Raw genomic sequence first — 72089 nt, forward strand, 5'->3', positions numbered from 1 at the left:
TGCTTTAGTCAAGGAGTAGGCACTATTTTGCAGTTTCTACTAATGGTAGCTACAAAGAACATATGCAAAATAGTAAATCGTTTAAGTAGATATTAAGTTATGAAGAGTTTGAGTATCACTTTTCATTTTACATTTTAAAAACATTTTATTTTTTTTTATTTTTTGGTGTTTAATCTTTTATTATTATTATTATTATGTTATGTTAGTCACCATACACTACATCCTTAGTTTTCAATGTAGTGTTCCATGATTCATTGCATATAACACCCAGTGCTCCATGTAATACGTGCCCTCCTTAATACCCATCACCGGCCTATCCCAATCCCCCACCACCCTCCCCTCTGAAGCCGTCAGTTTGTTTCCCAGAGTCCATAGTCTCATGGTTCATTCCCCCTCTGTTTACTCTTCCTTCATTCTTCCCTTCCTTCTCCTACCAATCTTCCTGCTATTTCTTATGTTCCATAAATGAGTGAAACCATATGATAATTGTCTTTCTCTGCTTGGCTTATTTCACTTAGCATAATCTCCTCCAGTCCCATCCATGTTGCTACAAATGTTGGGTAACCGTTCTTTCTGATGGCTGAGTAATATTCCATTGTATATATGTACCACATCTTCTTTATCCATTCTTCTGTTGAAGGGCATCTCAGCTCCTTCAACAATTTAGCTATTGGGGACAATGTTGCTATGAACATTGGGTGCATATGGCCCTTCTCTTCACTATGTCTGTATCTTTGGGATAAATAACCAGGAGCACAATTGTTGGATCATAGAGTAGCTCTATTTTTAACTTTTTGAGGGACCTCCACACTGTTTTCCAAAGTGGCTGTACCAACTTGCATTCCCACCGACAGCATAGGAGGGTTCCCCTTTCTCCACATCCTCTCCAACATTTGTTATTTCTTGCCTTGTCAATTTTTGCCATTCTAACTGGCATAAGGGGGTATCTCAAGGTGGTTTTGATTTGAATTTCCCTGATGGCTAATGATTTTGAACATTTTTTCATGTGTCTATTAGCCATTTGTATGTCTTCATTGGAAAAGTGTCTGTTCATATCGTCTGCCCATTTTTTTTATTTGAGTATTTGTTTCTCATGTATTGAGTTTGAGAAGTTCTTTATAGATCTTGGATACCAGTCTTTTATCTGTAGTGTCATTTGCAAATATCTTCTCCCATTCCGTGGGCTGCCTCTTAGTTTTTTTGACTGTTTCCTTGCCTGTGCAGAAGACTTTTATCTTGATGAAGTCCCATAAATTCATTTTTTTCTTTTGTTTCTCTTGCCTTTGGAGATGTGTCATGAAAGAAGTTGCTGTGGCCGATGTCAAAGAGGTTACAGCCTATGTTCTCCTCTATGATTTTGATAGATTCCTGCCTCACATCGAGGTCTTTCAACCATTTGGAGTCTATCTTTGTGTATGGTGTGAGAGAGTGGTCAAGTTTCATTCTTTTGCATATAGTTGTCCAGTTTTCCCAGCACCATTTATTGAAGAGACTGTCTTTTTTCCACTGGATGTTTTTTTCCTGCTTTGTCAAAGATTAGTTGCCCATAGAGCCGAGGGTCCATTTCTGGAGTCTCTATTCTGTTCCATGGGTCTATGTGTCTGTTTTTGTGCCAGTACCATGCTGTCTTGGTGATCACAGCTTTGTAGTATAGCTTGAAATCAGGCAACATGATGCCCCCAGCTTTGTTTTTCCTTTTCAACATTTCCTTGGCAATTTGGGCCTTTTCTGGTTCCACACAAATTTAAGGGCTGTTTGTTCAAGTTCTTTGAAAAATGTCATTGGTATTTTGATCGGGATGACATTGAAACTGTAGATTGCTCTGGGTAGCATAGATGTTTTAACTATATTTATTCTTCCAATCCATGAGCATGGAATATTTTTCCATCTTTTTGTGTCTTCTTCTATGTCTTTCATCAGTTTTCTGTGGTTTCTAGAATATAGATCCTTTACATCTCTGGTTAAGTTAATTCCGAGATATCATATGATTTTTGGTGCTATTGTAAATTGAATCGATTCCCTAAGTTCTCTTTCTTCAGTCTCATTGTTCATGTATAGAAATGCAACTGATTTCTGAGCATTGATTTTTGTACCCTGCCACATTACTGAATTGTTCTAGAAGTTCTAGTAATTTGGGGGTGGAGTATTTTGGGTTTTCCATATAGAGTATCATGTCATCTGCAAAGAGAGACAATTTGACTTCTTCTTTGTGGATTTGAGTATGTTTTATTCCTTTTTGTTGTCTGATTGCTACTGCAAGGGATTCTATGTTGAATAATAATGGCAAGAGTGGGCATCCTTGTCGTGTTCCTGATCTTAAGGGAAAGGCTTTCAGCTTTTCCCCTTTGAGAATGCTATTCGCTGTAGGCTTTTCATAGATGGTTTTTATGAGATTGAGGAATGTACCCTCTATCCCTACACTCTGAAGGGTTTTAATAGGAAAGGAGCTGTGTTTTGTCGAATGCTTTTTTTGCATCAATTGAGAGGATCATATGGTTCTTGACTCTTTTCTTGTTGATGTGATCTATCACATTGATCGATTTGTGAATGTCAAACCACCCTTGCATCCCAGGGATGAATCCCACTTGGTCTTGATGGATAATCCTTTTAGTGCACTGCTGGATCCTATTAGCTAGGATCTTGTTGAGAATTTTGGCATCCATATTCATCAGGGATATTCATCAGTAATTCTCCGTTTTGATGGGGTCTTTGCCTGGTTTGGGGATCAAGGTAATACTGGCCTCATAGAATGAGTGTGGTAGTTTTCCTTCTGTTTCTATTTTTTGAAACAGCTCCAGGAGAATAGGTGTTATATCTTCTTTGAATGTTTGGTAGAATACCCCGGGGAATCCGTCAGGCCCTGGACTCTTGTTTTTGGGGAGGTTTTTGATCACTGCTTCAATCTCTTCATAATTAATCGGTCTGTTTAAATAATTAATTTCTTCCTGTTTCAGACTTTGTAGTTTACAGGTTTCCAGAAAGGCATCCATTTCTTCCAGGTTGTTTAATTTATTGGCATATAGTTGTTGATAATAGTTTCTAATGATCCTTCCTATTTCTTTGGTGTTTGTCATGATCTCTCCCCTTTCATTCGTAATTTTATTAATTTGGGTACTTTCTTTATTCTTCTGAAAGTCTGGCCAGTGGCTTATCGATCTTATTTATTCTTTCAAAGAACCAGCTTCTAGTTCTGTTGATCTGCTCTACTGTGCTCCTGGTTTCTAATTCATTGATCTCTGCTCTAATCTTGATCACCTGCCTTCTCTTGCGTGGGTTAGGCCTGTCCTTCTGTTCCAGCTCCAGCTTCTTGAGGTGAGAATATAAAAACTGCATTTTAGATTTTTCTATTCTTTTGAGTGAGGCTTGGATGGCTATGTATTTTCTCCTTAGGACCGCCTTTGCAGTGTCCCATCAGTTTTGGACCAATGTGTTTTTGTTCTCATTGGTTTCCATAAATTGCTTAAGCTCATCTTTAATACCCTGGCTTACCCAATCATTCTTAAGCAGGATGGTTCTTAGTTTCCAAGTGTTTGAGTTTCTTCCAAATTTTTCCTTGTGATTGAGTTCCAGTTTCAAAGCATTGTGGTCTGAGAATATGCAGGGAATAATCTCAGTCTTTTGGTGTCAGTTGAGACCTGTTTCGTGACCCAGTATATGGTCTATTCTGGAGAAAGTTCCATGTGCATTTGAAAAGAATGAGTATTCTGTTATTCTGGGATGTAGTGTTCTGTATATATCTCTGAGGTCCATCTGGTCCAGTATGTCATTCAACGCTCTTGTTTCTTTGTTGATTTTCTGCTTAGGTGATCTGTCTATTGCTGAGAGCAGAGTGTTGAGGTCCCCTACTATTAATGTATTATTACCTATATGTGTCTTTATTCTGGTTAAGAGTTGGCGTGTGTATCTATCTGCTCCCCTATTGGGGGCATAGATATTTATAATTGTCATATCCACTTGTTGGATACATCCTTTAAGAATAATATAGTGTCTTTCTGTATCTCTAACTACAGTCTTTAGTTTAAAATCTAATCTGTCTGATATGAGAATTGCTACCCCAACTTTCTTTTGAGGTCCATTGGCATGAAAAGTGGTTCTCCATCCCTTCACTTTCAGTCTGGATGTATCTTTAGGTTCAAAATGAGTCTCTTGTAGACAGCATATGGATGGGTCATGTCTTTTTATCCAATCTGCAACCCTGTGCTGTTTTATGGGAGCACATCGTCCATTCACATTGAGTGATTATTGAGAGATATGATTTTAATGATGTCATGTTGCCTGTGAAGTCTCTGTTTCTATAGATTGTAAATTTCTGGTCTGTATCACTCTTGGGGTCTCTTTACTTTTATAGAACCCCCCTTAATATTTCTTGTAGGACTGGCTTGGTGGTCACATACTCTTTCAGTTTCTGCTAGTCTTGGAAGGTCCTTGTCTCTCCATCCATTCTGAATGACAGCCTTGCTGGATAAAGGATCCTTGGCTGCATATTCTTCTCACTTAGTGCTCTGAATATGTCTTGCCAGCTTTCCCTGGCTTGCCAGGTCTCTGTAGACAGGTCTGACGTTATTCTGATGTTCCTCCCTCTGTAGGTGAGGATTCTCTTCCCCCTGGCCACTTTCAAGATTGTATCTTTGGATCTAATACTTGTGCGTTGCACTATTATGTGATGTGGTGTAGGTCTGTTCTTGTTGATCTTGGGAGGGGTCCTCTCTGCCTCTTGGACACGAATGCTTGTTTCCTTTGCCAGATTAGGGAAGTTCTCAGCTACAATTTGTTCAAATATCTCTTCTAGACCTCTCTCTTTCTCCACCCCCTTAGGGATGCCAATGATTCTGACATCGGAACGTTTCATTGATTCAGTAATCTCCCATAATTTACATTCTTGAGATTGGACTTTTTTGAACCAAGATCCCATTTCTTCTTTTCTGTCATCTCATCTTCCAATTCACTAATTCGTCTCCTGCCTCATTTACCCTGGCCATCCAAGCATCCAGTTTAGACTGCATTTGATTCATAGCATTTTTACTTTTTGCCAGATTCACTCTCATTTCCATCCTTAGAGATTCTATATTCTTGTTAATATTTTTTTCAAGCGTACACATCATCTTTTTTTTTTTTTTTTTTTTTTTTTTTTTAATGTGACAGAGAGACAGCCAGTGAGAGAGGGAACACAAGCAGGGTAATGGGAGAGGAAGAAGCAGGCTCCCAGCGGAGGAGCCCGATGTGGGACTCGATCAGGGAACGCTAGGATCACACCCTGAGCCGAAGGCAGACACCCAACGACTGCGCCACCCAGGCGCCCTCAAGCCTACACATCATCTTGACCATTGTTACTCTGAATTCAATTTCTGACAGTTTGGTTATATTCATATCCATCAGTTCTGTGGCAGAAGCCACAGTCTCTGTCTCCTTTCTTCGCTGGAGAGTCCTCCTCCTTGTCATTCTGACAAGGAGAGATTGTGGGGATGCACAGAGCCCAAATTATTGACCAAGACCCAGGCAATGTACACTTGTTTTATAGGGTTCTTACAGATGTGGGCTTCTTGATTTTTCAGCCTGCCTTCTGGGGGAGGGGCCTCCTGCGCTGGTACTTAGGCAACCCTGTTTGGGTAGAGCTGCCCAGTCCCCTGTGGGGAGGGGGGATGGGCACAATGCAAATGGGTATTTCCGGGCTTTTGTTCTCTGGCAGCTTTCCCTGGTTGTTTTCTGTGCCTCTTCTGAGAGTCAGAGCAGCAGTAGCCATATCCTAGCCTCTGTCTCAGAACAGAGAGATCGCAGTCTGCTCTCCACTGAGCTCTCCTGGCCACTTTAACTCTGTTCCTGTCAGTGCTGCTAAAAACCCCACAGCATCCCGGGTTGTGTGCCTCACAGCCACTCTCCCCATCCTCGCTCCCAGGGCTGGCACGTCTCTGCCCTTTGTGCTTCGAACACCGCCAGCCACCCCCGGTTCCAGCGCACACTCCCAAGCTCCCTGATTCAGTGTGGTTTGTGCACGCTCCGGAGCACTGGTTTTCAGTCTGGTTGCACGCGGGTCCCAGGCTCACAGGCTCAGTCTGCTTTCTCCATGGCTACCAGTCCGGGAGTCCTGCCCACTCCCCTGTGCAGGTGGCTACTGCTTCCCGGCGCCTGAGCACATCGGCTCCCTCCCCCTTCCGTTTATCTTCCGATATCTGTGCTCCAATTCACTGCTCCCCGCTTCGTACCTCAATACTCAGCCCTGGAGATGTTCATTTGTAGAGATCCAGATGTATCTTTCTACGTCTCAGGCTGATTTCGTGGGTGTTCAGGATTGTCTGGTAGATATCCAGCTCGATTCAGGGGACCAGCTGAAAAAAGTCCCCTACTCCTCTGCCATCTTTTTTCTTACTCTCTAAAAACAAATATTTTAAACGCACAAAATGAATAACAAACACGTAGGTACTGATGAGATTGAAAAGTTTTAATATTTGGTTGTTGTTTCAGGTTCTTATTTATTCCATGTCATCTGAAAAACAGAATTTCCACACAAATCTTAGATTATCACTCTGTGTTTCTTTTTTTTTTTTTTTTTTGCATCATAAGAAAATAATCCCTGAATTTTTTTTTTTTTCTACTTAACATGTTATAGACTTTACAACTATCTTTTTGTCTTCCTCCTCCACCAGCCTTTAAGCACGATGAGGGGAAGAATTCATGTTTATTTGGGCTACTTTGAATATTCAGTAGCTACTCAATAAATAATTGAATAATGAATGAATTAATAGGAATATATATTGTCACTCACATCATTATATTTTTAACACAAATATAAGTATTCATGAAATATGTGTATCTTAAAATTTGATATAATTGGAATCATACTATGTGTGTCCTTTTGAAAATTGATCTTTTGACTCAACATTTCATTTTTGACACCTGGTCATATAAATTCTTTTTGATCTAGTTTATTCATATGAATTTTTCATATTGTCCAATACTAGCATTGCTAAATTCCCCTTTAATATGATTGTGTAAGACTCATACAGTCAAATTGTACATAATTATTACTATTTTATTAGACACTTGCCTGGTTAACAGTAAGATTTCAAATTTCTATTAGCCATTTGGATACCCTCCATTTTTTTAGGAAACTGTTTATATCTTTTGTCCTGATCCCACTCTCCAGTTTTTTGTGTTTCCTTATTGATTGTAAATATATCACATATAATATATAAATATATATTTTCTGAATACTAATTCACTATCCAGAAATTAAATAAATTAGTTTTTACTGGTGATATATCACTTTTGATGCAAAATTATCACTCTTTTCCTCTACAGTTTTGTCCTTTTTTTTTTAAGCTATCTTTTCTTATACCAGGTCATAATGTTGTTGTTTTGTATTTGTCTAAGTTTTCTGTAGATGTAGTACACATTTAGCTTTTTTTTAAGATTTATTTTTTTTCTTATTATGATATGTTAGTCACCATACAGTACATCATTAGCTTTTGATGTAGCGTTCCATGATTCATTGTTTGCATGTGACATCAGTGCTCCATGCAATACACACTGGGCTAGCCCATTCCCCCATCCCCCACCCCTCTAAAACCCTCAGTTTGTTTTGCAGAGTCCTTAGTCTCTCATGGTTCATCTCCCCCTCTGTTTCCCTCCCTTCATTTTTCCCTTCCTTCTCCTAATGATCTCCCTGCTATTCCTTATATTCCACAAATAAGTGAAACTATAGGATAATTGTCTTTCTCTGCTTGACTTATTTCACTTAGCATAATCTCCTCCAGTTCCATCCATGTTGATGCAAATTTTGGGTAATCATCCTTTTTGTTTTAGAGAGAGAAAGTGTGAGCAGGGGGAGGGGCAGGGAGAGGGGGTGAGAGAAGGACCCTGAGGTCATGACCTGAGCTGAAATCAAGAGCTTAACTGACTGAGCCACCCAGGCACCCCAACACATTTAGCTTTGATAAAAGTAAATCTTCCCTAATTTCTTACAACGGAATGAACTAGGGATCTAACCTCATCTTTTCCCACATAGATAGCAAATTGTCTCAGAACTTCCCTGACCTGTCTATCCTTTCTTATATTATTTTAATGCTAATGATATGCAAAACACCCAGATATTACTCTATCAGTTACCTATTGCCATTGTAACAGATTACCACAGATTTAGTGTTTAAAAGAATACAATAAATTCATCCTCTCACAATTCTAGAGGTCAAAAGTCCAAACCATTTTCACTGCGCTCAAGTCAAGGTGATTGCAGGCTGGCTTCTTCCGAAGACTCTGGTAGAAGAGTGAATTCTCTTGCCTTCTTCAGCTTTTTAGTGGCTGCCTATACTCCTTGCTTTGTGGCCTCTTCCTTTATCTTCAAAGCTCATCATTCTGATAGCTGCTTCTGTCATCACACCATGTGCTCTTCTATAGTAAAATATGCCTCTGCCTCCTTTTAAAAGGACATTCAGGGCTCTGATCTCTAATCCAGGATATGGTTATCATATCCCATATCAAGATCCTTTTTGTCATATAATGTAACATTTATAGGGTCCAGGGCTAGGATTTAAACACATTTGGAGCCATTTATCAGCCTACCACAATTACTTTAGTGTGTTTTTTTTCTTTAATAAAGAAATGTTGAAAATCATAAAATAGTTTTCTTTCATCTATTGAGATACCTTTTTTTAATATGTTAAATAAAAAATCTTTTATACCTCAATGAATTTTGATTTGCTAATACTTAAGATTTTATTTGTTTAGAACTTTTACACTTCTATTTTTAAGTGAAATTTACCTGTAATTTTTCTCATAATGTGCTTATCTAGTTTTAATATCGAAGTTACAATTATTTGGGTATATTTATTTTGTCCCCCCTAATGTCTGAAATGATTTTAATTAGACAAAAGTGTTTCTAAAAGACTTGAAAGTAATCTCTCAGAAAATAGCTGGATCTAGGTATTTTTAAAATGTGTGTTGTGGGAGATGAACAAGGAAAGATGAATTTTGATGAGTCCACTTTCTTAATGGCATGGGACCATTGAGATGTTCTCTTATTTTTCTAGTAACTGGTGGAAATTCATATTTTGTCTAGGAAATTATCTGTTTCTCATGCTTTCAACATGATTTATCTTGCTTTTTAAAGTCCTTATTATCTATAAGCCATTTGGTTTTTGCCCATTTTATATCCTGACTGTCTTCACTAAAGACTTTCTGTGTATAATTCACATTTCATAGGATTTGATATGTCAGGATTTCATGGTTCAGTTCTAAATATTTTTGACTTACAATTTAACGTTTATTTTCCCTGATGAATAAACTTAAGTATGCTTCACAAATTCCCCAAGCCATACTGATTATTATTTTATTGATTTTTAAAAATTATTTTGTGGTCAGCTAATGTGATGTGTTTGCTAGTAATACTTTGCAATTTGTTTTGACTTTCTTTTGATGGTTTTTATTTTAATGTGCATATTTGTTTTAGCAAAAAATAGTATCTCTAAAATTAAAAAATACAAGCACATTATAATACTATTACTGAAAGTATATTTTCTGTCTTACATGTTACTTTTGTCCAGCATTTTAATTCCATCTTATTTTTATAGTCTAAATACTGATGGGTATAATTATTCCTATTTTGTCCAGTTAGTTCTTGACTCATATTTAACCAAATGCTTAACAATTTATGTGACTAACATTGTTTCTCCTATCCTAGTCCATCATTCAGAGAGAAGCAATCACAGACTTAGAGCATCAGCTGTTTTCAAACTGATATGGAATTATTTCAATATTTTAACAACTAGTAGGACTGTTTCAGTAAATATTAGGTGAATAACAGGCCAGGGTCCAGAAGCAGTAAATAATATTGAGTTCCCAATAGAAACCCCATTTTCAACTTACATTTTAAGTGGTAATTTACCAGAGTATAGACTACCAGATTTATATATGCTTTCATTCAGCATGTTGAAAATGTTTTTGTCTCCTTTTGATGAAGTAAGTGAGAATTCAAGTTTGAGTCTTGTTCCTTTGCAAATAAGCTGACTTGCTCTCCAGTGGATTTAATACTATTTTCTATATTTTATTATTGTGTAGTTTCACTATGATATGACAAGGAACATAGGGTATAAATAAGGAATGTTTGTATCATTGTGTTATCTTCCAATTCTGCTTTTTCATACTTTCCTTTGAGAACTCAAGTGTGTATTAGATTTTCGCATTTTAGCCTCAATACTTTTTTAATATTTAGGCATATTTTCCATCTCTCTGTGTTGCATCCTAGCTAATTAGTGTGATGACCCAGTTCTCCATATTTCTGACTTACAGTATATCACATTTGAGGTGGTTTTTTTTTTTTAATTTCACTGTCTATATACTTTCATTTTTAATTGTTGCATTTGGATCTGTCATGAATCTGCCTGTTTTTCATCCTTCTAAACACTCAATTATTTTTTTATAATTGCAATAATATTAAATATTTTAGGTTCTATTTCAGATTACTATAATGCTATATAGAGTACATCACTCTGTACCTAACATTTTTTGTGTCTCCTACTGTATCTTTTTTTTTAAACTAATATGCTTTATCGTGCAAGTTGAGTTTTTAGAAAACTTTCTGGTTGTTATTTGGTTGTTTTGTTTTCATGTGAGTGTCCATGACCTGGATTACAGTGCATCCCTTCAGAGTGGTTTTGCAAGTGTTTCTCTTCATATTTACAAATATATTAAATGTTGTATTTGTCAGGGTTCTCCAGAGAAGCAGAACGGGTAAGATGTGTATGCATGGAGAGTTTTGTTTTAAAGAATTGTTTCATGTGATTGTGGAGGCTGGCAAGTACAAAATGTGAAGGATAGGCTGGCGATCTGGACACCCAGGGAAGTGTTGTAGTTCAAGTTCTAAGGCAGTCTGCTGGCAGAATTCCTTTTTCTTTGAGGAAGGTCTATCTTTTTCTTAAAGCCTTCAACTGATTGGATGAGGCCCACCCACATTATGGAGGGCAATTTGCTTTACTCACAGCCTGCTGATTTAAAATGTGTTAATTCCATTAAAAAAAATTTTCACTGAAACATCTGTGAAATTTGATCACATACCTGAATACCATGGCCTGGCCAAGTCGAAACATAAAATTATCGCATTTGCTGAGAACAGAATTTTACATTGACTTCTTAGTGTGAAAATTTCCAGATAATGCAAATTATTAGAAAGATTTATCCCCCACCTATGAGTGGCATTGGCAGAGTCACAGGTCTTCAAATTCCCAACAAAATATGATAAAAGTTTACTTAGTACCTCCCTTTCCCTGTGACTCTCCCCCCACCCCCAGCCATTCACTGACTTGGAAGCTTTCAAGGGTTGGTCACATTGACAACTCTTGACCTTTCATAAACTCATAGCCTGTTCATCTACCCTTGTGAAATTAAAGCTTATCCACTACTTTATGTAGATGGACAGATACTTCCCTGGATAATGACAACATCTGCCGACATTTTTACCTTTCTATTTTTGTTTTTCTCCTTCCTTTTCTTCCTTCTATTCAGCCTCTTCCTCCTCCTCTTCTTATGAACTAAGAAGTTACAATTTTATAATTTTATCTTCAATTTCTAGATGTTTTTAGTAGGCAAGATTTTTGCCACATGAATCATATCCAGAAGTTAGAAAAGCATCATACACACACACACACACACACACACACACACACAGAAGTTAGAAAAGCATCATATATATGCATATATATATGTATGTGTATATATATATACACACATACATATGCATATGTTTGTCTATAAACTTCTATTAACCTTGTGCTCATTTTTTATTGAATTTTTAAAATATTATTAAGTTTATAAGCTTTTGCCATATTAAGGACATTAGCCTTTTCTTATTTTGTATATATTTTTCCAATTTGTCTTTTAAAAATGTTTCTATTTTGTTAAAAGTTACATAGTCTAATTTATCAACTGCATTTTTTATATAACTTGAATTCTCAGTTAGGATTATAAAGAATTTTCTCCAATTCCTAAAATATACAACATCCAAAATACACTTTTAATTTTAGTTCTTTTATGGTTTTTTATTTATATTTAAATCTTTAAGCCTACAGAATCTATTTTAACTTAAGGAGTAAGTTTGGTATTGAGGTTTATTTTCTCATAAATAATTAGGTAGCTATCCCTAAACTAATTTTAACTAATCTGTCTTTTCCCCACTCAACATAATCATTTTATGGATGAAGGAGCTTAGCCAGAGTATGACTTACTTAATATTATAGGTAATTAACAATTAAAATGGGACTTAAATTGAGATCTCCATATAAAATTCAGTCCTCTGACTACTTAACTCTTCTGTGATTCCTGTTACCATAGTAAAATTATTTTATCATCTATAGCACTCTTGAGATACCAATTTTTTTTTTTTTTGGTCAAAAGCATTAAGTTTCTTCTAAGTGCCAGTATTAATGCAGAATGTTTAAGTGTGCATTTATGTGTTTGTAAATTAATTCTCTCAATGAAAAAGATAATAAAACTTATAAGAACAGCACTTTATTGAGTAGCAGCTGAGAAATGGCCACAATAATAACTGAGTGCAGACTGTAATAAGGCAAATTACATTAAAAAGATGTGAAAACATACATGGGGAAAATTTAATTGGTGTTTATTTGTTCATAACATGAACTTTATGCAGAGAAGTAGCTTTTAAAAATTGGAGTTTACAGTAATGGGATATAAAAATTCAACAAATGTGCTATGAGTGCATCTTGATTTAAATATAGAGAAATTTGTTGCCCTAATTTTGTTTTCTTTTTCTATTAATTGTTGTTCAAAGATATGATAATGCTCCTGAAAAGTTAATGCAGGAAACATTCAGATGTAGACATGAACAAGAGAAGCTGTGCTCAGTAAATGATTATCGAATTAAGGCAGTAATTCAGTATGTATGTATGATGCCATGTCTATTTTAAATCACTCAATTACCAGGTGTGTAAGGTATGGATAAGTAGTTTAAGGTATTGTTTCTGTTCTTAAATGATTTAATACTTGTTCGGGAACATAATATATTGATACGGAGATCAGCAATATAAATATATTATGACTCAAATATTTAGGGAAAGAAATGAACTATAGATGTTGAGAGATAAGAAGACAGTGTAGTCAAAAAGTGATGAAGCAAAGTTGAGATCTGGATGATTTTTTTGTGTGCTTTTAAATATTCAAGCTGATGTGTGACTCAGGAAGCAAATATAGTCTTTTTTTAAATTAAGAGATATGTATAGTCAAACTTACAAGTATTGTGGTCAAATTTTAACCCACTGTAATAGAATGATAAATTAACTTTAGTTGATCTCAGTTGTTTGTTATTTTGACCAAAATAACCTCTGACAGCCCAGTTATTTCACCTATTTCAATTATCAAATTATGCATGTGCTTTGATAAATTCATATATAATAAAAGAAGTAATAGTCAAGTTTAGATCTCTTGTTATGAACACAGAGCAAGAATTATTTGATTGTAGAGTCTAATAGAATCTCGTCCAGTATATCTTATTTTAAATGAGAAAAGGGTACAATGTAGAGTTATGAAAAAAAGCCTGAGAATGGGGGGTAGGGACTGAGGGCTCGGGTTGCAGTTCTAGGACTTTTTTTACTTGCTGGATGGTTTCTGGCACACTACCTATGTTCTCTGAGCTTTAGCATCCTGAATTGTAATATAAGGAAAATGACAATGTCCACAATATTTAACTCTTGGATTTTTATGAGAGTCAATTAAGAATCTGTAATAGAGGGGCGCCGGGGTAGCGCAGTCGTTAGGCGTCTGCCTTCGGCTCAGGGCGTGATCCCGGCGTTCTGGGATCGAGCCCCACATCGGGCTCCTCCGCAGGGAGCCTGCTTCTTCCTCTCTCACTCCCCCTGCTTGTGTTCCCTCTCTCACTGGCTGTCTCTCTGTCACATAAATAAATAAAAAATATTTTTAAAAAAAGAATCTGTAATAGAATCTACCATCTGTAATATGTAAGCAGGCTACACCTACCTTTGAGCTGCCGCGGCATCTCTAGATACTAAGAAGCCATTAGCCCTTGAAGGATCATTGGTACTGGGTCCCTGGATCTTGTATTCTACACCAGATGAAGCCTGGTTATTGCTGGGGGCATGGTGAACAAAGATCCGATATCCTTATACTGAAGTTCCAATATTTAAGGCTATCCTCTTAGACCCTTTTCCATTTGATTTTACAGTACTAAATGGGGAGAACAGGAAAAAAATATCCTAAAATTATCAGAAATAGTTTTTAAAGGAAACAACAGCACAGAAGAACAAAAAGTTTATCGGCTTCCATCCATGCACACACTGGCACAAATAATAAAAACACTTCATTTATCTCCATAAGAAAAGATGAAAAATTAAAATGAGGCAAAATTCAGAGCAGAATAGAAATGGAAAAGCCAGAAGCATCCACAAGGCAATTAAACTGTAAAGTGCCTATTACTGAACTGCTATTATGATTCAAGATTTTGTGAAATACTGATTTTCTGTAAAGAGAGGTTTCATTTTTTTTTTCTTAAGGGGGGAGCAAGCTATAGTTTCACACTTTAATCTTAAAAGCATAAATTTATAAGCTATACTCTTAATGGAAGTATTTTTTATAATATTGAAAAGAAGAGATACAAATACTTTATAAAATGATCTACCCTGCCAGGTTTCCTGTAATGCTACAATACACAAGTCAAAAGGGTTTTATGCTTTGAAACTCAAATACAAATTTTTTAAACTTTAATAAAATGTATGAACACTTAACAACATACTTTATAATGAAAATTATGGTAGAGTATTAAAAATTATATTAAGTATTTATAGCTTAAATAGCTGCTTGAAATTATCCCCATTAAATTGAATTCATTAAAAATTAATTATTAATTCATGTGTATTTTTATATTGGTGTTTGAGTTAGGATTCATGTTTCCAATGCCTTCATACCTTGATAATACCTTCCATTTTTTTCAGTAACCCTTTAAATAAGATATCTGCTACTTCAGAATAAGACCTGGTTCTGCCATTTTGAATTTATGCTTCTTCTTACCCATATGTAGTTTTATTGTCTAATATCGTTAGTGCTAACTGCCAGAATTATCATGCAATCACATAAAAAAGATATTATCTCCGATGCTTATAAATGTCATATCAACACTGAAACTGTCCATATATTTTATTGAAACACCTGGTTTCTTTCTACACCACTGCTTCCTAATCACAAGAGATGTGACCATCTGAGGATTTGCAGAGCAATACAGCACAAAGTGTGGCTATAAATATTAAAGGTGGTTTGAGACTGACTCTTAAACGTGTAATAAGACTTATGGATAAGAGGTAAGATATTTACTACCCTTTCTTGAATTTTTCTACATTATTATCATGGATTTCTCACCATTCCTCAGTTGTCTACAGAATGCAAACGATACAGAATGCGTGATGATCAAGTATTAATTAAAGTATTGCCTCCGAGTGAGATTTTCTTTGGCCAGTGAGATCGTCCCTGACCATTCCAAGTAATAATATAACCGCTTTTGAACTTGTTCAAGTATTTCCCCTGCTTTGTTTTTCTCCTTAACTCTTTTCAAATAACAATAACCATGAAGCTCCTAGGAATCAAGGCTGTGCTATTTTGCATTCTCACTGGGAATGTATGAGAGTTCTAGCTGTTGTGCGTCTTTACCAATATTTTACTATCAGTTTTGATAGTGTTGCTTTTTTTGTTGTTCTGTGTTTGTTTTGTGGAAGTTCAGTTTATCAACTTAAGATCTGTGTGTGAGAGAGAGAGCATGAGCAAGTCAGGGGAAGGGCAGAGGCAGAGGGAGAGAATATTAAATGGACTCCCCACTGAATGCCGAGCCTGATGTGGGGCTCCAGCTCATGACCCTGAGGTCATGACATGAGCTGAAATCAAGAATCTGATGCTTAACTGAGCTACCCAATCACCCCCAATTTATTAACATTTTTAAATGGATCACACTTTTGGTATCATATATAAGAATATTTTGCCTAAAACATGGCCACAAGATTTTCTCCTGTTTGCTTCTAAGTTTTAAATTTTACATCTATGGTCTATTTTAATTTCTGTTTAAAATCTGAAATATGGGTCAAGGATCAATTTTACATGCATGTCCAAGTTTTCTGGCATCATTTGTTGAAAAGACAATCTTTTCACCGTAAATTAGGATTTCACCTTTGTCAAAAATCAATCATCTATGTTGGGTCTGTTTCAGAACTCACCATTTTGTTCTATTTACCTCCGTGTGCATACTTTTGACAATACCACACGGCCTTTACTACTGTAGCTTTATACTGAGTCAATATCAAGTGTGAATTCAACTGTTTTATTCTTTTCCATATAAACTTTAGAGTGATCTTTTTAATATTTACAAAATATACTTGGATTTTGATTTAGAGTACATTGATCTGTGGGTCAATTTGGGGTGTATTGATATACCATTAAGTTTTCCAATCATGAACTTAGTATCTCTTTTCACTTACTAGGTCTTTTTTATTTCTTTCATCGTGTTTCGTAGTTTTTGGCAGACTGATCAAGACCGTATTGTGTTAGATTTATTTATAGCTAAATCTTTTATTTTTGTGTGGTCTTGTAAATGGTGCTGTTTTAAAATTTTTATTTCCAAGTGTTTAATGCTGTTATTTATAGAAAGAACTAATTTTTGTACTATTGAGTTTGTATGTAGCTGTCTTGCTAAACTCACCTCTGAGTTCTAGGAGCTTTGGGGTAGTACATTTGATTTATATGTTGATTGTAAATAGGAATGGTTATACTTCCTTTTTTCCAACTTCCCTATGTTTTTTTTCTTTCTTTGCTATACTGTTTAGGACTTACTTCCAGAATGATATTGAGTAGGAGTGAAGAGGCTACTTCACTAATTTTTCAATCTTATTCTCATTACTCTTCATAGTCAAAAGTTTCTACTGATCTTCAGTTTCACTGATGCTTTGTTCTGACATCTCTCTTCTGATATTGAGGCCATCTAGCATTTTTTTTAAGTTTCAGATATATATTTCTAAAATTTGTTTATATATCTTTTATGATTTATATGTTTTCTGCTATGAATTTCTACTTTCAATAGTGTTTAATCTTCACTTAATGGATTGTTGCTCAAGTCTTTGTGTGATAATATCATTGTCCTGGCAGTCCTGGGTTGACATCTCATTGTCTTTGCACTTGATAATTAGATTTCCTCCCCTAATCCTTTGGTATGGTACTCCAGACATTTTCAATATTGGGAGATTCTGGGGTCTGGCCAAATCCTCTGGAGAATGTTGTTGTATAATTGCCGTTATTTTAGAAGGCAGATGACATGGTTAGGTTCAGAAGGCAAGTTTTATTTCATCTTCTGTAGCAATACCTCCAATGTCAGTGTACCTTCAAAATTTGCAACGATCTGTGCTAGAGCTACTCAGGAGTTCATCTGGGACTAAAATACTTGCTTGGTGGTTTATATCACAGTTCAATTATCAAATCCTTTGCTTGGTGTTATTCAGTGTTAATATTGGTGGTAAGCCCAGGTCCATGCACTGGTTCATACATAGAGCAAGGAAATCTGCTTCTCTACCTCACTCTTCTTCAGTATTTTCCCCACAGTTTCTAGTACCCAAGGGCCTCATTCCCCAGCTTTTCTGGATGGAAAAATAATTTCTCTCAGAATTTTAGCCCTTGTCCCACCACACAATTATACATGACTGGGTTCATCCTTGAGACAAAGTGTCAAACAATGAGAGAAAATAAAATAATGGTGATTCCTCACATACACTACAGATCACAGGGGTTTTTCTGACCAAAGTGTTTTCTCACTTTAGGTGTTTTTAGGAGCCCTTGTCATAGCACCATAGCCATGTAGCTTTGTGACTGGGAATGATGTGAAAACAGGTATGAGAGAAAAAAAAATGATTTTTCTCTCACCTCTGGGATTTTAAATTCCCCTTCTCCCAGTCTTCTGGAAAGACAGAAGGGCTTTCCCTAGAAGATTTTGTTCTCTGCCTGGTGTGCAGTTCTGACCACATTCAGGTCAAAGAACCAGGTAAGAAAGGAAGGCAGGCAACAGAACACTGACCCCTCTACCAGTCTTTCTTCAACGGTTGACTTTTCACCCAATCTATTTGCTACTGTTCACTTCTAAGGGTCCTTGGGTAGTTGCTTTTTGTAGTATTTCCACATTTTAGTTGTAAGCAGTAGGATAGAGTGGGTTTGCTCTATCTTAATCAGCACCGGGAGTCAGAAAAAAACAGATTTAACTCTACTGATAGCCAGGATTTTACTTGATAAGCAAAGTGGAATCCAATCACATAAATTTCACTTTTCGATGACAGAAACCATTATACTTTATTTTTCACATTTAAAAATATATTAATGGTTTATTAACTATGTGCTAGAATCTGTTGTTATACATGAAATAAGTGTAAATTTTGGGACTTAATCATCTAATGTAAGATGAGAACTATGGGGTGAGGAAAGGTCCGAGACCACCTTAATGTCACTTGGCTAGAAAGCAGTATTCAAACCTTGGTCTGTTTACAAACCTGGGTTCATAAACACTATGAAATATAGATTGAGAAAGACTCTTTACTGATTTATAAGAATTTGTGATTTTTTTTTTTTAAGATTTTATTTGACAGAGAAAGAGAGCACAGGCAGAGGGAGAGGAAGAGACAGGCTCTCTGCTGAGCAGGGAGCCCAATGCAGGGCTCAATCCTAGGACCCTGGGATCATGACCTGAGCCAAAGGCAGACACTTAACTGAGCCACCCAAGTGCCCTGAATTTGTGATTCTTAAAAGAAGAGATGAGAAAGGAGGAAATATCAGGATATCGAGGCATTCATTCAGGTATTCATTTGCACAAAGTTTGAGTAGTACCTTTTAGATAGATGTTAATATCATGTGTTTTATAAGCCATGAATCCTGTCACCATGAAGCTCATATTGCAATAGAAAGTATAAGTTTGTAAATCAATACACAATTACAAAACAGTACAATTAGTGCTATGGTAAAATTAAGTGTAAGGTTCAGAAATAGGATGGATTGGCAAAGGTTATCTCTCTCCAGGAAGGAAATATTTGTTAAGACCTAGAGCTTAAAGAATGAGAAATTAATTAAGTGATTGATAGGGAGGGAAGGTCATACCATCTAGCAGTGTACTGGCATGACAAGAAAAAGAACCAACCTTATCTCTACTCTTATGATTGAGACAGGTGACTAGGCATGTATTAATTAGCTAAATTGTTACTACATTATCCATGTGAAGTCCGTAAGGTCATTATTTTGTAATAAATTTTGGTGAAACAAGTGACATCTTGTTACCTATTACCAGGAGTAGAACTCTGAACACTTCTGCACACTGCATGGTGGTATTGGAGTGTACAAGGGGAACACTATATAGTCAAGCACTGGATGTAACAATGCTTTACTCAGAGGAAAAACAGAGCAAGAGCAGCTTCTGCAGTGGGCATTGGTTCCCCATGGCCAGCAGTTCCCTTTTGGCAGCCAACACAGGCAGTTGACCTGCAAGCATGGTTTTTGTGAAGCACTAGGACCTCATCCTCTTTTCACAGGGGACAGACATAGCAGCATGATTGACTAGATGCCATATACTTAAACACAGCAGAGTCGTAAACATTGAGTCTGAAACATGAGAAGATATTCCCACACAACGTGGTGAGCCCAGCACAGGATATGAAGGCTCTTTATCTCGGCAAGGTAGCGTTCTCAGCCGATTCTAACGTGGCCAAGAGGGTTGCAAAGACGGTGCTTATGAGACTGCCTTTCATAGCCTTTTAATGCTAAAATGGCTTCACCATTATTTTTCTGAACTCCTTTTTATTAAAAATTGGTTTAGAATCTATACTTACTTGACCATCATGGGAGTCTCAAACATAGAAGCCAGGCATTCTGACACCCAGCTCAGAGCTTTGCTGAATGGTTTTTCATGTGTATTATTTTTGGCCATTTGTAACTTCCAAATGAGAAATTATATTACATTTATTTAGAATTTTAACATTGAAGATGTTCAAATTCAATTTTCATCTGAAGTGTCTGACTGAGGACTTGCCAGTGCTGTTGCCTTGAATGTAAAATCAAATGCTTATCCTACAATCCTATAACTATGAACTCCTAGGCAATGAAAAACTGTGACTAAAGGATTTAACTAGCTATTTCCAATGGAATGAATAGATTGCTCCTCAGAATAAATACACTTGGGTTTTAATATAAAGGCTTTATTTTTATTATCCTCTGTAGTTTTGAAAATTCTAACTTCGCTTTCCTTTTTTTCTTGTACGGCTGCTATATACTTACCCCCTTAAAAATCCCTGGCCATTTCCCTGAAGGGGATAGAGTCAGTGGACTGAATAGGATTAGCATCAAAAGTCACCACTGCTTTCCCAAGCAGAGTTTAAAAATAGGATCATTGAATAATAAGGGATTTAAGTCTCAACCAAGCAGGGTGCGGAAGGAAATTATTTGGATTTAGACCAATAGAGATTAGAGTGTGATTACAGACTACCATGTCCTTTATATCAGATTAAGGGACTTGAAAGAGAAGACTTGCAGGAAAAAAAGGTCACAAAATTTTCCACCTGCTTCCCTAAATCAATGACAGAAAGATCGCTTTCTATACATTTGTGAATCAGAGTACTGACTGAAGCGAACACAAAGAGGTGAAGGTGTGGCAGTGGAACAGTGTAAGGTTTAATGAAAATTACCTTTGGGGAATAGTCAATATAGGACTCAGGGAACCAAAACAAGAAACTGATAATATAGTCTTTTATATAGATCTTTTATCTTAAAAAAAATCCCAAAACAAATTCCAGGGAAGAAAATGCATCATATTCAGCCAAAATTCATTCATTCCTTGAATAACGCATTTATTGTTAATAAAGGATTCTTAGCAGGGACAAACAAGAAAGAAAAATTTTTTCTTCAATATGATTAGTTTACATTGCTCAATCAAAGCTTGGATTTTTAAAAAAAGTTTTGATTTTGCTAAGATATTTTGGGGGAAGGAAAATGCCTATATAAAATCATTTAAAAAATGTTTCCCAGACAAACTGAAGTAGGGTGTCTGTTTATCCTAGCAATAGTTTATTAAAAAGGCAATTAGTGATAAGGGGAATCAGGTAGCATGCACCACTTAAGTATCAGCAAGTATGGAGAAAAGTCATTTTTAAATTGCAAAGGATTTTACTTACATAAATAGAAACTTCAAAATGTTAGGAACATTTTGTATAATCTGCATTATTTCCTTTATGAGGACAGTAAGAGTCCTTTGAAAGAGAACTTAAAAATCTATTTGAACTAGGCCATGATAAATTCTTGCTGTATATTTTGAAAAAAATTACAAGTTAAACTGACATTTGAACATATTTTCTTCTAAAATCTCACTTATCCTGAAATCTGTAGAAATTTCAGAACACCAGCAAGAAGATGATAAAAAAAAAAATTTTAACCATAGGTAAAAGGTTTAAGATTTTATTTATTTGACAGAGATAGAGACAGCCAGCGAGAGAGGGACCACAAGCAGGGGGAGTGGGAGAGGAAGAAGCAGGCTCATAGCGGAGGAGCCTGATGTGGGGCTCGATCCCATAACGCCAGGATCACGCCCTGAGCCGAAGGCAGACGCTTAACTGCTGTGCCACCCAGGCGCCCCATGGTTAAAAATTCTGATGTGGCTATCAGCTTTTTGCTATATGTCTTGTAGTGACTTTTTATTACATACCTGTAGATTTAATTTTTAGATAATTAAAATAGGAAATATGATTCAAAATGATATACACATCAACTTTTGTATAAAGATAAGAACAAATGCTACTTTTCTTCTCATGAGATAATTGTTCTGTGTTTATTGTATATCAATAATTTGTTTTTACCTTAGGGGCGGTAAAAGCATAAATATAATTGGTAAGAATTTACTATAGTAATTCATATTACTCTGAAAATGAATGGGAAAAAGTCTATCTTGGCAGATCCCTTAGTTTAATCATATTTATTATAATGAATAAATATCTTTAAAATTGGATTGATCATTTACTGAGATTAACTATTTGAAATAGTAACCCCATATGGGTAAGTGGGTATTGTGTGTGAGTATAATATATATATATACATGTATACTGTTCAGAGATAATATAGTAATATAGTCAGGCACAGAGGCTATGAAACTCTTCAACAGCTATCTTATTAAAAATACTTTATTGAAGTATGATTGACATTCAAAAAAGCTGTACCTATTTAATGCATACAACTTGATGAATTTGGAGAGAAGATACATCCCTGAAACTATTACTATAACCTATGCCATATACATATCCATTGCCTCCAAAAGTTTGCTCTCACCCTCTTTACCATCAAAAACAGTATTCTTTAGAAGTTTCAATATAATAACAGTTTTAAATATGAATCACTACTTCAGACTACCCATCTTCCATACAGCATTGTTTCACTCTGAGCAGAAAATTCCATTGTTCTTATAATTTAAGGGTCCTGAAATGAAATTTTTAACATCAAACCAAAACATAAAAACCAAACACTGCATTGAAAATATTTGTCACTAATCTGTTTCATTGGATAACAGTTTACTATAATAGAAAATATGAATTATGTTAGAACCTTGACCCTAGGACATAGTAAGAGCCCAATAAATTGTTAGAAAATGTTATTTTTTTTTTTTCAAATTAGGGCTAATAGTACTATGGGATGTCTTTTGGAACAAATGAGTTGATGCATGCATTTTAATTCTCATGCTTACTGAGATATGTTACACAGTAAATATACTTTGATAAAGCCTGCTGGTTAATGTTTTCATAGTGGATAGGAGGCGTCATTTTTAAAGAGACTGTTATGAATGTGTTGGATTTAGACATGGGAATACAGAATGGGATTAATGTGTGATGTGGAGGGTATATGCCTACAAAGCCTGAAGATGGGTATTTGGACACATGAGAAGTTGTCAATGTTAATGGAATTGTGAAAGATAAAAATATTAGCTATAAAACCTGATAAGGCTACATGTTTTGAAAGCCAGTTAAGCAGGTTGATTTTTCCCATATTTTACAAAAAAAAAATTATTTTGTGGGAGGTGACTCTCCCTTTGTAAAATTTCACATAGTCATTAGAAGATGAAATTTTCAAATGTTTTGAGGGTTGAATTGTAGGAAAAATCATCACTATGACTTTAAGACCTTAAAGGATTACAACAGAAAAGATACATTCAAAAACAAAAGAAAGCTTAGTTCTATACTGTAAAGAGCCCAATACAGTAGGCAAGGCCTTTTGTGTTTCTTTACTAATTAGATTTTATGTTTTCAGCCAGAAACATAAGTGTATTTCAAAATAGAGATTTAATAGGTTGTCAGAATCAAATTGCTTGGTATGTATTTTAAACTATTTTAAATTCATTTGTCTTCTCTAGAAAGGAACCATTGTCAGACATGGAATCAAAAAGCAAAGTTTATCAAAAACTGTTGCCTACTTGGGATATTTTGCTATTCTCCTAAATCATGGGGCTGGTTATTTTGATTAATGTTGAGAGGCTGTGGAAATGACTTCCCTAGAAATCTTGACTGGGCTAGAAACCCATCTGTCTTACAAGGCTTAGTTGTAGTCCTGCCTGGAGGCAAAGGTTGGATAACCTGAAATAGAATGAGACCCAAAGGAGAGGATTAAGTCACTAGATTAGTGGTGACCATATGCTCTCTAGGTTTGTGAAATTTCCCATTTCCATGGGAAAAGATGTTTTCTCAGTGGCCTTGAATTTTAGAAAGAGAACAATGCCATCAGTTTCTTTAATATGCCCCTTAAATTCACTGGACCAAGTAATCTTTCAAGGAGAATATTTTTGTTTCAAATATATAAGCATGCTAAATTATTATGAAAACTGTTTAGCTTCATCTCTGCTTACTTCCTTACCTTCTCTTATCCCTTCTCCCCATCTTTCTTTCCTTCCCTACAAAATATTTTGGAATGCTTCACTAATATTTTCTTTCAGATGCTATGTTTTATTAGATTACATAGCAGTAACAGAACATCCAGAAAGAAATAAAACTCCCTTTCAATTCAAGGTACACTATCTTCTTTACCTTGACTCTTACTCTTTTACTGTTAGTAAGAAAAAGGTTTTAAGCATAAACCAAAACTGATTGAGTTACTATTCTAAAAGTAATTCTATACTATAGAAAATACTACACTACATAGTTAGAAAATGGTTTTTAAACTTAAAATCGTCTTTGTGTTTAATATCTCCTTTACTATAACCTAAATATAGGGCTTTCTTTACTTTTGCTGAAAATGTATTTATTTTTTTATGAGGCCATGAACTCAAAGGATATCAATTCTTCTAAAACTGGAAAAGGTCTAGCCAAAGAGCTTATTTCATGTTTGTGGTGTGTTTTTTTTTTCTCTCTCTGTATTGGCATTTAATAGAATCACTTCATTTAAAGTGTAAAATGAATTAGTATTCTCAATAAGTCATCAAAGAAATTGTGTGTGTGTGAATGTACTTTGAGAATTCAATGCTATCTACTTGCTATCGGCTTTGACATCACCATTTATTCCGTTTTTCTTTAGACTAGTCCTTCAGGCTGGAATGTTCAACTCTACTGTATCCATCTTTCATTGCCCCACTCCCAAGGACATCTCTTTTATGTATGTGCTCTTCATGAGACCCCTCCCCATGACTTCTCTGAAAATTGAGAAGAAAGGACTATAACGTACTCAATGAAGTACTTTATCAGGAATTTGGAACCTAGAAATGTAATAAATTGTATCTCTTCTATAGCCTGAAACTCCTTGAGGGCAAGGACGATTTCATATTTATTGCACATATGACTGAGAGCAAGACAATTAGTGTCACATGCATAGGTGTTTAATGAATATTTGCTGGATGAATGGATGAGATACCTTACTCTAGATCTGGAACATGGAAGTTTTACTTCTTGTTACAAAGCCTCTTTTGTTGTAAACTGAGTGAGACTTAAGGGATGTATTTTGCTCTTCCTTCTATCTCAGAGGAGGTAATAGGCAGATTTTAATGATATATGCTTGGCTAAATATAAATTCCTTTTATCCAAAGCATTCCTGTTAAAACAAAAAATGTTAATGTGACTAGTGAAATCCATAGCTTAAATATGTAAGGTTATTAGGCATGAACATTTCTAATTTCCTCTGTAGTCATATAATAAGAAAAAAGTAACAACTAATGATGATATCATAACAGCAACTGTTCTATGCTCTTTGCATCTATAACCCATTTACCAACCCAAAAGCTGTGTGAAGAAACTGAGTGGCAAAGAGCTTCTGTTACCTGTCTAATATCATACACCTAACAAGTATCAGAGCAAGGGTTTGGACCCAGTTAATGTGGCTCTAACATCCATACTCTTAACTGACATGTTATATTACCTCCTGATGGGTAGTGAGGGTACCTAATAAAAGTTTCAGTAAAAGGTACATAATGCATAAAAAAATTGAGCTTCTGTTAAATACCACCACTGTAAGATGTAATCCAGATAGAGCTAAGTCCTATTTTTGAAGAACTCAAAAGTTTGCTTTTATTGAAGATGTCTAAACATTTAGCCAAGGTTTACTAATTTTGCTATTTTTAACATAACCCTTCTTATTTCATCCTTAATTTTAACCTTATTATTTCTCTTCTATGAATGTCTTTTGTGATTGATACTATTTTCTGAAGCCTTCTTGAAGTGTTTTATTAGGTAGGCAGTCCCATGTCTTTGTAGAATACCAAGTATATATTAAATTTACTGTCATTCACTGAGTTTTTCATATAAACGTTAGTAGTTCATTTTCAGACCATAAAATACAGACACTTTAGGGACAGTGAATGATACTGGAATTTGTCAGTTAATTTTAGAGACAAGGAGACTGAAATCTAAAGAAGCTATGTGACTTGCCCAAGGTCACTTAGCAGTACATGACACGATGATTAAGTCAAGTCATTGGAGATAATTTAATAGACTGCTACAACATAATTAAGCTGGACTGACTTTTCTTTGAATATTTTATACCTTTCCCGGTTTGTCAGTTTCTCTGACTTACATGTTAAGATTGTTTTTTCTTTGCCACAGGAGTATAACCACATTATTCTAAATTATTACGGATATCGTATAAGCATAGCATTTATGCTTATGAATTTATTTTCTTCAAAAGTTTTTAAATGCTCACTTAATTTTATGGTACAGTGAAGTAGATAAAGATACAAATACGTAGATACACACACAGTTAATTCTTGACGTGGACATTAAATATGTACACATATATAAATCAACAAATATAGCAGAAAATACTAAGATGATTTACATTTTCTACCTAAACTTAAGCTTGATATTCTATAAATTCAATTTGAAACTATCAAAATCCCACAGTAAAAAGCTGAAAACAATGGTTTTTAATTCAAATGTGCCAAACTCTTATCAAAAAGCTGCTCTACTGGTTGACCATGTGCTGTCACTAACATGTAGCACCAATTAAGGAGAGATGCCTAAGCCTTTTCAGGAAGTGAGATTTTAAAGTGTTTTTTTTTTTCCTTTTCTTGCATAGTACATAAAATAGAAGTGTTTCCTAGAAGGAATTTCATCTTAATACTTGAGAAAAAAATTCAAGTTAAAGCTTGCCAAATCCTATGGTGAAGGGTGGAAAACAATGTAATATGATGTATAACTAGGGGAAATAGAGAAACTTGATTACTGTCATCAAAATTAGAAATTCTGCTATTTGAACAAGAAAGTAATTTTATTGTATGAACCATTAAAAGGAATAACTAAAGTGAAGACTTATGAAGGCAGCGCTTTTAGCTTAGAGAAGTTCTCTAATAGTGGAACTGCCCTATACCAGGTAATTTTATAGAACACTTCTGCATTGGGAGCAAATAGGACTTAATGAGTCTCTGCATGGATTCTAGGATTCTCGACAAATTGACAGTAGTGATTTTTCTTTCATCATGTACACATCCCAAACTATACCTTCCACTTTCTTACTTGTGCTAACACGCTGCTTTCCATGGCTTAAACCTGCGTATTAGTGATTGCATTTCATTTCTAGATGTGACAATTCCTTTTCTTCCCATCTAAGGTGATCTTATTAGTATCTACTGACCTGTGATGTCTGTCAAAGGACTACTGCTGACCCGGTGCAACATCTTTTGGTTATTTTAGTTGCTTAACCACCCCTATGAAGCCCCTTACATAAATAAATATATACCTATATAAATAATTTACTTAAAATGCAATTTTTACTTTTGTCTCTAGATTTTAAAGCAGAGTATTATTTTCTACTGGTAAATATGACCCAAATTAAGTTTGTTAAATAAACTCACCATAATCGGTCCTTTAACATTTGAATTTTCAGTGTGGTGACCAGAGTTGACTTTCACATTGCTTTTTCACGAGTTGTATGGGTCTGAGTTCATATAAATAAGAATATACAGTACAAAAGAGACAAAAGGAAAGTGCCTGGGTGTACTTTTAATAAACCAAATGTAAGTATTAATGATTACAGCACCCTGCTGTCTTACTAAAGAAGTCATTGATTTATATTTCTTGATTTATTGACAACCATCAATCTTCTGCTGCTACCTAATCTAGGTTACCATAACAAATATCTCACATCACCCAATCTCCCACAAGGTGTATATAATTGCATTTCATGCTGATTGAAATGTTTGTAAAGATCTTTGTTCTGTAGAAGCTTATAATCCATGAGAGACCCAAACCTTTGTTAGTAAGGATAGATAATCTTTCATTCTGAATATTACTTTGAACAAAGAACATTAAAAAAAAAAAAACTTTCTTAATGATGTCTCCTCCTCTCTCTTCACTCTTTCTCAACTGGACTTTGCTTCTCAGCTGGCCTTTGCCAAGCCTTCCCCCAAACCAATCATTATGGTACAGAATACTCCATTATTATTCCCCTTTTCTCTCATACTCATCATTTTCCCTCTTTCTTTCTGCTCTGATTAGTAGTAATAGTAAATCTATACCTAAGGTCCCCTCTCTTCTTTCCCTCAGCAATAATTTACTCTTTCCTAGTACTTTCAACTCAGAGCTATAGCAACCTCCTCCTCATCTCCATCTTCCTTTGGCTTTCCTGTTTCTCTTAATATTTCCTGATGTTCATTTTCCAATATCCATTTATCTAGGGTAAAAGACCCTAAGTTCAGCAATCTCCCTAAATCCTGAAAATCTGAATATGGAGAACTACAATAGTAAGGATGTATAAACTAAAATAAAGTTGATTCAAAGAATGAGGTAATGGATAGAGGTTTCATTTAAATCTGAGAAAAGCTCAGCCCTTCCTTAAGCTATTATTATGGCTTATGACTTTTCAGGAATGGGATAGAAGAGTAAAATCAATCATTTATGTAAAATGATCATGCCAGATATGCAGCTTTAGAGTAAAAAAAAAAATTCAATTCTTAACTAAGCACAGTGACTAAGTTAATATTTTGCCCTTTGTTGTTTTGCTACTCTTTAAAGAGTTTCTTCCTTATTTCTGGTGCAGATTTCTTTCATCTTATTGTTACACCATATTTTCTCCCTTCTGCTAACATCATCACATAATATTCCAACCACAACTGTGCAATATCTGTATTGTTTCTCCCATGTAACATGACAGTATTGAAATGTGACTATACATACACAGTATGCATTTTATACATAAATATATATGTAATATACATGTTTTAAAATTGTGGCTATGTGCCTTAAAACCTCCTTGGAAGGGAAGAAGACAGTTGTTTTCATAAAACCAGATCAATGACCATTGTATAACAAAAATTATTTTAAAGAACTTTTAGTTCCCTCATAAACCAAAGGCTCACGTGAATTCTATCATGACTCAATTCTTTGACTTTTAGGGAAATTCTTAGTCACATCTTTGAATGGTTCAAATCTGTCTCAGTCAGTCTAGTACCCTTTTTTTTAAATCACTATTTTGTAATAAAATAATTTTACCTAGATCTTCAAGGTCATTCCTGAAATTAACTTTGCTCACAGTAAGAAATGGCTTTGGCTGCATAGGATTATTTCATTACAGTCTATAGTCCTTACATATAGAGAATGTAATTATTTCAGACCAGCTTACCCAATGGTGAATTTGAATAATGAGTGTTAGCAAAAAATATCAGAACACAGTTTTCTAGGGTCAACCTGAAAACATAAAAGAAAAAAAACATGTATTAGACACTGAAACTCTCTAGGCCTACATGAGAAATACATAATTGAATTTATTTCCTTCCCTGGTGCTTTTCATCTGGTGAGAAGACCTGATTTGTATATATTATGTGATGTTTTCCATAATATTAGTTTAATATAACAACTATAGCAATCAAATCTCATAGGTAATAAGTGATAAAGATGAGACAGATGATACAATTTATAGAGCTTCCATGGTGTCATTTACAGATGGAAATCATGAGTTTTGACTTCATTTTTATGGACTGTGTTGATTTAGTCTGTATCTGTAAAAAAAAAATCTATTTTATCTAGTAATGCCTCTTTTGATATAAATGTGTAATGGAAGTGCATTGTGAAATCTTAATTCATTCAGAGTAAATATATGTTTGGAACAGCACCATCAACCTTACTAAGTACTGAAGTATCAAAATAATTTGTGGTGTTGAAAATAATTATGCTATTTAAAAATACAGATGGTTTAAACAAATCAAATATACTACTATGTGCTTATCATATAGTTTGATTTTTATGGTGGCTTTTTTAACTTCTCTGTGATATGGTACAATTTAAGTTTTAATGTCTTGCAAAAATTTAGGCATCATAGATGGACTACATTGCATTGAGATCTTTCCTCATTAAACATCTTATACCTTATGAAAAGTATGTGGTCTATAGGTATGGTAGGATTCCCTTCTTTTGTAAGTTTCATTAGAGAAATGAAACACAAGTAATTTAGAATATATTGCACTCTGTAGTTGTGGCAACTTGAGATTTTCTCATCTCTGAAAAAAATCGGTGAAAAAATTTAGTAAAACTACAAATATGGTACTGTGCTATTTCTCATATAGGAAAAAATGTATATCATCTTGCAAGCAAACTTTTGCCAACTAGAAGCAGTTCTAAACCATATTGCAGAGTAGTATGCTCCTGATATTTTCGATTTTTAACCAATTGCTTGGGCATTGTTCTAAGAGGCAGAGTTGAAACAACAGCCTTATGAAATTCCAAAATATTTTGCCCTTGAGTATTTGGCTATATTGCAGATTCTTATCTGAAGTATTTTCTGCTCAAAATATATCATTCTTTGGCATAATTAGAAATAGAGATAAATAGAAGTGTCGTTTAGGTGAATGTATCCCTTAATAGTTTTCAGTGAGTAACTTTCTTCAAATAAGAAACCTGAACTGAAAATAATATAGAATTGTCTACTGTATTATATGGCTTCTTTGCTACCAAACTAAAGTTACATTTCCAGGAAAATTGAGGTAGAAGTTTACTACTAGACAAGAAGTTATTGCCACAGAGTTGTGTTTATTTATAGCAAATACAAAGAATGCCAAAAATTTGCTATCATAAGCAAATACATATTTTGACATAGATTATATTATCCCTCTGTTCAGAACCCTCCAAAGGATCTCATATCAGAGTAAAAGCCAAATGTCTTCCAACTCATTTACACTTTACCCCCGACCTTTCCTGTAGCAACATCCTTTTTGTCCCCTCTCCCCAGACACATTTATCTCTTAGTCACTGCCTGAATTCAGTTCTATATCCTACTTACTATAGTTGCAAAACATAGTATCCCTAAAACTTAATGGAGTAAAACAACTATTTATTATGGTCACAGATTTTGAGGGTCATGAATTTGGAGAGAACACTGCAGAGATGTTTTACCATTTCTCCGTAATGTATGAGTCCTTAGCTAGAAAGTACTAAGGATGGGGGCTGGAATCCTCTGAAGGCTTATTACACTTACATACCTGGTAAGTGATAATGACTATCATCTGGGGGCCTTGTTTCTCTCCACATGGCCTTCTCCATGTAATCTTTGCACGTGGGATAGTACAGGATTTCTCACAGCATGATTCCTCCCTCTCTAACGGAGAGGGAATTATGACATCTGGACTTGGATAGGACTTGAAACTGTTCTTTTTAAGGTCACAAATGACCTTTGTAACATTTATCTTACTTGAAAGTCAGAAATAATTGGCACAGTTAGCATTACAAGTGAAAAAGAATGGTTATCTTTCTTTTAAACACATATTTAAGGTGTTCCCCTTACAACATTGTCAGCTGCTTAGTGTTGTTTGCTGCCTCAGCCTTCACTGTCCTCTAAAATATTGTGAACCACTGGGGCTCAGACCTTGAGCTGACTTCTCTTATGTGTGCATTTTTCCTAGAAAATCATGTTTATTGCTTTAATTATTATTTCTAGGTCAATGACTTCCAGGTATATATATCCAGTCTTCAGCTCTTTACTGAATTCTAGATACATAGAACCAAATACCTGCTTTATATTTTCATTTGGATAATTAGCACCTCAGAATTAATATGTCAAAAACTAATTTGTTCTTTTTATATTAGTAAATAATACCATCTACAGAGTAGCTCATACCCCTACAGCAAATCTATTGATTCTATCTCCGTAACATATTCTGAACCTATCATTTTCTCTACTTCTTCTACTACAATCTGAGTCTAAGTCATCAAGGTCTCTATGCTACATCACTGAAGTAGTTTCCTAGCATATCTCTTCATATAACAGGAACAACATGCAGTCCACCAAAGACTGTCTCCCCTTCTATCATGCATCATTGCTGCTTTGGCTGTCCAGTCAGTACGTTTCAAAGCTCCTTGCAATGGCACCTTGGGAAGGGATGTGATAATTTATTGCCATAAATTATATGTCAAAATGAACATTACTTCTGAGCCCAGGTGGCTGAGAAGCAAGTGGACTTTCTCTATTTCTTCCTATTTACTGGCTAAACTCAAAGGATTATGAAGTCATAGTGATAGAGCAGCCAAAAGACGGAAGAAATCTCTGTCCCCGAATCATTGCATTAAAAATTGCCAGGCTATGTTGGGGGGGGGGGAGAAGCTTCCATTGTGTTAAATTACTTGTATTTTGGAGCGTTTTCTATAGTAGTCTCAATTTAGTATGCCATGCTTTAGGATCTAAGGCAGCTCTTAAGAAAATAACTCAAAAAGCATGGGTAAACATAATTGAAGGAATTAAAATGTAATGCTAAAAAATATCCACTCCATAGTAAAGAATTTAGTAAAGGAGAAATAGTCTAATAAGAGCAAGACATGATGGCAGACATAAATTCAACCATATCAATAACAACACTAAATGTGAATTGATCAAACAGTGAAAAGTCAGAGGTTGTCAGGCTGGTTTAAAAACAAACAGAAACAAAACAACAAAAAAACCCTCAAACTATATCTGTGTACCTTTTACAGGAGCCACACTTCAGATCCAAAGATACAATAGGTTGAGCATATATTGTACTTTCATTTTCTATTCCCTTCCTCCAAGCTGTGCTTTATTCAGAGTCTAGTGCTTAAAATCACTTAATGGTTTTCCACTACATATAGAAACAATAAATCAAAATTCCCTGTCCCGTGTTCAAAGACTTAAATCCTTGGTTCACTAGGTGGGTCTTCAGATCAAAAGCATCAGCATCACCTGGGGATCAAATTTAGGACCTCATCCCAAACCTACTGAATTAGAAGTTAGAAGACCTAAAGTAGGACCCGGCAATCTGTTTTGTTTTCTTTACAAATCTTCCATATTTGCTTAATTTTGATAACGAGTACTCATATCATCAACTAACTACCAAACTACTCTCTATTTTCCATTGTCCTGAACCCCCTTAGTTCCTTTCTCTTTGTTGGATATGTGAAATTCATTTAGGCTTAATGCTCTTGGGGTGTTTGGTCCCTCTGCCTGAAACAATCCTCCTTTAGTTTTCCTTTGCTAGTCCTTTCTCTTGTCTCATATCAAATGTCACTCTCGCAGAAAGACCTTTTTCTTATCCCAAACCAAAAATAGACTTGTTCCATTGCCTGTTTCTCTCACTTTGTACCATTTTTTCCTCGGTTACCACTTTCTGAAATTACTTTGAGTGCTCTTTTGGTATATCACTTTTTTTTAATGTATTCTCCTCCTTTAAAGTGTAAGGTCCAGGAAGTCAGAAGCTTCATATCAACAGTCCCTAGAACAGTTCTGGGCACATAGAATGACATATATACACACCTAATAGATCATAATTATATTTTTAAAAATTTGAAATAAATATATTTATATCACAAATTAATTACAAATATATTTTGACACAGTGTAATTTGGAAAACCCCCTCCAAGCCATCTCCTCTCACATATTTGAGATCCTAGGTGCTCATTCCTGAGTCAGACATGTTGTACCCAAAAATATTAATTGGGACTTGGGACAGGGCAGTCTTTCTTTCCTTTTCTGGATTGTCCCTTACTTTCAACATTAACATGCTAAATTGTACTAGTGTGCCATACAACTAACTACACACGAGATAAAGAAGTTTTAAATTATATTCCCTATATAGTTTTTCACTTAGTCTGAAGAGACTTTATGGATGCACCCAGTTCCTAAACTTTGCCTGTCCTCAAGTTCACTCTTCTCTTCAGGACTACTCATTTTGTGTCTAGGTGCAAATTTCTAACTACATTTTGAAAAAACCCCACAGAGGCTGGGCTCACTCCACATGCAATTTTCTCCCCTGATCAGTACATCCTACCAAGTGGTCTCTAGCAGAGCTTCTATTACTCCAAAGGAAACAAGGACACCATTTCTGAGCCGCTCCTTCCCCTTCAGAATCTCCCAACCAGTGGGAAATACAGATATTCTATCTTGTTTTTTTAAAGATTTTATTTATCAGAGAGAAAGAGAGATCACAAGCAGGGGGAGTGGCAGGCAGAGGAAGAAGCAGGCTCCCCACTGAGCAAGTAGCCCCATGCAGGACTCAATCCCAGAACCCTGGGATCATGACCTGAGCTGAAGACAGACACTCAACTGACTGAGCCATCCAGGCTTCCCTCTTTATTATTGTTGTTGCTGATATTGTAATACTTTAAGCATGTCTTTTTTAATTGAAAGTATTAGAAATGAAAATTGAAGTGCTATTTGGTAAGTGGACTAAAGTGAGGCAGCTACTGCTATTGGGCCACATTGAGTTACAGAGGTGGCAAATTCTAAGATCATAAATTGAATACATCACTGCTATGTTAACTGTTATGAGGGTTTTTTTTTTTCTTCCATCTCCCTTGACTACTAAGATTCTCTACTATGACAGTTACAACATATTTCTTATGCCTAGATGGTGAAGAAATCAGAAGTGGAAAGGACATTTAGATTAAGTGCTAGACACTTCTTCAGCTGAAGATGTTGAAGGCCAATGAGAATACCAAAGACAATATATACTTGCCCATTGTTTGGATTGAAACCGTAAGACTTTGACATAGTACATAATTAAAATTGAGATACAGAAGCAGTGAAGAGCTAAATATATGTATCTATATGTATACTAGAGGATAAGAAAATATTAGATTTTCCTTTTAAGAAAAGAACTTCCTGAACAAAATGCAAAGCTCAGAAAAGGCTTAAAGAAAATATTTATTAAAAGGTGAGTACATTAAAAAATGGATAAAATGGGAGAAAATATTTGTGATGTAGGGTTAATCCTCTGAAAATATGTCAAGAAAAAACAGGCAAACTAAAGAGGGAACAGTGCAAATAACTAATAGGCACATGAAAAAATATTTAACTTGTTAAATCAGTGCTATTTAATACTATAATACCAATAGTAAATGATAAGAAAAGAGATGTATACTGTTTTTGATTGATTTCAGACTTTGGGGAATTCAACTAGAAATTGTCTGTCACAATTTGAACTGTGTATATTATTGAAGAGTGATATTAGTATCATTGTGGCATGAGCCATTCCTTTTTTCTCTCCTCTTTGATAAACAACCAATTGAACATCTATAACCAAATAAAAGTATCTCTTCACAATACTGCGGGACACCTGGGAGTTTTCTACCTCTGTGCATCTGAAAGTGGGCAGATGGAAACTCAGTGGGGACTGCCGATCCAAAGGATTTGTCAAGCCAGCTCTACTCCCTGCCACCAGGGAAAAGGAAATCTGAAGAGTGCCAATCTGGGTAGATACCTACAAACTACAGAGAAGTCAGGCAGGCTGGACCTCCACAAGAAAACCCAGCATGCCATCAGAGTAGGATAGAGATAAATTTGGAGTCAGAGGAGAGGGAGGAACTCACCAAGGTGCCTCCTCCTCAGGGCAACACTGCAAGGCACAGGGCTTTTGGCAGAGACAGTGGCAATGTCCCCAAGAGGGGGGAAAGCAAAAGTGATAAGTGACTGCCTGGCTCTTTCAGTTGTGCAGGTTGTGGCTGGAGGGACCTGTGCAGCACCTGGAATTCAGAGGCAGGAATTCGTGTCTGAGAGGAGGAAAAGGGAAGGAGGCAGACAAGAATATAAAAAAGGTTAGAGGGGAAGTGCTTCCTGCTGTCTGCTTTGGGACTTCAGGATGAGGTCCACACACGGCTGACACCTTCTCGCCACTGCTGCCAGCATCCCTAAAAGCCACCTCTGGTAAGAGAAACCACAAACTTGAGCTATTATGCTACCTTCTGGAACACAAAAGACATTTTCCCAATAGTCTCAGGCTATAAGATCCAAATTAAAAATAGAACATTCAGAAAGGTGTCTGCTAATTCAAATGTGAAATGGAAGCCCATATCTTCAAATACTATGGAAAACCAAGGAAATTGGTATCACAAAAAGAAAATGGTAATGCTCTAGCAACCAAACTCAAAGGTATGAAATAGTGTGATCTGATAAAATAGTTCAAGCTAGTTATGAAGAAATTCACTGAGCTTCAAGAAAACTCAGAAATTAATGAATATGAGGAGTTCCTTATCAAGCAGATTGAAATTATAAAAATAAAGCAAAGTCCAGAGCTAGTGAAGGAGATAAAAAATATCATAGACAGCATCAGTAACAGGGCAGAGCAGATGGAAGAAAGAATAAGTGACTTGGAGGTTAGAATGGAGATTGAATTCCATTAGAAGAACAGAGAGAACTAAGTTATTTTAAAAGTGAATAAATCCTACAAGAGCCATCATACTTAGTCACAAAGGCAAACATAAGAATTAGTGAAAAAGAGAAGAGAAGGGACAGAGCATTTATTTAAAGAAATAATACCCCAGAACTTTCCAAACCTAGGAAAGGAATTGGACATATAAGTCCACGAAGCTAATAGAACATCCTATTATCTCAACACAAAAATACTTTCTCCAAGACACATTATATTGAAACTATCAAAAAGTTAATGATAAAGAATCTCAAAGGCAAAGAAAATAACTTACAATAGAACCTATTAGGGTAAGAAACTCTATAGGTCAAGAAAGAGTGAAGGGACATATTCAGAGGGTTAAAAGATAAAAATTGGCAGCCAAGAATATTTCATATGGGAAGTCTGGCTTTGCTATATAAAAAAGAAAGGCTTTCTCAAAAATAAAACCTAAGGGAGTTTACTATGACTAGGACTGCCTTGCAAACAATGATGAAAGGAATTCTTCAGGCTGAAATGAAAAGACAATCAGTGACATAAAATCATATTGATGTACACAACACTCTAGAACAGGTGAAAAATTTCTATTAGAGTGGTGTGTTGAACACTTACCTATAGTATAAAGTTTAAACAAATAGAGTATTAAAAATGTAGCTACTATAATCTGTTAAATACACAGCATAAAAAGAAGTTGTGACATTAAAAATATAAAAGTAGTAAAAGGGTGGAACTTTATAGGCAAGTGAAGATAAGTTGCTGTCAGCATAAAATGGATGGTTTTATTTATTATATGTTTTATATAAGCATGATATGTTTTATAAGTCATGTAACTACAAATCTAGAGTAGATTTAAAAAAACATTTAAAAAAGGGGGAGATTGAACATACTACCATTGTAAATTGGTGATAGTCCATGGTAAACAGAAACTGAGGGGAAAAAGAAACAATGGAGATATAAAAGAACCAGAAGACAAACAATAAGATGGCAATAGTAAGTTCTTACATATCAATAACTATTTTAAATGTAATGGATTCAATTTACCAACCACAAGGGACAGGTGGCTGCATGAATTTCAAAAGAATCAAAAATTAAAAAAAAAAAAAAAACAAGACTCAACTGTATGCTGCCTATAGGAGACTCATTTCAACTTTAAAGTCACGCACAGGCTCAAAGTGAAGAAATGGAAAAAGATAGATATGCCATGTAAGTGGAAATCCTATTAGACAAAATAAACTTCAAGCCAAAAGTAGTAACGAGAAAAAATATTATGTAATAATAAAGGGGTCAATAAATCAAGAAAGTATATCATAAATATATACACACCCAACATTGGAGCACCTAAATAACAGATCTGAAAGAAGAAATAAACAATGATAATAGTAGGGGATTTCAGTACCCCCACTGTCAGCAATGGATAGATCATCCAGACAGAAAATCAGAAAGGAAATATTAGAATTGAACCATACTTAGACCAAATAGACTTTACAGACATATATAAAAAGTCTATCCAACAGCAACAGAAGACACGTTCTTCTCAAGTTCACATGGAACACTCTCCATGATAGATCAAATGATAAGACACAAAAGAAATCTTAACAAATATAAGAGGATTGAAATCATACCAACTATCATTTCTTTTTTTTTTTTAAAGATTTTATTTATTTATTTGACAGAGATAGAGACAGCCAGCGAGAGAGGGAACACAAGCAGGGGGAGTGGGAGAGGAAGAAGCAGGCTCATAGCAGAAGAGCCTGATGTGGGGCTTGATCCCAGATCACCGGGATCACGCCCTGAGCCGAAGGCAGACGCTTAACCGCTGTGCCACCCAGGCGCCCCCCAACTATCATTTCTGACCACAATATAAAACTACAAACCAAAAGGAAAGCTGGAAAATCTACATACGCATAGAAAGTAAACACACTCTTAAACAATCATTAGGTAAAAGAAATCAAAGGGAAACTAAATTATCTCAAAACAAATGGAAAAATATATCAAATTTTATGGGATGCTTCAAAAGCAGTTGTGAGAAGAAAGCTTATAGCAATAAATGGATATATTAAGAAATTAGAAAGACTAACTAAACAATATAATTTCACAACTCAAAGGACTAGAAAAAGAACAAATTAAGTCCAAAGTTAGCAGAAGGATCAGAGTAGAAATAAATAGAAACTAGAAACAGTAGAAAGGATTGGTGAAACTAAGAGCTGGTTTTTTGAGAAGGTAAACAAAATTGACAAACTTTATACTAAGAAAACAAAACTTAAAATTAGAAATGAAAGAGGAGACATTACCATTACAACTGATATTACAGAAATACAGAGTATCATAAGAGACTACTATGAACAATTGTATGTCAGCAAATTAGAAGAAATAAAATCTTAGAAAAACTACCTATAAAGAATAAACCAGGAAGAAATAGAAAATCTGAACAGACCAATAAGAAGAAAACAGATTGAATCAGTAATCAAAAACCTCCCAGTGAGGTTTTTGGCAAATTTGGCAGATTCTACCAAATATTTAAGAATTAACACCAATCCCCCTTACTCTTCCAAAAAAAAAAAAAAAGAGAAGGGTACAATTCCAAGCTCACTTTATGAGGCCAGCATTACCCTAATAATAAAGCCAGATAAGAATACTATAAGAAAGAGAATATAGACTAATACCCCTGATGAATATAGATGCAGAAATTCTCAACAAAACGCTGAGTTCAAAAGGACTATACATTATGACCAAGTGGGCTTTACCCCTGTAATGGAAGGATGGTTCAATATATGCCAATCAATTATTGTAATGCACTGCATTAATAGAATGAAAGAAAAAAAATCACATGATCATTGCAATAGATGCAGAAAAAGCATTTATTTGCAAAATAACACCCTTTTGTAGAAACACTCAACAAGTCAGGTATAAAAAGAATATACTTCAATATAATAAAAGCCATATATACCAAACATACAACTAACATTATAGTCAATGAAGAAAGATTGAAAGCTTTTCCTTTAAGATCAGGAATAAGACAGGATGTCCACTTTCATCACTCTTATACAATATAGTTTAGGAAGTCCTACCTACAGCAATTAGTCAAGACAAAGAAAATACATTAAATTGGAAAGAAAGAAATAAAACTGTCACTATTTGCAGATGATATAGTTTTGTATATACAAAATCCCAAAAATTTAATCAAAAAGCTATTGAAACTAATCAACAATTTCAGTAAAGGTACAGGATATAAAATCAACATAAATCAGTTGCATTTGTATACACTAATAAAAATAATGAAAACTATCTCATTTACAATAGGATCAAAACCACTAAAATACCTATGAATAAATTTAGCCAAGAAGTAAAAGATCTGTACAATGAAACTACAAGACTTTGCTGAAAGACATTGAAGAAGACACAAATGGGAAAACATCCCATGTTCATGGACTGGAAGAATTGATATTGTTAAAATCCCATGCTACACAAAACCATCCATAGATTCAGTGCAATCCCCATCAAAATTTGAATGACGTTCTTCACAGAAATAGAACGAACAATCCTAAAATTTGCTTGGAACCATAAAAGACCCTGAATAACCAAAGCAATCCTGAGAAAGAACAACAAAGTTGGAGGTATCACACTTACCGATTTTCAAAGTGTATTACAAAACTATAGTTATAAAACAGTATGGCAGTGGCATAAACACAGAGACCAATGGAACAGAATAAAAGTCCAGAATTAAAACCCTGCTATATGGTCAACTAGTATTTGACAAGGCAGCCAAGAGCACCCAACAGGGAAAGAACAGTCTCTTCAAGTATTGGTGCTGGAAAAACTGGATAAACACAGGCAGAGTAATAATTACTGTAATTGGTGTTAGACAGGGGTCTAATTTTAAGTCACATGGATCAAAGACTTAAACATACGACCAGATACTATAAAAACTCCTAAAGAAAACAGAGAAGAAGCTTCTCAACGTCAGTCCAGGTGATGACTTTTTGGATAGGACACCAAAAGTGCAAACAAAAGAAAATCAGAAAATTGGACTATATCAAACTTAAAAGTGTCTACACAGAAAAAAAAATTAAGAAAATGAAAAAGCAACCTACAGAATATGGAATATTTTTGCAAGCCACATATTAAATAAGGAGTTAATATACAAATATGTAAGAAACATATAACAATAACACATTTAAAAATAGAGAAACTAAACATTTCTCCAGAGAAAACATACAAATCGTACAACAGGTACATGATAATAAGGTAACCACGTTACTTATCATCAAGGGAATGAAAATCAAAATCACAATGAGCTATTGCTTCAAATATGTTAAATGGCTATCATCAAGAAGTCAGGAGATAAGTGTTGGTGAGACTGTGGAGAAAAGAGAATCCTTGTGCACCGTTGGTGGGAATGTAAACTAGAACAGCCACTATGGAAAAACAATATGGAGTTTCCTCAAAAAATTAAAAATAGATCTACTCTATGATCCAGCAGTTCTACTTCTGGATGTATACACCACAAAAATAAAATAGGATATTGAAGAGATACATGAACTCCCATGTTTATTGCAGTATTATTCACAATAACCAAGATATGGACACAACCTAAGTGCCCAAAGGATGAATGGATAAAGAAAATGTGGTGTATATGTATATAATGAAATTTTATCATCCATAAGAAAGAAGGACATCCTGCCTTTTGTGACAACATGGTTGGACCCTGAGCATATCTCTAACATAACTCAGAGAAAGACATAGTGTACAGTATCACTTATAGGTGGAATCCAAAGAAGCCAAACTTGTAAAAACAGAGTGTTAAATAGTGGTTATCAGGGGTTGAGGGTAGAAGAATAGATGTCATTTAAGGGTACCGATGTGCAACAAATAGTAAATAAGCCCTAGAGATCTAATGTATAGTATAGTCAATATGGGCAACAATATTGTATTATAATCAAACTTTCTAAGAGACCAGGATTTAATTATTTTAACCACTAAAAATAATTATGTGATCTGATAGAAGTGCTATTGATTGCCATAATGGCAATCATATATAATACATAAATGTGTCAAATTAACCTATGTATACCTTGAGTTTGCATAGTGTTACATGTCGAATATATTTTAATAAAGAGAAATGTGTATTATTCACTTGAATGTATTTAAAAATTTTGTCTTATAATACAGAACTGCAGAAAGTACCTTCAAGAATATTCATTGCAGCATGATGGATATATTAAAAATTGAAGAAACTTAAATAGCAATTTAGTGGAGAATGAGTAAATACTTATGCATTGAAACACAATAACAACCCTCAAAAAGAATACACATTCATATGGATAATTTTATGTGTAATGTATTAAGTGGAAAAAAATCACATTATAGAACAGGGTAGATAGCATGTTCACACTAAATGTGTGTGTACACACAGATATGTACAAGCTTGTACTATCTGTATGTGTACAAAAAAGATCTAGGATAATATATAGGAATATATACACTCTTGGAGAGTGAATTTGGTATAATAGAAAAGTTTACCTTCATATTTTAAAAAAATATATTCAATCACAATGCATTTGTTTTGCAATTTATTTTAAAAATAGAATATATATACAGAGGTCCTTTTGTTAGGGAGAACTTAATGGTAATAGCTCATGATACTGATAAACAGATTATAGTGCTGCGTATTAGCTTTGACTCTGGCCTAATTTAAAAATTGTTGCTTTCCAATTTTGCTAAAATGTTTTTTGTTGACTATTTAATGTTTCCTTTGAGCATATCAGTGCACTCATTAATAACAAAGTAAAATATCATGGTTTGCATGCTGACATTTAATTTTTTGCTAGTGTTATACAACATTTTTGACTGTTTTGCTGTAATGGTTTTAATTGGCTATTTCCTATATTTTTTTCCAGTGGCAATTTAAAAATTGTCCATGAAAGCATATTAAAGCATAACACATTACAGATTATGTTAAAGTGCATTTTACATTTTGTATGCTTTAACTTGGGTACTTATCACATATATTAGAACATTATTTTTAATCTTGAAAAAGTTTTTAATTTTGAAGCTATAATAATGCAGAAGAATGATTGGAAGTAATAAATTAGAATGGAAAGAAAATAAAAGACCAAGGTCACTATAGATATTAACTATTTTAAAAGGAAATAAATATTGTTAATGAATAACACAAATCCGGGACCCTAATTCTGTTCTTCTGTATCTGCATTTAAATGTGCTAAACAGACCTAAGAAAATTAAACCCTTGTAAAACTGGTATTTGAATGAAAGAAAATGTGAAACTGAGTGTTGTCTATGTGTTATTAGAAATGAAGTCTGAAGTCTTACAATCTTCCCTAGAGGGCTATTGAATGAAAAAGAGTGATAAGAGAGAACTTCGCATGACCCCTGCAGTTGAAAAAATCAACTAGGAGTACTTCATTTCATGAATCTGTATAATGCACTGAAGAGACTCAAAATGCCTGGCCACACACCAAAAAAAACCTTTAAAATGAGGATGGATATAGACAGATAGAGATATAATTATTTTTATAATTATTTTATATATATTAGGATATATATATTTAATTAGGATTATTTTCTCTTTTTTCAACTCAACTACTATAGATGATAACTATGGCAACACGGATCACAGATTTGGTCCTTCCTGCAAACCACGGCATTTATTGAATTGTCTATTTAGCCCAAATCATTGCCAGCCTACTTGTCCCAGGTTTTTTTTTTACCTATAGATATTGGTCTCTCAATCTCTGGGATCAGGTACTTTCATTTCCTGAGTAATTACAAATGAAGGCTTTCACGGACATAGCTCTACTTGTTAAAAAGTCTGGAATTAGTTTAGTAGCTGTAAGCAAGGGGTTTCAATCTGAGCTAAGCTAGTAACTTCTCAGCATAAACAAGCAAGCCGAAACATATAGTATAGTTTTAAAAGATTTCAAATATTTTCATATACACACTGTTTTTACCACAGTATTTTCAGTATACTTTATGATCTGAACTAAATGCCAGGCTTTTTGACCTGGGTGTTGACAAATGCTATAGCTCCCCTACTTTTTTTTTTTTTTTTTTTTAATTCCTAGCAGGAATGAGACTTCAACTTTCATAATTCTGGCTATTGACTTCTGGCTTTCAGTGTCCTGCATAGTAACTCATCAGTGAGGAACCACAGCATCTTCTTTTCTAACATTCCCAGTGGCAGAATCTATAATACCTTCATGAAGCAAACATGGCCAGACACTAACAGTGAAGGGGCCAGTACTCAGTAGGGTCCAGGTCCCAAAACTGGACAAAGACCTTATACAAAGTGTCCAGTAGCAACAAGCATCAAAGATGAAGAATTATATGCAAGTCTTATTCTAGGATACACCAGGGGTTAAACTGGGGAATCTAAACTCCTATGTTAATTTCAAAGAGACTGAAGTCATTGAAATAAAACCAATAAATGGTGGGGAGGATGTAAAATCAAAATGATCAGACCATTTTCCAGAAAGAAGACTGGAGTGACTGAGGCACACTGGTTGACATTTGGATGACTGTACACTTACTTGGGCTATGATACAAGTCAATGTTATTCTAGCTGTTCTTGCAGACCAATGAAAAGTATATGTGGCTCAAACATGACTAATACTATTTTTGTTCATATAATACCACAAAAAAATTTTGAACCTTATAGTCACCTATTTAGTAGTGATTCAAGGATTGTGGTCTAGCTATGTACCTAGAAATTAAAAAAAAAGGGGGGGGTGTCAAACATCTGGCCAGTCTCTATTGTAAATACATGATTCATGATTGTTTAAAGGCACATAATTGAAGCTGATACATCTGGTATCTGGGTTTGAATATTCATTCTGCACCTCTTTGGATTGATAACATTGTTCAGTTCAGATGTGTCATGTCCTGTAGCTGGATATGCTGTCTACTATTTCTCAAGATTTCTCAAAAGCTAAGTCAAGTCCCCTATTTCTATTCACTCCTGGTCCTGAAATCCTTTCTTTTTTATTTTCAGGTTCCTTAAAGATCACTGAATGCTCATTAGCAACAGTTGCTTGAAATATGGCTGTCACTGTGTTAAGGAGGGTATCATAATAAATATTACATCATTCAGCAACCTACAACTTGCTGTGCATTTCTAATGAAATGTGAAAATTCATTGAAAGCATAAGTAACTATGTAATGCAAATTAATATTAAAGCAAATTACATGATACTGTGTGTCTACTTTATCCTGATCAAAAAGGCTGTATCTTTTCCGTTGTACTTTCTTGCTCTGCCATGTATTCTAGGTACTTACTGGTTCTTGGAAAAATATTGTGGGAGAATAATCACCTGCAGTGACCTCTGGGTAAAGACAGGGATGTGAGGGACAAAGTTTGAATTTCTGCCTGTTCTCTAAAATATAAGAATGATCTGAACTTTTAAATTTATGGTTTTGCAGGTTGCCCCTCTATTGCCACATACCCATTGAACATCCACCATGGATTAGCCAGCAAGTGATACCCTGCAGTTTTCTCTGTAGCATTGTTTTCACAACACCTTCTATTCTTCACGCCAGCAATAACCAAGTTCATCAATATTGAGATGTTAAAAACGTAGAATACTTGAAATATAAAAACTGAAATATAAAAAAATATTTTTCTCATCATTCTTTATTTTCTTCCTTCCTTACTTCAATATCATTTTGCAAACATCTAATTCAGTAGATAAAATTAGCCTTTGTTGAATTTGAATGGATTGCCTCACCTGACTTCTCCATCTTTGAGTTATTTAGGATTCCTAAATGTGGAGTCATACCAAGTTCCTCTTACCACCCTTACTAGTTGACTGTAAGTTTAATAACCCCTATGGAGGAGGAGGAGGAAGAAGGAGAAGAAGGAGGAAAGAAAAAAAGAACAGATGACAGAGAATTTAAGATTGCATTGTGACTGCTATGTAGATAACTGCTTGTCCCTTAAATCCAATTTTGTGATAAAAGGACTAGAGTCTTCTGTTCTCAGTCTGATTCATGTAAACATCACCTTCTGAATTCACTCACAAGTCAGCACCTGAAGTGTGCCAAGCTAAAGTAAATAACTGAAATCAATTATTGGTGCTTTTACAGCATAATTTCCTTGCCATCTAAATGAGGATAAATAGAAAATCTAATTTTTATTATATCTCAGCTACAACTTTTAATAAATATTAATGTACATGACTGTGGCTGACCTCCGTCTAGACTTAAAATCAATAGTTGTTGATTAAGGTCTTTTGAGCAGCCTTACAAAGATGAAGACTCACTACTTATTCCTATTGCCTATTCTCTGATCCCTAAATAGGTTAATGGTGGGCCTATTAAGAGAAGTAAAGTATTTGAGCAAAGTCTGGTCATGTAAGAATACTTGAGCTGAAAGATGAGGTATGCCTATCTTATTTACATGGGTTATGTAACATTTTCATTAATTTTTATCACATTTCAATTCTGGTTTTCTAATGACTATAAAGAATACTTTTGACAGTTTACTATACCACATGAAAATTCAGGGTACCATTTAAAATATTTTTAATATACATATGATATATATTTTACATTTCTTTTCTTACTGATTTGATCAAAATCATTTACAGAGTGCAGATTTTACCCAAGGATAATTTTTGTGACCTTGAGTTTGATCACTAAATCATAGTATAAATATTTTTTGTCTTTAAAATATTTTTCTTATGCATATTTATTCTTTAAACAATTACCTGTTACCAGATATGGTGTTAAATACAAGAGACTCAAAGGCAAACACCATCAAATTTCTATTCTTGCGGAAATTATGACAACAAGCAATACAGGGAATACTCAGTAATTATGTTCAAAGGGCAAAGAGTTAAAATATATGCCTAACTGAAACAGTGGGTATGAAACTGGAAGGTAACACAAGTATGGAAAATAACAACGTGAGTAATCTGGGCTTTCATGAAACCTTAGAATCAGATGTGATAATCTAGAAGCCTATGCATCTATCTGCCTACTGCATAATGTAGGAACTACTTAAAATATGTAAGATTCCCCCCAAGATAATGCATATGAAAAAATAAAGGTGCAGCACCAATTTCTGAACTCTAAGAAGACTTTTGAGAATAAAGGAGGATTTAGTAAATGAGATGTTGAATGAGGAAATCAAGATTAAGGCAATCAAGAAGAGGACAGAATTTTGGAAAAACAGAAGTTTCCAGAAGTATCCTTCACACCCCATATTGAGGAAAGGCCAATAGATTATGTTGGACACAGGAGACCTAAGGATCAAGCTCACGAACAGACATTATTATTTTAAGGAAGATCTTCTAATAGAGAAATTGATATATTTCTTCTGTTCTTTAAACTGATAGACCAATTTCAAGAATATCAGTAGATGATATTTATATTGCTGAATATAAATACCTGGGCATATAAACAATTCTAATGAATATTAAATGCCAAATTTAGTGAGTATCTAGCCCCTGGGTCTATGCTGAGGACTTATTTAACTGCGCCCCTCACTAAAAAAACAGAGGGAACTTGGCAGAAATTTTGAACATAATGCTGCTAAGCCTAGGCACAGATACATGAAATAAAGAGAAAACATAAGTACACCATAATATTTTATGTTTTGTACATATTATGGTATAAAGAAAGAGTTTGGTTTCATTAAACTCAGGAGTGGGAGGCCATAAGGAACTTACTAGCACTGTAACATTGTTTTATGGGGAAAAAATCCATCCCATGTTTCAATATGTGATTTCTAAACTTTGAGACTTCCTGAACCTAAATTGAATGATGCCTGCATTAATTATGGAGTTTATGGACTCCATGAAACAATCACATATCAAGAATTTGTCCTGGGTTTTTAGATGCTATTATTATTACTCTTCCTGCTCCTACACATTCACAGCATGTTGGATCCCTTGTAAGGTGCCTTCACTTTCCATGGCAGATTTAAAACACTATGGCTTTTTGCAATATTCTGAAGTGGAAACAACAAATGCAGCTAAGTATTATTCCACCAAGTATATATATTTACTCTGAAGCATGAATTTTAAACTTCACAGAAATACAAAGCCATAATCCAACCTTCAGGTAACAAACTGATTATATAATAGTTTTGTACATTATAGAGAATTAGAAACATTTCTGGAAACTATGCTAAAATGTGGAATAAAAATAGGCACATATGAATTTCAAAGCTTTGTTGCCATCAAGAGGTTCCTGCTGACTTTGAAAATTTCTACGTGATTAACAATAACAACAAAGAAGCAAGCTTTTATTTTGTAATTGGTAGCTAGGAAATATTTTAATATACTACAAATGTTTGTAAAAATTATGAAATAAGAATTAAATATCACATCTCATGTGCGTGGTTTCTGTTTTCAATATATACACATTTTAGTACTCAGAAGGCTGACTCAGCCAATTACATCTCCTAAAGGCAATAATGGGACCTAATAAAAGGTGGTGTTATTTTTAACTTTGGTTCTTGTGCCACGATATTTCTGCTCTGAATTTTTCTCTTTAAGACCAGCCCAAAGCTAAAATTTTAAGACAAAGTTGGTTTTACTTTGCTTCCTTCCACCTCGTTTCACTTTTTCCATTCATTTTCTTTATTCTCATGGTAGCAGTACAATTTGGTCTCTCTCTCTTTTGTGTGTGTGTGTGTGTGTGTGGATACTGCCTCAATTTCCTGTCTTAAAATAAAAACATGAAAACTATGAAGCAAATACAAATCTATTACTTTATTACCTAGAGTTCAACTGGTTATTATGAAAAATTCCCTGAAAGTAATTCCCAATTAGCTGCTTATGATTGATACTATATAAAGTCTGTATTCATATTTTTAAAGATAATTATTAAACTTAACTTTTACCATATTCAGTTGAGGTTGGTATATATTAATAGAATGGATATTTTGTTAAAGGTACTATTTTAGGTTATAGAATGGTAAAAATGAATGGAAGAGAAAAGAGGATCACAATCTAATATTTTTATATATTGTCTTATTTTTATCTAATTGCTGTTTTTTTCAAATAAAGAAACTGAAGCTCAAAGTCTTAAGTTACTTAACCATATATACATACATATATATATATATATATATGTTACTTAACCATATATATATATATATATTTATATATTTTTTTTTTTAGGTAAAGTATACATTTGAATCCATGTCATCTGCTTCTATGAGCAGAATATGGCAGTTACTGCAGGCATACAAAAGCACAAATGAGGATTATAGGAAACTGGGGGAAGAGAAATAAAGTGGAAAACAAGATCTTACCTGCTAGTGAGGATAAGAAAATACATCATAATAAATGTGGATTTGAGATTGACTTAAGTATAGGTGAGTAAAATTAGCTAGGTGGGAGTATTACAGTTATAAAATGTAAAGCTTAATGAAAAATGCATTAATAAAAATGTAGGTTGTAATAGGTAATAAGAGATACATTCATTTGGCAGAATTATGGGATATAAGTAGTGAAAAGTATCAGACGACACTGGAAAACAGTGTTGAATTATATCACAAAGATCTAGGTATATAAGATTGAGGGGTTATAAGTGCTGTAGAAGAACATGGGAATCTTTAAAGACTTTTAAGTAAATAAATAAAATTTAATCAGTCTGCATTTTAAAGGGTATAATATAGATACAGTATCTGAATGGATTAAATGGAATTTAAGAGATTAGGTAAGAAGTAATAAGATTCCAAATTAGAGTGGTAGCCATGTAAGGAAAAAGATGGATAAAAGACATGTACATTGTTGAGATACAATTATACTTGGCAAATGATTGGTTGTCAGTAAATGAAGAAGGCAATGTCTCTACTGTGCAGATTTTCCAAGCCCCACTGCTGGCTTTACATCTCCTCTAAGAGATCTCTCTAGAATCTCAAATTCAAAATGTTCCAAACTAAACGTTCTGTCTTTCTTAGCCCTCCTTTAATCTTCTCCATCTCAGGAAGAGTCCACACTTTCTCCCATTAATAGAACCAGAAACTTAAAAGCCATCCTGAACCATTACTCTCCCTCACCTATTCCATCCAGTTGAGACCAAGTTAATGGGCCTCCTAACTGGTTTCTTAGCCTCTATTTTTGCCTCCCATTCCCTACCACCAATCCATTCTATTTTAAGATAATGCTTGACATATTAAAATAGCTAACAGTAATACAGAAACTTAGAAATCAAAATAACTGTTTATTGACATCAAAATAAAACACTAGAATGTCACCAAAAGTACTGTATTTCCTTCACATCCTGCCTTTCCTCATAGGTTACTATTATCCTGAATATTGGATATATCCTTAATTTATTTTGATTTTTCAAAAAAACTTTCTACATGTGCTATATATACCTAAAAATTGTTCATTCATGTGTTGTTTGTTTTATAAGTAGAGTATTGCACTATTTTTTGATTTCTGGGATTTTTCCCCCAATCAACATATTTCTAAGATTTATGGATTCTGATCCATAATTTAAACACATTTAATAATCTTATAGACAATAGATACTATGTCATTTTTCTGATTTCTGCTCTTTAATTGATTCCCAGACCCACTAGCATGACCTATAAGATTCTGGCCACTGACTTTTCTTTTTAATGTCATCACCTGGACATGAAACTGTATTACAACCATCCTGGATTTTTTTAAACGTCCTTTAACATAACCAGTCATTTCCCACCTCAGGTGATAGCACCAATGATCTGTTTCCTTTGCTAGGAATACATTCCCCACCCTAACTCCAAGTTTTTACCTAGGAGATTCCTATAAATTTTCTTCACAAGTTTTTTTTTTTTTATTCCTGTCACTCAATTTATTCTCTTTCATGAATTTTTACCATCTTTATGAAACTCATTACAATTTATAAACATTAGTTCTTCCTTTGGTTTTCTAATCCTTAATGTAAGGTAAGAATGCTTATTAGTTCTCTGGACTATAATTCCCATGATGGTGGTTGTCACTGTGTGTTATTCACTTACAACCTAGTACTAGGCTTCACACTAGTCATTAAATAAAAGTTATTGAATAGAGGAATGAAAATTAATTTTCCATAAGCCATATAATACATGGCTGAACAGAACAAGCAAGTTCTCAAATTACAGATTTATGAGTTCTTTTAATATGTATTTATAGGCAGAGGATTGATTAATTGAAAGAGAAAATACAACACTATATTTATGGATTCTGTAGCAAAGCCAAATTCTGCCCCCCAAAAAAATCCTCATTAAAATTTTGTAAGAGTAATGTCATCCAAAGAGTGACAGAGGTCATTCCTGACTTTGATCCCCCCAGCCAAGGATAACTAACAACTATTCATGGACAAGTATCTGTGAGAGTGTCCTAGAACATGGCAGTGATGCTGACACATACCCCTGCAACCACAGAGACCAAGACAGACTGCATTAGAAGGGTTAGAGGAACATCTACACACCAACCTCAGTGCTCCTCCCCTAGGCCCAGCATCACACCAAGAAGTCTCCCCAGAGACCATGGTTCTTCGTAGAAACTAGGAATCCCCAATCTAGTTTTGCTCTACAAGGATTTGGGGCAGAATCTGCAAGTCTTTATCACTGGAAATCAACTGTGATGGGGGTGGGGTGTAGAGTCTTGCAACAAGTAGCACGTGGATCTTTGCAGAACAAGTTGCTACCTGCAGCACTCAAGTAATAATACCAACTAGCAGCTTTACTCACCTACAAAGCCAAGTTATTAGGGCAGTCTGACCAGGAAACTCAGTGGGTATAAATCTACCTGATTTGGGTCCTCAAACAAAAAGCCTTGCCAGCCATGGAGCCTGGTCTGCCCCAACCAAGGCAAGGAAGCTGAGTCATAGTCAGATCTCCTGCTAAGCATAGCCCTCAGCCCCTACCAACAGAAAGCCTAGCCAGAATACCTAGAAGCAGAGAGTATAGCTGATCATTTGCAGACCAAAGCCAGTGACATCATTCAGCCAGAACTTGGGACATTGGTCAGCTTGAGTCAAGACCATATCCAAAGAACTTATCAACCTTGGAGATGGGCAGCAAAACTAATTTGTAGCTTTCCCCATTGATGAAGACAGGCTTCATCCTGCCCTACAAGGGAACCTAACCAGAGCACATGGGAATATAGCCCCATTCAACTGCCTTACTTACAGTGGCACTTGTACAGAGAGCACATCCCATGGCTTTCCCCATCTGCACAGCAAAACCAGAGACTATGTGGCTAGGGAATTCAGTGCATATTCTTGCCTCATTCAAGTCCCCAAACAATAAGCTATGCAGGCCTTAAGGAATGCTCTGCTTTCCTACCAGTGCAGGAAAGCTAATGTATATCCCGACCTATTATTGAGTATAATACCCAGTCGTGACCACCTAGTAAGCCTGACCAGAGAACCCCATCAAGTTTGGAACCAATCCTACATCGTCATTTGGGTTGGGAACAAAGCCAGCAGTCCTATCCAGTTAACACCAGCAGACCCCTCTCTACCCCGCGATCTCAAAGCTTGGGCAATAACCTCATCCCCAAATAGATTCTGAGAGCAAGCTCCATCTGCCCAAGAACATTGCCACCTGACATCCAGAAATCCAAACTGAGTTGACTGGTAAAAAAACTGTCTCTACCAGAGCAAAACTTTTAAGTCTGGAAGAGGAGACAATTACTCATATTAACAGCTATCAATACAAGGAACCAAAGAGCATGGAAAATCAGGTAAACATGATACCACAAAAGGAAACAAATACAAACATATCTCATTTTATTGTGTTTTGCAGATTGTGTGTGAATGTGTGTGAGTGTGTGTGTGTGTGTGTGCTCAACAAATTTTGGGTTTGTGGCAACCCTGTTTTGAGCAAGTCTATTGACACCATGTTTCCAATAGTAGTTGCTCATTTTGTGTCTCTGTCACATTCTGGTAATTTTTGCAATACTTCCAACTTTAAAAAAAATATTTATTTGAGAGAGAGGGAGTGGGCAAGAGAGAGCTCAATAGAGAGAGCAAGACAGGGGGAGGGGCAAAGAGAGAGGGAGAAACAGACTCCCCGCGAGCAAGAAGCCCCATGCAGGGCTCAATCCCGGGACTCTGGGTTCATGACCTGAGACAAAAGCAGACACTTAACCATCTGAGCCATCCAGGCACCCCAATATTTCCAACTTTAAAATTATCATTATATTTATTGTGAGCTGCATCCAGTGATTATTATCGAATGCTCAGATAATGGTCAGCATTTTTTAGCAATAAAGTATTTTTAATTAAGACCTAATACTATCACACATTTAATAGACTATGATATAAATATAACTTTTCCAGAATGCTAAATAATCCTCTTGAAGTTTAATGAAATATAAGAACACAGAGACAACTAAATTAGGAAAACAATGCATGAACACAATGTGAAGTTTAATAAATAGAAATCAAAAAAAATCTAGAGCTAAAAAATGACTAAACTGAAGAATTCAATAGAGAGCTTTAGAAGCAGACTTCATCATGCACAAAAAAGAATCAACAACCTAGAAGACAAGGCATTTGAAATTACCCAGTCAGTGAAACAAAACAAAAACAAAACAAAACAAAACGAGTGAAGAAATCCTACTAGCTTTAGGGGACCCAATCAAAAGAAGCAATATCTGCATTGTGGGAAATCCAGAAGGAGAAGAGAAAGAGAAAGGAACAGAAAGTATATTTAAAGCAATAATGGCTGAAAACTCCCAAACCAGGAAAGAGAAATAGGCATCCAGAACCATGAGGCCCAAAGGACGCCAAATATATTAAACTCAAATAGGGCTACTTCAAAGCACATTATAATAAAATTGTTAAAGGTCAAAAACAAAGAATTTTAAAAGCAGTAAGAGAAAAAGATGTTACATACAAAGGATCCTGAATAAAACTATAGGCAGATTAATTAACAAAACATGTAAGATGAGGGAATGGAATGATATACTGAAAGCAAAAAACAAAACAAAACAAAAAAAACAAACAAAAAAAAAACAAAACCTGTCAACTAATAATTCTATATCTAGCAAAGCTGTCCTTCAGAAATGACAGAGAGATAAAGACTTTCCCAAACAAAAAGTGAAGGATTTCATCACCACTACACTTGCCTTAAAAGATATGCTAGAGGGAGATTTTTTGCATGGAATAAAAGGATACTAATTAACATTATGAAAATATAAGAGGTAGCATAAAACTCACAGGTAATGGTAAATATAAAGTCAAACTTAGAGTCTATGATCTGATAATAGTGGTACATAATTTATTTACAACTCTAGTTTAAAAAGTTAAAGAAAACAGATGTAGTAAAATATAACCAAACCACAATAATCTGTTGTTATACAAAATATTTAAAAATATTACAAAATAAACTGTGACATCAACAATCTAAAACATGAAAGGTAGGAGAAGTAAAAATATAAAGTCTAGGAATGGTGTTGAAATTAAGTTATCAGTTTAAGGTGTTATGTTTTTAAGATATAAGCCTCATGGTAGCCAAAAGGGAAAAACTTACAGTAATTACACAAAGAACATGATAAAAAGGTCAAAGAATATGGATGTGAAAAGACATTAAATCATACACATACACAAAGAATAAAAAACAAAGAACAATAAATTTACCAGAGAGTAAGAAGAAATAAAATGGCAATAGTAAGCCCTTATCAATAATTATTTTAAATGTAAAAAGATCAAATTCCCCATTTAAAAGATACAGAATGACTGAATGGGAAAAAAAGACAGGATTCAATGATATGCTTCATAGAAAAGGCTTAATTTAGCCTTGAAGATACACATATACTGAGAGTGAAGGGATAAGAAAAGATATTTCATGCAAATGATAACAATAACAATAAAAAAAGTGATCTATACTTATTTCAGACAAAATAGACTTTAAAGATGGTAAACAAGACAAAGAAGGTCATTATGTAATGATAAAGGAATCAATTCATCAAGAAGATAAAATACTTATTAATATTTACACACCCAACACTGGATCACTTAAGTATACAAAGCAAAACCTAACAGAGCTAGAAAGAGAAATAAATAGGAATACAATAATATTTAGGTATTCTAATACCCATTCTCAACAATGGATGGATCATCGAGACAGAGAATCACTAAATAAACTGTGAATGTGAATAACAATGTAGACCAAATGGATCTAGCATTTATAGAACATTCTATCTGACAATAACAGAATACACTTTTGTCTGAAGTTCAAATGGAACATCTTCTAGGATAGGCCATATGTCAGGTCACAAAACAACTCTTAGCAAATTCAAAAAGATTTAATCAGAGGATAACTGGAAAAACTCATGACTACATGAAAATTAAACAACACCCATGAACTACCAATGGATCAAAAAAGAAACTGAAGGGAAATAAAAAAGTATCCTGAGACAAACAGAAACAAGAACACAACATACTAAAACTTATGGGATGTAGCAAATGCTGTTTTAAGAGGGAAGTTTACAGTGATACATACTTACATTAAAAAACAAGAAAAATCTCAAACAACCTAACTTTATTCCTCAAGGAACTAAAAAAATGAGGAAAAAACTGAGCCCAAAGTAGCAGAAGGAAGGAACTAATAAAGGTAAGAGCAGAAATAAATGAAACAAAGAAAAGGAAAACATAACAAAGATTAATTAAAAGTTGATTCTTTGAAAGGATAAACAAGATTGATAAACCTTTAGCTAAACTAACCAAGTAAAAAAGAGAGAAGTCCCAAATCAAGTTATCTATAAAAAAGGAGACATCACCACTGACACCACAGGACTATGAAGAATCAAAAGAAGCTACTATGAACAACTACACACCAACAAACTGGACAACCTAGAAGAAATGGATAAATTCTTAGAAACATACAACTTACCAAGACTGATTCAGAAAGAAATAGAAAATCTGAACAGACCAATTAGTAGAAAGAAGATTGAATCGGTAACCAAAAATCTCCCAACAAAGAGAAGAGATGGCTACCCTGATTAATTTTACCAAATGTTTAAAGAATATTACTGTTAATTCTCAAACTTTTCTAAAATAGAGAAGAGGGAGGAATACTCCAATTCTACAATGTCAGACATCATCATAATACCAAAGCCGGAGAAGGACACTAAGAGAAGACTATAGGCCAACATTCTGGATGAGTATAGATGCCAAAATTCCTGGTAAAATACTGGCAAATAACTCAGCACTACACTAACAGGATCATTCACCATGTTAAAGTGGGATTTACCCCTGGGATGCAAGACTGCTTCAACATACACAAATCAGTTAATGTGATACATCACATTAATAGAATGAAAGAAAAAGTCATATGATCGTTGCAATGGATGCAGAAAATGCCTTTGACAAAATTTAACATGAATTCTCAATAAAAACTCTTAACAAATTAGGTATAAAAATGCACTTTAAGATAATAAAGGTCATATATGCCTCATGTATACTCATACCCAATGGTGAATGTTTGAAAGCTTTTCCTCTGAGATCAGGACTAAGACAAGGGTGCTCTTACCACTGCTATTATACATAGTACTGGAAGTCCAGCTAGAACAATCGATTGAGAAAAATAAAAGGCATCAGAATTGGAAAGGAAGAAGTAAAAATGACTGTTTGCAGATGGCATATTATATATAGAATGTCCTAAAGACTCCACCAAAAAAATGTTAGATATAATAAATAAATTCACTAAAGTTACAGGATATAAAATTAACATGCAAAAATCAGTAATGTTTCTATACACTTACAATCAGTTATCTGAAAAAAAAAAAAGATCCCATTTACAACAGCATTAAAAAAGTAAAATACTTAGGAATAAATTTCATCAAGGAGGTGAAAGCTCACTACACTGAAAACTATGACACTGATGAAAGAAATTGAAGACACAAATGGAAAGATAATCTGTGTTAATGAACTAGAATATATTTATGCTCACTTCAGCAGCCCATACACCAGAAAGAATATCGTTAAAGCATTCATACTACCCACAGCCCTCTCTATAGATTCAATGCAATCCCAATTCAGATTCCAATAGTATTTTTTTTTCAGAAGTAGAAAAACAATCTTAAAACTTGTACTGAACCAGAAAAGATCCCAAATAACCAAAGCAATCCTGAGACGAATAAAAGCTGGAGAAATACTCCCAGCACACTTGATGATTTCAAGCTTTATTATAAAACTATAGTAATCAAAACAGTATGATATCGGCAAAAAACAGATTCATATACCATTGGAACAGAATTGAGAGCCCAGAAATAAATCCAAGCATATAGGTCAACTAAGATTTGACAAGGGAGCCAAGAATGAAATTAGACTCCTATTTTATACCACTCACAAAAATTAATTTAAAATGAATTAAAGACTTCTGTACAGCAAAAGAAACCAACCAGGTAAGAAGACCATCTACAGAATGGGAAAAAAAGTATTTGTGAAATGTATTTGAGAATACAACTCAATACCGAGAAAACAAATAATCTAATTAAAAAATGGGCAAAGGACCTGAATTGACATTTTTCCAAAGAAGATATATGCATAGTTAATAGGTTCATGAACAGGTGCTCAACATCACTAATCAGGGAAATGCAAATAAAAATCAAAACAACATTTAACCTCATATCTGCTAGAATGGATAGCATTACAAAGACAAGAGATAGCAAATGGTGGCAAGGATGTGGAGAAAAGGGATGCTGGTAGAAATGTAAAAAACAGTATGAGGAGTCCTCAAAAAATTAAAAATAGAATTACCACATGATCAAGTAATTCCACTTCTTGGAATATATCCAAAGAAAATGAAAACATTATGTTAATAAGATATCTGCATCCCACATTTATAGCAGCATTTACAATATCCAAGACACAGAAACAACCTAAGTGTCCATCAATGAATGAATGAATGGATAAAGAAGTTGGAAACATATATACAGTATAATATTCAGTCATAATAAAAGGAAATCCTGCCATTTGTAACAGCGTGGATGGAACTTCAGGGCACTATGCTAAGTGAAGTAAGTCAGAGAAAGACAACTACTGTATTATTTCACTTATATGTGGAACCTAAAAACAAAAACAAACAAAAAATGATGAAACCCAAAGAAAACAAATAGAAAAAGATATCAGATTTGTGGTTACTGGAGGTTGGAGGAGGGAAATTAGATGAAGTTGGTCAAAAGTACAAACTTCCAGTTATATGATAAATAAGTACTAGGGATGTAATCTACGGCATGGTGACTATAGCTAACACTGCTCTATGGTATATTTGAGAGCTATTAAGAGAGTAGAGCCTAAGAGGTCTTGTCACAAAGAAATATTTTTTCTTTTTTTTGTTTGGGTATCCAAATGAGATGATGGATGTTAAGTAAACTTAATTGTAATCATTTCACAATATATGTAAGTCTAATCTTTATGCTATACACCTTAAACTTATTCAGTACTATATGTCATCTCAATAAAACTGGAAAAACAAATTTATATATGTGTCTTTAGACAATATAAGGGTATTCAAGAGCAAATTAAGATCATGTGGTAATTTAAGTATTGTGCCATTACTCATTCTTTCAGGACACCCTCATTATTAATTTCTTGGTACACTCCATTATTATAATATAAATGGAGCAAGCTCTTATTGGAGTACTGTGTTCCATACTCTATGATCTTCTGTTCCTACTATTATTATTTTACTTATACTTATCTTTATTTCTATCAATAACCTGCCAGCCCGTATCTTGAGAACACTGGCCTGCATTTTACCAAAACCTTACTTTTGGTTAATATTCAATTTTCCTTTGTTTCACTAGTAATGATGGAACTGGGCATATGATCAGACCAATAATTTAGCCTCTAAGAGGATTGAAATTCAGGGTGATTAGTCATCTCTGTGAGACTGGTGCCTGGCAGAAAACAAGTATGATTTGGGGAGAAGGCTGAGCTATTAGATGGCTGAGGATAAGCTTGAATTGCTCCCTTGATTATGACCCAGGATCTAGGTTGAGACTAGGCTAAAGGTCGAGGTTAAATAATCTCAGCTATTCTGATTGCATGACCATAAAAGGAGTAAATCAGAAAAGCCATTAAAATAACCTTATGAAATATAGATCATCTAAAATGGGGGTTGAAGAATTTTCTGCAAGAAAGATATTAATAATTATAGCCTAAAGCAATATGCCTGACTGGTTAAAGACTTTTCTAATGAGGGTATGGCCATGGATCCATATAAGTGCCAGTTGGCTTTGAATTTAAAAAAAAAACTCCTCCTAATGATAATGGATGCTGCCCATAATCTAGGTCTTTTGCAATACAAGCTACAGACTCATATCAGAAGCAAGCAAGAGCCTGAAGCAGCTCAGAGCATTCATATGTGGATCTGGGAAATAATTTAAAGCACATACACTATCAACAATAGATCCAATAATAGACCTGTAGTAGCGTCGTTGTATTTGAAAGTGAGCTCACATTTCTAACTGAAGAATAACTGTAATATGTATACTAGTTTTTAATCTCTCAATGTATAATTATAATTTGCTAAAATGTCTTTAAAAAGGTATTTTCAGGACTTCGAATAATCCCAGAATGGTTAGCATCATAATTGGAAAGACGTATTCCATTTACTTTATTTTGAAACTCAATATCTTTAAAAAGTGACAGTCTTGGATTGTATAACAGCTAAACACTAAGAAGCTATTGACCGTAAAATTCATATCAGATAGAGGGCCCTTTTTTATATAAATCCAAATCTTTGTACAGCAATTTTATCAAGGTGGATCTATCCTGCCAGTCAAATGAAATTGATCTGAAGTCATCACAAATCTGAGCCAAGATATGACTACATATTGGATTTATCCTATTTTAGTTGTGGATTCCAAATCTGAACCACTGATGAAAATACTCTAAAACTGATTTTGAAACATTTAATTACAGACTGATTTTGATCCCATTAGAATTAGAACTTCTGTATTGATAAATCACCCTAATGCACATGAACTATTTTAGGGCAAATATTCTCTGATTTTAAAATCAAAAAAGTTATTACTACTTTACCAATGAGGAAAATATATCAGGACAAGGATGCTGATGGTTTAAGTTGACACCAGTAAAAATTCTATGGCTTGTAATAACTAGACCCTCACCACAGTAAAGCAGTTTTGTTTCTTTAACTTGCTCCTGGATAATTCACTTCTGGGTTTTTTTTCATCTGCTCTTTATCCTTTTCAGTTTTTCTACTCATCTATACTTAATTTCATTCCAACAAATATTTTGTCTTCTATATCACAAAGAAAATAAAAGCTATGTGAACTCTTTTTCAATCTTTAAACAATTTACCATTCCCTTATTTCATAAATGTATGGGTATCTGTCCTTTCTAGGTGGAAATCCCTTATTTTGCTTTCTTTATCCAAGAACCCCTCACGTAACCCAAGATCTTGCTATGGCCATTGTTACTCTCTCGTTGCTTTAGTTCTCCAGGTACTTCCCTTTTCCTCAACTGTAAATGTGCTAGAGAAACAAGAAAAGCTTTTACTTTTCCTTCAAGCTACTACCTATTACATTCTTCCGTATTATAACAAAATTTTCTATTCATTTTACTCCTGGAAACATTACTGTCTGACTTGTCTCCATTTTACATAAATTTATGTGAAGAAGTAGCTAAATGGGAGGATATTTTTAATTTATTTGTCCTTGCCATTACAACACCTTCTTTTTGAAATTTCCTCCTGTGCTGATTTCTGCTTTTCCTTCTATTACACTGACCGTTCACTTTCAGACTTTTCCCTGCTGTTCCTTATTTTTGTCACTTACATGTAGGTGTCCTTTAGAGTTCCATTCTTGACCCTTTTCTCTTCCTGCATTTTCCAGACTCTAAACAGAGTCCACATACTTCCTCATACACCTCATCATCGTAATTCCCCTTTTATAGGCATTATACATTCTGTTTCTAATTATTATTTAACACAAAGGATTTGTGGTCCAGGAACACACACACACACACACACACACACACGCAAAAAGCTAATATGCCACTCCCTAGAAGACTTCATTCATCTTCATCATTTCAAATGAACCAACTGAAAAGCCCATATCTTCTTTCTTGGGTTACCCATTAGATATGTCATTGAATAAAGAAGCCTATTTAATCAAATATAAGTTCACCATATTCTTTCATATTAGTATTTAGTCTGGTAGTTATTCTACGGCAATTTGTTTCTCTCTTCCCATTTTTCCTGCAGGTTATGTTTTTAGCACAGCTACAGAACTGAACAAACATGATTAGAGATTATAAACACAATGGTACATGGCCTAGGTAGGGATGAGAAACAGTGAAGAGTGGTGTGGATTGTGGTGACCTAAGCAGACCAAACACACATCTGCAGGTGAAGTGTTGCTCACTGACTGCCAGTTTTCAGCCTCTATGCTAACAGTTAGCATTTCCAGTGCTGGACATAGGTCATTTTGTCTCAGTATTTAATGTTGATTATGGCATGTAATAGGTGTCCAATAATTTTTGAAAACAGCAAATAAATTAAGTAATAGTCAAAACAAAATGAAATCCACTTAGACTTCCTAAACGGTTCATCCAGTTCTGAATTAGAATGATGTCCATGTGAAGACACGAACATAAATCATCAAATTTTCTATTTCTTGCCTTCTCTTAAGGGCTTTTTCTTATATTCCTTATCTCATACACACACACACACACACACACACACACACACACAATCCATCTTTTAAACACATATGCAGGATTTTCCAAAGAGAATCCCATTGATAGTACTTTTTCACTAGTTGATATCATGCAGAGTTATACTCACAAAAACAAAGTTCTATTTTGAAAGTAAATTTTTGTTCATTCAGAGTAAATTATTCCTTCTGAGATACAAGAAGGTAGACTATAATTTAACACTATATAGGCCCCAGGCAGTAATTTATTAAGATGAGAGGTTTACTTCTAAGAACATATTTTCCTAATACACTCGTATCATAAGAGTAGATTCAATATTAATTTTTATCATGTTAAGAGTGAAGTATATACCAAATTTAATAGATGATCCTATCTCTTCGAAAAATAAAGTGAAAATTAAAATAATGTACTTGATGTTAGTAATTCCTATATTTTGTATTTTGCCCTTGAATTAAAAATAAATATCTTATTTTTTAAAAGATTTTATTTATTTGAGAGAGAGTGAGAGAGAACACAGAGGAAGAGGGAGAAGCAGACTCCTTGCTGAGCAGAGAGCCTGACAGGGGGCTCGATCCCAGGATCCGGAGATCATGACCTAAGGCGAAGGCAAATGCTCAACTATGCCACCCAGGTGCCCCAAAAATAAATACTTTAAAAACTTAAACTCTAAACAAAATTCTTATTTTATTCATCCATATTTTATAGTCTATTGTATTTGAAGAGATGCTGGAGATGTGGTTGTTTGAGACCTCAGCAGACAGGTCTTCATGAACCAGATGACTAAGAATAGAATAGAGTCAAATTAGCTGGGGATTAATTGCCAAACCTGAGGGTTTCGGTAGGGGTGGATAGGGGAACAAAAAGGGGCCCAAAAATTAACCAAGAAGGCAATACAGAATATCAAGTATGAACAAAAAAAACTGAAGAATGTGTACTGAAGGAGGCAATAAGGAAAGAAAACATTAAGGAAGGAATAAACATTAGGTCAGATACAGCAGAGGTTCCATAAAATAAAGACTGAAAACTCTTTTTTTTTTCCAAACCCCAACATGTAGAAGCTCATTTATGACTTTTAAGAGAGGAAATGTGCTACTGATCTCAGAAAACTAAATATATTAGAAGGAAAGCGGAGGCCTGTTTGCTATATGCTATACAAAAAAAATGGAAGGCAATGTTTTCTGGGTTTTTTTGTTTTTAATGTAGAAAAAAATCTTCCAAAAAAAAAAAAAAAAGCTTTCTGATCATGTTACATTGAAATAACTGGTTGAGGTTCCTAACTTTTTTTTTTTTTTTTTTTTTTAAGATTTTACTTATTTATTTGACAGAGTGAGAGCCCTGCAGACAAGCAGCAGAAGCTGCAGGCAGGCGGAAAAGCAAGCTCCCCACTGAGCAGGGAGCCCAATGCAGCTCAATCCCCAGACCCTGAGATCAAGACCTGAGCCGAAGGCAGACCCTTAACCAACTGAGCCACCCAGGCACCCCAATGTCTAACTTCTTTACTATAAACTTTTCAGACCGAGTGTGACTTTTTTTTTTTTTTTTTTGGTCCTTGCTACAGAGTGGGTAATCAGTCTTTTTTTGCTTAATTTCATGTGAATATTAGGAAAAAGAGAAAGATGTACATGATTAAAATTATTTATATGAAGATTCATTTTATATCAATCAGAAGATTGATTAATAGATTAATTGACCCAAATTACCTTTCAGTTTGTGAGGGTGTTTTTCTTTTAATATATAGCAGAGGATCAAGTAATATTAACAATTATAAGCATATTGGCGTTACTTAAATCTCCTAGGACTATCTTTGCTCCTCTGTTAACTTACAAAAATAAATATATATAATTAAAGTTCACCCACCTGCAATTTTCTCCAGTGTCAGCATCACCAGATATAAAGCAAATGTTTGTCTATAATAAAACCTAAGTACATTTTTTAAAGTTTTGGATCATTATTTTTTCCACATTACACTAGATGCCTGCCACATCCTGTGTACTGTACTGGTAATATGGTACTCTGTACCATAAACCCCACCATGGCACAAATTAATTTTTAAGTTAATTTGATGCATGGTCTCAGTCTGACCATCTGACTGTGCTATATCTCAATTATAGCTTTTTCTTAGGTAAATTCACATTATTTTACAACTAGATTGAAACAAACTTGAAGTCCTGACTTTGAGGTATATTTAACTCATTATATATTTTTTTCTTCTATGACCATATGAAGAAAAAGAGGAAGAAGAAATGACAGTATTTCCAACTGTCAAAAACAAGATGATTATCATGTAGTCTGGCAATAGACACATTTGAACACCAGCTCTATGCAATGCACACTCAATACCAGGACCCATCTACTGACAACCATAATAGCACAAAGTAATTTAGATCATCTATTTGTGCAAGGTGCTATGTATGATAATCTTCAAAAGACATTGTCCCCCAGAATTACAGCACTGATGAGACCTGGCTGGAATAGATGGGAAGATTCTGCTGTCCAATATGCATCGATGTTTACAGACGCTGCAGTAGCCTCTCATCTGCATGTTCTGCTTCCACTGTTAGCTATAATCCATTCTCATAAAAGGCAGAGTGTTTTTCTTGAACATATTTCCGGTGATATTCCCTGTGTAAAACTATTAATATTCTTAGCATCTCTCATAAAAGATTATCCCTATGCTCCCCTATCTCATGAAGCCCTATAGACCTGTGCCTAGACTCCCTCTGCTAACTTACCCACTCTGCTGCTCCCAACCTGTTTCAGCCTGATTTCAAATGATTCTCATCTTTTATAATTTGAATTCACTGTTATTCTTTTCTTTACCATAAATGTTGTACTTAGCACTTGCAAAATCAGTTCATTCTTAGTACTCATATCTTAGAGAGATACCCTCCAACCACCCAAACTAAAATAGTCTCTCTTTTCCGTCATTTTATGTAATTTTTTGCAAAGCTCTCTACCAGGTAATGGTCTTTTATGTTGACTGTGTATTTTCTCACAAAAGACTCCATGGCAATAGAAACTTTGTTTTTCTCATCCACTGATATATCCTTACCCTCAATGAGAAAAATGAATGACATGGGATGCACATTCAAAGAGATGAATGGAGTGAAGGAATGCCCAAGTATAATTCACTTACACTTACACAATGGGTCAGTGTAGCATTTTAATAAAGTATTCAAGGTTCTGGTTCAAGAAGGTGGCATAGGAACTTCTGAACTCACCGTCTCCCATATACAGTCCAAATCTACAGCTGTGTGTGGAACAATTTCCTCTGAAACAAAATTCCCCAAAAACTAGCTGAGCAACTCCCACATATTAAGGTCAATGAGGAAACACACACACACACACACACATCAAAGTGGGTAAGAGACCCTGAGACACAATTGTACCATAAACCCCACCTATGGCACAGCAACCCACAATCAGGGGGAAACTCACAAGATTCTTCCTGAGGAGCAAAGGGCTTGAACCTAACATAGGGCACCCCAACTATTAAGACCTGCATCTGAGATACAAGCCTCCAAAACCTCTAGCTTCCAAAGCCAAAGGGACTTGCATCCATGAGATCCACAGGCTATAGCGAACTGAGAAACAGTTCTCAAAGGGCTTGTGCATACAGACTCACCCACCCAGGGCCCAACACAAAGGCAGCTAACCAAACAGCACCCAGATTTTCTATGGAAGAGGCTTATTTGCTTATCTTGAAGCTTCAGACTGAATGGCAGGCATTTAACACACATCTAGGGGGCTAATGAAATACTCTATAGGGATGGAGGCTGGCTGGCACCATCTCTATGCTATCCCTCTGTTTTGCTCCAGCTTGCTGATATCTCCTGGAAAGGAGCTTACGCCTACATCTGGTAGCCCAATTTTTGTGGCTGCCACTCACGGAACTTCTCTAGATTGCCTGCCTCTGATGGGCAGCAGGGCTTATACTTACAAGTCACATAGGAATGTAACCAATGGAGAAAATGTTCTTAACTGGCTACCTCCACCAGGACAAAGCAAAGAGGCAACAGATTGAGGTGCCTGGTCTCCCTGTAAAGAGGCATATTAGCTTGTCATCATAGCTGCTGCCTCAGGGGCAGGCTTCTAATTAGCACGCATCTGAGGGCTAATTATAATTCTCGCCAGTGTTCTCAGAGGGCTGGCCTTGTTTTTATGGTTTTCCTCTGTTGTGCTCCAGAGAGCCAGTATTTCCCAGAGGAAAGCTTGTAAACATATCTGGTGTCCCAGTTTTTACATTTGGAATCCACATTTTTGTTGCTGCCAGTAAGGGGATGTCCCTTTATTGCCTGGCTCTGATGGCCAATGGGGCTTGGTTTCTAGGGTCCTACATGACTATAAAAATTGGAGAGGCAGTTCTTTGTCAGCTACCACCTTCAATACAAAGTACAGATGGCAGACTAAAGCACACCACCAGTTTTTCTGTGACAGAGTCCTATTGGCTTGCCCTGGAGCTTTAATATTAGGGTCAGGCTTCTGGTTTGGCACACATCTAGAGGCCTACTGAGGTGTTTTCAGGGTATGGAGGCCAGTGGAATCAACTTTTCACTCTCCTTATGCTTCACCATAGCTCACCAGTATTTTCCAGAAAAGAGTTTGTACCCTCATCTGGCACCTTTATTTCTATGGCTGTTGCCCATAGAACATCTCTGGATTACCTGGCTCTGGTGCCCAGTAGAATTTGTGTTTATGATCCTAAAGGACTTTATATATTTGCATAATCTAATCTAATAGCTGCTGCCTGAGGTCTGGCTTCCAATAAGCCTGAATCTAAGGTGATAAATGAGATCCTCCTCTTTGGGACACTGATAGGCCTTGTTGCATCCTCAACTACTGGGAACCACTAAGAATAAAGCAGGTTTCTGAGACAATCACAATGATTTGAGACACAACTAAGAGTAAGGACAGAGTTGAATAACAAGACTCACCTACATGAGATCACTCCATCAAGACAGGAGAGAGGTGGCTGTTCTATCTAATCCATAGAAACCAACATAGACAGTCAAGCAAACAAACAACAAAAAAGAGCAAAAATAAATAAATAAAACAAAACCCAAAAATAAAACCCCAAACAACAAAAAACCAGAATATGTTCCAAAGGAAAAATAAAACAAGATAACCCCTCCCAAAAAACATCCTTAATGAAACAGAGATAAGTAATTTATCTGATAAAGAGTTCAATATGAAGACAAAGATGCTTACCAGGGTTGTGAGAAGAATGGATATACAAAGTAAGAACTTCAAGAGATAGAAAATAAAAAGATAAAATAAAAGTCAGTATTTAATATGAATACAGTAACTGAACATAAAAATACATTAGAATGTCTTGATAGCAGGCAGACTAGATGAAGCAGAAGAAAGGATCAGTGAACATTACACAAGACTGTAAATTTCACCTGACAAGAGCAGCAAAAAGGGAAAAAAAAAAAGAGAATGAAAGTGCATTTAGCTTAAGGGACTGATGGGGCAATGTCAAGCAGACCAACATTTGCACTACAGATGGAGAAGAGAGAGAAAGAGGCAGAAAACTTATTTGAAGAGATAACAGCTGATAATTTCCTTAGCTTGGAGAAGGAACAGATATCCAGGTCCAAATGAGATGAAAACAAACAGATCCGCACCAAAACCTATTATAAGCTGTCAAAAGTTAAAGACAAGGGCAGAATATTAAAAGCAGCAAGAAAAAAACAACTTGTTATATACAAGGGAATCCCCCCAAAGACTATCAGCAGATTTTTCGGCATAAACTTCACATGCCAGATGGGAGTGGCGTGATATTTTCAAAGTGCTGGAAAAAAATTGCCAACTAAGAATACTCTACCTAGCAAAGTTGTCATTAAGAATTGAAGGAAGGGGTGCCTGGGAAGCTTAATCTGTTGTATCCAACTCTTGCTTTCAGCTCAGGTCATGATCTCAGGGTTGTGAGATTGGGCTCTGTGCTGGGCATGGAGCCTGCTTAAGATTCTCTTTCTCCTTCTCCCTCTGCTCCTCTCCCCTTGCCCTCTCAAAAAAAAAAAAAAAAAAAAAAAAAAAAAAAAATCGAAGCAGCGGTAAAGAATTTTCTACACAAGCAAAAACTAAAGAAATTTATAACCACTAGACTAGACTTACAATAAATGCTAAAGGGATTTCTTTAAGCTGATGAAAGGGCACTAAGTCATACTAGGAAAACATATGAGAGTATAAATCTTACTGGCAAAAGTATATAGTAAAATTTAGAATAACCTAACGTTGTAAAGGTGGTAGGTTAATCATTTATAGAACTTGTATGGCGCAGGGCACCTGGGTAGCACAGTGGTTAAGCGTCTGCCTTCGGCTCAGGGCATGATCCTGGCATTGTGGGATCGAGCCCCACATCAGGCTCCTCCCCTGTGAGCCTGCTTCTTCCTCTCCCACTCCCCCTGCTTGTGTTCCCTCTCTTGCTGGCTGTCTCTATCTCCGTTGAATAAATAAATAAAATCTTTAAAAAAAAAAAAACTTGTATGGTGAGTAAAAGACAAATGTAGTAAAAATAATTACTGTTATTTGATAATGGATACAGAACATAAAAAATTATGACATCAAGATATGATTTTTTTTGTGGGGGAGTTGCATCCAAGTGTAGAGCCTTAGAATGCATTTGAATGTAAGCTGTTATTAACTTAAAAGAGACTGTTATGAACATAAGTTGTAAGCCTCACAAAGCAACAACAAAAAATATAAAAAGAAAGGAATCTAAGCACACCACTAAAGAAAGTCATCAAACTATGAAGGAGGAGAAGAAAAGAAGGAACAAAGACTTTATAAAAACATCTAGAATACAATGAACACAACGGAAATAAGTTTACATACCTATCAAAATTTATTTTAAATGTAAATAAACTAAATTCTCCAATGAAAAGACAAAGATTGGCTGAATGGGTAAAAAAATAAGACCCATGTATATGCTGCCTACAAGAGACTCACTTCAGATATAAGGACGCACAGTCTGAAAGTGAAGGGATGGAAAAAGATATTCCATGCAAATAGAAACCAGAAGAAAGCTAGAGTAGCTATATTTATACCCAGACAAAATACATTATAATACAAATACTGTATTAAGAGACAAGGTCATTATATAATGATAACAGTGTCAATCCAACAAGAAGATATAACATCTGTAAATCATTATGCATCCAATATAGGAGCACCTAAATACAATAAAGCAAATATTAACAGAACTATAGAGATACATAAACAGCAATAAATTATAATAGAGGACAGTAATACCCCACTTTTACCAATGGATATATCATCCAAACAGGAGATCTTTAAGGAAACACTGGCCTTAAATAGTACAATAGATCAGATGGACTTACTGGATACATACAGAAAGCTCATTCAAAAGCAACAGAATATATATTCCTCTAAAGTGTACCAAGATTATTCTCCAGGATAGATCGTATATTAGACCACAAAACAAGTCTTAAATTTAAGAAGATTGAAGTCATATCAGGCCTCTTTCACACACAATGGAATGAAATCAGAAATCAATTTACAAGAAGAAAATTGGAAAATTCTCAAGCATGTGAATAACAATATGTTCCTGAACAACAGATGGGCTGAAAGAATAAAATCAAGAGGGAAATACAAAAAAATCATGAAATAAAAGTGGAACTACAACAAAACAAACCTTATGGGATGCACCAAAAGTAATTCTAAGAGGGAAGTTCATCATGATACATGCCCATCTAGAGAAACAAGAAAAAATTTCCAACAACCTACCTTTATCTCTCAAGGAACTAGAAAAAGAAGAACAAGTGAAGCCCCAGATCAGTAGAAGGAAGGAAATAAAGAGTAGAGTGGAAATGAATAGAGACTAAAAAGATAATAAACACTATCCATGAAACTAAGAGCTGTTTTTTGAAAAACAACATTTACAAGCCCTAACTAGATTCACCAAGATAAAAGCAGAGAAGATTCAAATGAATAAAATCAGAACTAAAAGAGGGGTTCCAAATGATGCCACATAAATACAAAGGATTATAACAGACTACTAGGAAAAATTATATACCAACTAACTGGACAATATAGTAGAAATGGATAAATTCCAAGAAACATACAATCTACCAATACTGAAACACGAAGAAATAGAAAATCTGAGCAGACTGATTACTAGTAACAAGATGGAATCAGTAATCAAAACCCTCCCAACAAATAAAAATCCAGGAACAGAGAGCTTTATTGATGAATTCTACCAAACATTTAAAGAATAATTAATAACGATCCTTCTCAACTCTTCTAACAAATGGAGGAGGAAGGAAAACTTCTAAACTCATCTTATGAGGCCAATATTACTTTGATATCAAAACCAGTCAAACACACCAACAGAAAAGAAAACTACAGGACAATATTCCTAATGAACAGAGATGCAAAAATCCTCAACAAAATATTAGCAATCCCACTTCAACGATACATTAAAACACCATTAAACACCAACAATACATTAAAACACTATACACCATGATCGATCAGGTTTATTCCAGGGTTGCTAGGATGGTTCAATGTCTGCAAATGAGTGTGATACACCACTTTAGCAAAATGAAGAATAAAATCATAGGATCTTAATAGATGCAGAAAAAGCATTTGACAACATTCAGCATCATTTATGGTAAAACCTTTCAACAAAGTGGCTATACAGAGAACATACTTCAACATCATAAAGGCCATATATGACAAGCCCAGAGCTAACATCAGTGGTGAAAAGCTCAGAGTTTTTTCTCTAAGACTGGGAACATAACAATGATGCCCACTCTTGCCACTTTTTTCCAACATAGCTTTGTTTGTCCTTCTCAGAGCAATTAGGCAAGAAATAAAAGGCATCCAAATTGGGAAGAAATAAAACTGTCATTACTTGCAGATAACACACATAGAAAACCCTAAAAACTCCACCAAAAAAAAAAAAAAAACACTTAGAACTAATATACAATTTCAGAAAAGTTGCAGGATACAAAGCCATATATAAATATTTGTTGCATTTTTATAAACTGACACACTGTTAGAGAAAACTATCAATTTACAATTACATAAGAAAAATAAAATACTTAGGAATAACATTAACCTACGATGTAAAAAAAACCTGTACATTGAAAACTGTAAGACACTGATGAAAGAAATTAAAGATGACACAGATGAATGGAAACATATTCTGTACTCCTAGATTGAAAGAATATTGTCAAAATGTCCATACTACTCAAAGCAATCTACAGATTCAATGCAATCCCTATTAAAATGCCAATGGTATTTTTCATGGAAATTAACAAACAATCCTAAAATTTGTATGACACCATAATAGACACTGAATAGTCAAAGCAATCTTGAGAAAGAAGAACAAAGCTGGAAGCATCATGCTTACTGATTTCAGTGTCTTACAAATACATGGTAATCAAAACAGTATGGTATTGACATAAAAAGAGACACATAGATCAATAGAACAGAGGCTGGAAACAAATCCAGGCGTATATGGTCAATTAACGTGTGACAAAAGAACCAAGAATAAATAGTGGGAAAAGGACAGTCTCTTCACTAAATGATGCTGGGAAAACTGGAGAGCCACATTCAAAAAAATGAAATCCAACAACTGTCTTACACCATATACAAGAACTAAATCAAAATGAGTTACAGACTTGAACTTAAAACCTCATTCCATACAACTCCTAGAAAACATAGGCAGTAAGATCCTTGACATTGGTCTTGGTAATGAATTTTCATTTTGACAACAAAAGCAAAGACAACAAAAGCACAAATAAACAAGTGGTACTACATCAAACTAAAAGCAAACTATTAAAATGAAATCATCAACCAAATGGATAACAAAGGAAACCATCAACAAAATAATAGCCAACCTAAATGGGAGAAAAAAATTGTAAGTCATATACCTAATAAATGGTTAATATCCAAAATATATAAAGAACTCACATAACTCAATACAAAAATATCAATACAATTAGAAAATGGGCAGAGGAAAAAGAAAAAAGAAAAAGAAAATGGGCAGAGAATCTGAATAGACATTTTTCCAAAGAAGATATGCTCATGACCAAGAGGTACATGAAAAGGTGCTCAGTCAACATCACTAATCATCAGGGAACTGTAAATCAAAATCAGAGAACTATTAGAATGACTATTACCAAAGACAATAAATAACAAGTGTTGGTAAGGATGTGGAAAAAAGGAAACCCTTGTGCTTTGTTGGTGGGAATATAAATTGGTGCAACCACTATATAAAATAGTTTGGAACTTCCTTACAAAAATTAAAACTAGAACTACTATATGATCTAGTAATTCCATTTCTGGATATATTTGAAGAAAATGAAAACACTAACTCAGAAAGATATATCTTTGCAACATTATTCACAATAGCCAGGATGTTGAAGAAAGCAGCCTAAGTGTCCACCAATGAATGAATGGATAAATGTGTGTTTGTGTGTATGCACACGCAATGGATTATTTAGCTATAAAACACAATTGAAAGAAATATTTAGCTATAAAACACAATGGAATAACATTTAGCTATAAAAAAGGGTAAATACTTGCCATATGTGACAACATGGATGGAACTTGAGGACATTATGCGAAGTGAACTAAATCAGACAAAGACGAATACTATATGCTCTCACTTAAATATGGAATCTAAACATAAAAACAAAAAACTGAACTCACAGATACAGAGAACAGATTGATGGCTGCCAGAGCCCAGGGTGGGGGCAGTGGCTGACCCGGGTGAAAACATCAAAACGTGCACACTTCCAGTTATAAAACAAATAAGCCATGGGGGTTTTAATGCATGGCATGATACTTGTAGTTAGTAGTACTGTATTGCATATTTGAAAATTGCTAAGGGAATAGATCTTAAAACTTGTCACATGAAAATTAATTTGTAAAATTTTATTTATTTATTTGAGAGAGAGAGAGAGTGAGAGAAAGAAAGAGAGCACGAGAGGGGTGAGGGTCAAAGGGAGAAGCAGACTCCCCACTGAGCAGGGAGCCCAATGTGGGACTCGATCCTGGGACTCCAGGATCATGACCTGAGCCAAAGGCAGTTGCTTAACCAACTGAGCCAACCATGTGGCTCAATGAAAAGTCATTTGTAACTGTAGTGATAAATGTTAACTAGACTTATTAGGGTGATCATTTCACAGTATATACAAACATCAAATCATGATGTTGTACATCTGAAATTGACATAATACCAATTATATTGCATTAAAAAACATTCGGATACTCAAAGTACTGGGCCCTGTACTAAACACACTACCTGTAATAACTGATTAACCTTACATCTACACAAAATATCTGTCTCTATCTATAAAATGATACTCGATCTACCTCCACACA

Source organism: Ursus maritimus, unplaced genomic scaffold (assembly GCF_017311325.1).
Source record: "Ursus maritimus isolate PB19 unplaced genomic scaffold, ASM1731132v1 scaffold_4, whole genome shotgun sequence".
In the NCBI taxonomy this organism is placed as follows: domain Eukaryota; kingdom Metazoa; phylum Chordata; class Mammalia; order Carnivora; family Ursidae; genus Ursus; species Ursus maritimus.